The following is a 72,089-nucleotide window of genomic DNA, read 5'->3' as shown; positions in this document are numbered from 1 at the left end:
TGTATCATCTGTACAGCATGGACATCGCTCTCTCACATTGTTGGATTATGTTCCGTACAGCATGGAGACCACTGTCTCACATTGTTTGGATATAATCTGTACAGTATGGAGATCGCTCTCTCAAATTGTTGGGTTATGGTCTCCACAGCATGGAGTGCGCTCTCTCCCATTGTTGGGTTAACGTCTGTGCAGCTTGGAGTTCACTCTCTCACATTGTTGGGTTTGGTTTCGACAGCATGGAGATCACTCCCTCACATTGTTAGGTTATGATCTGTACAGCATGGAGATCTCTCCCTCACATTGTTAGCTTATGGTCTGTACAGCATGGAGAAAACTCTCACACATCGTTGGGTTATAATCTGTTCAGCATGGAGATCACTCTCTCACATTGTTGGGATATGGTCTGTACAGCATTGAGATCACTCTCTCACATTGATGGGTTATGGTCTCCAAAGCATGGAGATCACTCTCTCACATTGTTAGGTTATGATCTGTACAGCATGGAGATCTCTCCCTCACATTGTTAGCTTATGGTCTGTACAGCATGGAGATAACTCTCACACATCGTTGGGTTATAATCTGTTCAGCATGGAGATCACTCTCTCACATTGTTGGGATATGGTCTGTACAGCATTGAGATCACTCTCTCAGATTGATGGGTTATGGTCTCCAAAGCATGGAGATCACTCTCTCACATTGTTGGGTTATGGCCTGTACAGCTGGGAGATCACTTTCTCACATTGTTGGATTATGATTTGTACAGCACGGAGCTTACTCTCTCACATTGTTAGGTTATGGTCTCTACAGCATGGAGCTCATTATCTAACATTGCTGTGCTATCGTCTGTAAAGCATGGAAATCGCTCTCTCAAATTGTTTGGAATTGGTCTGTACAGCATGGAGATCGCTCTCTCACATTGATGGGTTATTGTCTCCACAGCATGGAGATCACTCTCACATTGTTGCGTTATGGTTTGAGCAGCTTGGAGATCAATCTCTCACATTGCTTGGCTATGATTTGTACAGCATGGAGATCAATCTCACATTGTTAGGTTATGTCTCTACAGCTTGGAGATCTCTCTCTCACATTGTTGGGCTATGATTTGTACAGCATGGAGATCAATCTCTCACATGGTTGGTTTATGGTCTGTAGAGTTGGAGATCTCTCTCTCACATTGTTAGCTTATGGTCTGTACAGCATGGAGATCTCTCTCTCACATTGTTAGCTTATGGTCTGTACAGCATGGAGATCTCTCTCTCACATTGTTATGTTATCGTCTGTACAGCATGGAGATCGCTCTCTCACATTGATGGTTTATGGTCTGTACAGCGTGGAGCTCACTCTCTCACATTGCTTGGATATAGTCTGTACATCATGGAGATCGCTCTCTCAAATTGTTGGGTTATGGTCTCCACAGCATGGAGATCGCTCTCTCACTTTGTTGGGTTATGGTTTGTTCAGCGGGGAGAGCACTCTCTCACATTGTTTGGATGTAATCTGTACATCATGGAGATCACTCTCTCACATTTTTTGGATGTAATCTGTACATCAGGGAGATCATTCTCTCATATTGTTGAGCTAACGTCTGTGCAGCTTGGAGATCACTCTCTCATTGTTGGATTTGGTTTGTAAAGCATGGAGATCACTCTCTCACATGGTTGGTTTATGGTCTGTACAACTTGGGGATTTCTCTCTCACATTGTTAGCTTATGGTCTGTACAGCATGGAGATCACTCTCTCACATTGTTAGGTTATGGTCTGTACAGCAGCATGGAGACCATTCTCCCACATTGTTAGGTTATGGTCTGTACAGCATGCAGATCTTTCTCTCACATTGTCGGGTTATGCGCTGTACAGCATAGAGTGCATTCTCTCACATCATTGGATTATGGCCTGTACAGCATGGCGATAACTCTCTCACATTGCTAGGTTAACATCTGTTCTGCACGCAGTGTGCATTCTCACATTGTTGGGTTATGGTCTTTACAGCATGCTGTGCGCTCTCATACTTTGTTGGATTATGGTCTGTACAGCATGGAGATCACTCCCTCACATTGTTAGATTATGGTCTGTACTGCATGGAATGCGCTCTCTCATCCCATTGCAATATATGTCGCGTAGAAGGCCGTGTCGGGCAGTTGACCACAATGGACGGTATTGGATCGGCCGCCTGTTATCGGCAGCACCTGATATTCAGAGGCATTGACTGCACTGAAAATGAACATCCGGTGCTATGTTTCATGGGCGGCCAATCCGAAACCGCCCCTTTTGTACTATTGCACGGAAAAGTTAGAATCTATTATTAGGGCTGTGGTAACAGACAATCATAATATGACTGGGCAGATTCAACGCTCAATTACGAAAGTGAAAGCGTGTTTGACAAATTTGTTAGTGTTTTTGAGGGTGTAACTAGCAGGGTTGTTATGAGGGAACCAGTAGATGTATTGTATTTGGATTTTCAAAAAACATTCGATCCGGTGCCGCACAACATTAGGGCTCATGAAATTAGGGATAATATTGTTGCATGGATTGAGGATTGGTTAACGGACAGAAAAAAAATTATTAGGAATAAACGGGTCATGTTTGAGTTGCCTGGCTGTAACTAGTGAGGAAGTGTAATGATCAGTGATTGGGCCTCAGCTATTTACAATCTCTATCAATGATTTAGATGAACGGACCCACTGTACTGCATGCAGGTTTGCTGACAATACAAAGTTCGGTGAGAAAGTAACTCAGGCGGGTTAGATCGCACACTGCTAACAGAAATCACCGGATTTTTCCTTCCATTTAAAGCAACCAGAAAAACAGTTGGAGCTGAAGTGACGGCCAAGACAACAAGATAATCATCTGCAGTGAAAGCCAATGTAAACATGAAATAATGCTGCAAAGCAACAATCATTAAAATAACCACGTTACCCGTCATACACAATTAACAACATCAGGATATTAAAAGTGTTACTAATTCATGTCTGATCGATTGTCAGTGTCAACTCTCGGGAAGAGTTTCTGCTGAAAACCATAAAGGGGATCATTGTTTCAAGCTTGTCTGTACAGAAAATTCAAGCAACATTAGAATTTCAATTAAGACATCACATTAAGAAAACAAGACAATCAGTTAAGTAACTGATAACAACAAACATGGAACGGATAGCTTGAACATCACACATTAATATTCAACTTTTACTGTCTCGTTTTACTGTCTTACCAGGAACACCGAGGGCTGCAAGAACCGGGTAGTAAATGAGTTCTATCTGGAAAATGACTGGGTATCCCATTTCTTACGTGAAGCACCAATATCTGCTCGGCCAGGCACACAGCTCTGACTGTGTGAATGTAAAGGCTGAAACAGATGAGCCCTTAGATAAACCATATAGAAATCTCCACGGAGACAGTCATCTGGGGAGAGTGATCAGGGATATTTGATACACTCCACCAAACAAACAGATTTAATGAACCGCCTTTCCTCCAAGGATTTGTTCGCAATATGATATTTTCATTTGAGGATAGGCCAAACAAAATAATTAATAATTTCTTTAAAATTTCATGCAAAGTTTAATTACAAATTATTTTTCTATGATCCCAGTGTTGAGCTGTGTGAACAGTCCTGAAGATGAGGTGGATGAAGAGTCTCATTTGACTACATAAGAACATAAGGAATAGGAGCAGGAGTAGGCCATTCGGCTCGTCGAGCCTGCTCCACCATTCAATAAGAGCATAGCTGAAATTATACGTCAATTCCACCTTTGCGCACTAACCCCATATCCCTTCATTCCCTGAAAATCCAAAAACCGATCGATCTCTGTCATGAATTTACTCAAAGACTGACCACTGACTGTGGACATGTAAAGGATCCCTGGGTTAGAAATTTGCAACGATTCACAATCCTTTGAGCGAAGAAAATTCTCATCATCTCAAACCTAAATTGCGGACCAGTATGTGACCCCTAGTTCTACATGCCCCAGCCAGAGGTATCTTCCCCTGAGCATGTATGCTTCAAGCCCCGTAAGAATGCTTCAATGAGATCACCTTGCAGGTGAACTCTCCTCAGTCTCTACTCATAAGGCAATCCCCAATCCCAGGAATCACTCTGGTGAACCTTCGTCAAGTAACCCTTTGTTGCACTCCCTCTATGGCAATTATTTCCTTCCATGGTAAGGAGACCAAACCTGTACACAATACTCGGGTGTGATCTCACCAGGCCCCTACATAATTGCAGTAAGACTTATTTACTCTCATACTACAATCGCTGTGATTAATTGCATGAACATCTTTGTGGCCTTCTGAACATGCACACTGTATATTGGAGCCACACATGCACACCCGATCCCTTTCTGTGCATGTGCGCTTTATACTGGAGCCGCGCATGTGCAGTACACAATTGCGGTCTGCATGTGGGCCACTCTTTCCTCGGTTCCGTGCGGTGAAGTTCAGTGGGTCCGTTGGTGACGGGGTTTGGGGCAGGGGACTATCGAGGATCGAAAGGGGAGAGAGAGGATCGAAGGCGGGAGAGAGAGGGAATCATAGAAACATAGAAGATAGGAGCAGGAGTAGGCCATTCGGCCCCTCGAGCCTGCTCTGCCATTAAATTCGATCATGGCTGATCCTCCAAATTCAGTACCCGGTCCCTGCTTTCTCCCCATACCACTTGATCCCTTTAGCCTTAAGAAATATATCGAACTCCTTCTTCAATATATTTAATGTATTGGCCTCTACTGCCTTCGTGGTAGAGAATTCCACAGGTTCACCACTCTCTGGGTGAAGAAATTCCTCCTCATTTTGTCCAAAATGGCCTACCCCTTATGCTTAGACTGTGAACCCTTGTTCTGGATTCCCGACCATTGGGAACATCCTTCCAGCGTCTAGGCTGTCCAGTCCTTTCAGAATTTTATACATTTCAATGAGATCGCCTCTCATTCTTCTAAACGCCAGCAAGTACAAGCCCAATCGACCCAATCTCTCCTCATACGTCATTCCTGCCATCCCAGGTATCAGCCTGGTGAACCTTCACGGAACACCTTCCATGGCAAGAACATCCTTCCTCAGATAATGCGACCAAAACTGCACACAATACTCAAGATGTGGTCTCACCAAGGCCCTGTATAACTGCAGCAAGACATCCTTGTGCCTGTACTCAAATCCTCTCGATACGATGGCCAACATGCCGTTTGCCTTCTTAACCGCCTGCTGCACCTGCATGCTTACTTTCAGCGACTGGTGCACAAGGACACCCAGCTCTCGTTGCACTTCCCCTTCTCCCAATCTATTGCTATTCAGATATAACAGGTCTTCCTGTTTTTGACACCAAAGTGGATAACCTCGCATTTATCCACGTTATATTGCATCTGACATGCTTTTGCCCAATCACCCAACCTGTCCAAATCATCCTGGAGTTTCTCGGCATCCTCCTGACAGCACACACGCCCACCCAGCTTTGTGTTGTCTGCAAATTTGGAGATATTACATCAAGTTCCCTTGTTTAGTTCATTAATATATATTTTGACTAGCTGGGGCCCAAGGACCGATCCCTGCGGTACCCCACTACTCACTGCCTGCCACTCGGAGAAAGACCCGTTTATTGCAACACTTTGCTTTCTGTCTGCCAACCAGTTCTCTATCCAAGTCAATGACTTGCCCCCAATCCTATGTGCTTTAACTTTACACGCTAATCTCTTATGCGGGACCTTATCGAAAGCCTGCTGAAAGTTCAAATACACCACATGCACTGATTCTCCCTTATCCATTTTACCAGTTACATCCTCAAAAAATTCCCGTAGATTAGTCAAGCACGATTTACCTTTTGTAAATCCATGCTGACTTTTTCCGATCCTGTCACTGTTTTCCAAGTGCTCTGCTATTACATCTTTTATAATGGACTCTAGCATTTCCCCACTAGCGATGTCAGGCTTACCAATCTATAATTCCCCGTTTTCTCTCGGAGGGGGAGAGAGTGTGGAAGTGCTGGGGGGAGGAGGTCGGAGCGGAGAGAGTGGAAATTGGATAAAGCGAGGTTAATCGAGGGGAGAAAGGAGATTGGAGGGAGAGGGGAGATCAGATGGGAGACAGGAGATCAGAGAGAGAGAGAGAGAGACATCAGAGGGGAAAAAATAGATCGGGGCGAGAGAGGATATCAGAGTGGGGATGCAGAGGCGATTGGAGAGAGTGGAGATTGGAGATAGAATAGATCAGAAAGTGAGGCGAGATCATAGAGAGAGAGAAGCGATTGGAAGGGAGAGAAAGGAGATCAGAGAGATATGAGATCGGAGTGCGAATGGAGGAATAGGAGAGAGAGCAATGGAAAAGAGGAGATGGGAGGATGAGGGAGAGAGTGGACGGGAGGGACAGAGGAGATCGGAGGGTGGAGAGAAACAAGATCAGCGAGAAAGAAGGGGTGAGAGAGGACATTGGGGTGAGAGAGGAATTCGGAGAGAGAGAGAGCAGGGTGAGGGAGAGGCAATCGGAGTGAGAGACGAGATTGCATAAAGAGAGAGATTGGAGAGAAAGACGAGATCGGATGTGAGAGGAGGGAGGTTGGAGAGAGAGAGGTCAGAGAAAGCAAGAGAAAATTAGAAAGAGCAGAGGTCAGAGGGGGAATGTAAGATTATCGAAGGGAGGGAAAAGGGAGGAGATCGAAGGGGGAAAGAGAGTGGAGGTCGTTGGGGGAGAGAAAGGATCCAAGGGAATGAGAGTGGATCGGAGGGGAGAGGAGAGAAGCTTGGAGGTGGGAGAGCAGGTAAGAAACTCGGGGGAAACATTGTCAGGAACTCAGGGGTGGAGCACGTGAGCATATTGAGGTTGGGGCAAGAACGTGATTAGGTCTAAAGGGGAGTGAGAGCGAGAACGTGATCCAGATTGTAAGACCCATCACGTTCTTCCAATCCCACCATATTTGCACCCGAACCACGTTCTTCCTCTCCTCCCTGAGACCTGGTTGATTTCTTGGAAAGCCCGGCCCATGTGAGGAAAGTGACATCATTGGACTGGGCAAAATCCGGAAGTCATGAAACTGTCACCATTCACTTTATACCCAATAAATATGTTCTTATTCCGTGAGCCACACACTATACCCCATCTAAGGGTGGGGACGGTCCAGAACTTGTTGGGGGAGAAGGTCAGGAAGCTGTGCAGGAATAAGCCATATAACCTATTCAGAAAAATACACTATCTTAAGACATATCTCTGGCCTTATTAAAACATGACTACATGGGTTTGGAAATCTAGAAACCTAACTATTAAATATCGATGAAATCATTCTGGCTATTAAGATAAGATAGTTGTGGACCCTGCATAAATAACCTTATCGAAACAGAAGGTTAAGGGCTCTGACAGGCTGAAATGTTTGGAACGAAACAATGACTCACCCTGGATAAGTTGGTCTAATTTACACATCGTAAAGATGTCATAAAGTAAGGAACATCTGCCCTAGTAAAAATGACATAAAGTAAGGAACACCTGCTGTCACACCATCTTTTATATGGTAAAATTAGAACACCTCGAGATGAGACATGAGTCTGGCAGAGGTCAACAGAAAAATGACTAGAGTTAATTAGCTTACATCAGCAGAAAACCTTAAACGAAATGCCACTGGAAAACGGTATAAATATTGAACTGTCAAATGGGATAACAGAGTCGCTTTAAACGGCAAAGCAATTCTCGGCTTCAGAGGCGGCTCTGTAAGTCTCCAACTCTTGGTGCCTTGGGGATCAAAGGTGTTTGATGTTGGTGGATATCCTGTAGACTTTAAAGAACTGTAAAAGTGTAGCGAAGTGAAGATTTGAAAGGAAGGTTCTCTGATAATAAGACTGTAAGTTTTCTCTTTATGCAACTGTTAATTTTGCAATTGACTCACCAACTGTAAATTACATGTTGGTTCTTTAATAAATCAATATATTTTCAGAATTCTCAAATAAGTCTTCTGTATCAAAAAATCGCGAACTCAATATCTGTTCACTCTTTAATGAGGAGTTGCAGAATTCTGGGGGAGTTTCCGGACCCACATAATATCCGGAACATTACAGTCCAGCTAATCTTATTAAAAGTGCCATCTGGAGGACGGTAACCTTTTCAGGTTGTTCCTTTCCATTAGGGAGAGATAATCTGGACCTTTAGACCCAATTAAGCGTCTTTAGGATTCGGCTACCTCAGACTATAGTTGATAGTGAACGTCTGAGAAATACACTAGATCAGGGGTAACCCTAAAGGGGCTAGGACTAGTAATTATCCCATCAAAGCCACGGGGATGGTCAGGTTTATGGGCAGGGGGAGAAGGTCAGGACCCCGGGGGGCAGGGAGGGGTTCAGGAAGCAGAGTGGAAGGAGGTCAGGAACTCAGTGGTGAAGGTCAAGAATTTGAGGAGAGGGAGAAGGTCAGGAACTGGAGTGGAATGTCAGGAAGTTGTTGGGCGGCAGAAAGTTTTTTGTGGTGTGGGACAAGGTCCTAACCCGCGAGGGTGAGCCCTGTCTGTTCACTGTGAGCTCTGTCTGGAGCCTGGCAGTCAGAACGAATGGCTCGAATAACACTTTGCAAAATACTTTCTCCACTTTAGCTATGCCCCTCATAATTTTGTACACCTCAGTAAGGTCTCCCCTCAGCCTCCTCTGTTCCAAGGAAAATAGACCCAGCCTATCCAGTCTTTCCTCATAGCTAACATTCTCTACAACTGGCAATCCTTGTAAATCTCCTCTGTACCCTCTCCAGTGCAAATACATCTTTCCTCTAATGAGGTGACCAGAATTGCACACAGTACCCTAGCTGAGGCCTAACTAGTGTTTCATAGAGTTGAAGCATAAACCCCAGGCTCTTCTATACTATGCCATGGCTAATGAATTCAAGCATTCCGTATGCCTCCATAACCACCTTACCTACCTGGCCTGCTACCATCAGGGATCTGTGGACATGCACTCCAAAGTCATAGAGTCATAGAGTTATACAGCACAGAAAGCGGCCTTTGGCCCATCGTGTTTGTGCCGGCCATCAAGCCCTATCAATTCTAATTCCATTTTCCAGAACTTGGGTCATAGTCTTGTATGCTACGGCGTTTCGAGTGCTCATCTAAATGCCCCTTGAATGTTGTGAGGGTTCCTGCCTTTAACAGCATTTCCGGCAGTGAGTTCCAGATTCCAACCACCCCCTGGGTGAAACAGTTTTTCCTCAAATCCCCTCTAAACCTTCTGTCCATTGCCTTTAATGTATGCCGCCTGGTTACTGACCCCTCTGCTAAGGGTATAAGTTCCTTTCTATCTACCCTAACTATGCCCCTCATAATTTTGTTCACGTCAATCAGGACCCCCTCAGCCTTCTCTGATCTAAGGAAAACAACCCCAGCATCTCCAGTCTCTCTTCATAGCTGAAACGCTCCAGCCCTGGGAACATCATGGTGAATATCCTCTGCACCCTCCCTAATGCCATCTTGTCCTTCCAATAGTTTGGCAACAAGAACTGCACACAGTATTCCAGCTGTGGCCGAACTAGCGTTTTGTACAGCTCCATCATAACCTCTCTGCTCTTATATTCTATGCCTTGGCTAATGAAGGCCAGTATCCCATATGCCTTCTTAACCACCTTATCTATCTGTCCTACTGCCTTTAATGATCTATGTACATGCACACCAAGGTCCCACTAATCCTCTGTCTAAACTGGGGCCCTACCATCCATTGTTTATTCCCTTGCCTTGTTAGCCCTCCCAAAATGCATCACCTCACACTTTTTACTTCAATTCAATTTGCCAATGTTCTGCCCATCTGACCAACCCGTCTATATTGTCCTGTAGCCTGAGTCTTCCCTCCTCGCTATTTACCACTCCACTAATTTTCGTGTCATCTGCGAACTTACACATCATAACTCCTACATTCAGATCTAAATCATTAATGTACACTACAAACAGCAAGGCGACTTTGTTTCTCTGCACTACTATGTCCTACCATTTAATGTGTATTCCCTTTCCGTGTTAGCCCTCCCCAAGTGCATTACCTCACACTTGTCCGGATTGAATTTCATTTGAAACTTTTCTGCCCACCTGAACAATATATTGATATCTTCCTACAGTCTACAGCTTCCTTCTTCAGTATCAACCACACAGCCGATTTTAATATCTTCTGCAAACTTCTTTATCATAACCCCTATATTCAAGCCTAGATCGCTGAAATATACCTCAAAAAGCAAGGGGCCTAGTACTGAGCCCTGCAGAACCCCACAGGAATCAATCTTCCAGTCACAAAAACAGCCACCAACCAATACCCTCTGCCTCCTGTCTCCGAGCCATTTTTAAACCAACTTGAGAGTTTGCCTTGGATCCCATGGGCTTTAAACTTCATGAAAATCTGCCATGTGAAACCTTATCAAAAGCCTTGCTAAAGTCCATATACACTACATCCAATGAAATACCCTCATCTACCCTCCTTGTTAGCTCCTCGAAAAATTCAATCAAATTTGTCAGACACGACTTTCCCTTAACAAATCCTTGCTGACTATCCTTGAATAATCCATCTCTTTCTAAATGAAGATTTATCCTGTCCTTCAGAATTCTTTCCAATAATTTTCCCACCACCGAGGTTACGCTGACTGGTCGGTAATTACTCGGTCTATCCTTTTCTCCCTTTTTAAACAATGGTACCACATTAGCCGTCCTCCAGTCCTCCGGCACGACAGCTGAAGCCAGAGAGGATTGAAAAATGATGGTCAGGGCTTCTGCAATTTCCTCTTTTCCTTCGCTTAACAGGCTGGGATGCATTCCATCTGGGCCTGGGGTTTTATCTACTTTTGAAGCTGCAAAACCCCTTAATACTTCCTCTCTCACTATTTATATTTCATCTAATAGTTCACATTCCTCCCCCCTGATAGGAATGTTTACTTCGCCGCTCTCCTTTGTGAATACAGACTCAAAGTATTCATTGGGACCCCTACCGACGTCTCCCGCCTCCACACACAGATTACCCTCATGATCTCTAATAGGCCGTACCCTTTCTTTAGTTATCGTCTTAAAATTAATATGTATTTAACACATCTTTGGGTTTTCCTTGAATTTCCTTGCCAAGATATTTTCATGCTCTGTCTTTGCTTTCATAATATCCTTTTTAATTACACCCCTGCACTTTCTGTACTCCTCTAAAAATTCTGGAGCATTTAGCTCTCATTATCTGTCATACACCTCCCGTTTATTCTTTATCCTAACCTGTATGTCTCTAGACAAGCAGGAAGCTCTACATCTATTCGTCCCACCTTTCTTCTTTCAGGGCACATATTTGCTCTGAACCCACCGGATCTCCTTCTTGAATGCCTCCCACTGCTCCAACACAGATTTACCTTCAAGTAGCTGCTACCAGTCCACTATGGCTAAATCCCCTCTGAGCTTAGCATAATTTGCTTTTCCACAATTTCGGATTTTTATTCCTGGTCTATCCTTGTCCTTTTCCATAAATACTGTTAATCTAAAAGAAGTGCTCCCCCACTGATACGCCTTCCAGCTGCCGAGCTTCATTCCTGAATACTTCGTTCAGAACCGCCCCTCCCTTGTTGGGCTTGCTACATACTGGCTAAAAAGTTTCTCTTGGATGCATTTTACGAATTCATCACCCTCTACACCCTTCACACTAATTTTTACTCAGTTAATATTGTGGTAGTTGAAAGCCCCTACTATTACTGACCTATAGTGTTTGTGCTTCTGAGAAATTCTTCAATCTCTCTCTAAATGTTTGGAGGTCTATAGCCCACTCCCAGCAGTGTGATCGCCCCATTTTAGTTCTTCAATTCGACCCATATGGCCTCTTTTGATAATCCCTCCATCATATCATCCCTCCTCTAAGGTGTAATAGTTTCTTAAATCAATACCGTGAACCCCATTCCCTTTTGCAGATCCCTCTCTATCCCACCTGAAAATTCTGTAACCAGGAATGTTGAGCTGCCATAACTGGCCGTCTTTCAGCCACGTCTCTGCAATAGCTATAATATCATAGTCCAAAGTATCTACCTGTGCTGACAGCTCACCGGCCTTGTTCGCTATAATCCTTGCATTGAAGTATATACCGTTTAGTACAGCCAAACCTCATTGTTGACTGGTATCTAGCCCTTGATTCCTCTGTCCTTACAATTTACTTTCTACCTTTTTAGTTCCAATTCCAGTATTTCTTCCCTCAATATTGACTTTATACTTAGGTTCCCATCCCACTGCCAATCTAGTATAAACCCCTCCAAAAGCACCAGGAGACCCTCCCGCGAAGATGTTTTTCTCGTTCCCGTTGAGCTGCACGTCTTCTGGCTGATAGAGTTCCCTCCTCCCCAGATACTGTTCCAATTCCTCAGGGATCTAAATCGCTCCCTCCTCCACCATCTCTCCAGCCACGCATTCTTTGGCTCTATCTTCCTATTTCTGCAATCCCCAGCACGTGGCACTGGCAGTAATCCGGAGATTACTACCTTTGATGTCCTGCTTTTTAACCTCTTCCCTAGCTCGCTAAATACTGCCTGCAGGACCTCATCCCTCTTCCTACCTATGTCATTGGTACCAATATAGACCACGACCTCTTGCTGCTCACCCTCCTCTTCAGAAGACACTGCAGCCGTTCAGTGACATCCTTGACCCTGGAACTAGAGAGGTAACATACCATCCTGGAGTCATGTCTGCAGCCGCAGAAACGCCTGTCTGTTCCCCTAACTATTGAATTCCCTATCACTATTGCTCCCCTTCTTCTCTTCACACCCGCATGTGCACCTGAGCCCTCCATGGTGCTGTAGACTTGCCTCTGGCTGCAATCCCCAGAGGATCCATCACCCTCACCAGTACTCAGCACCGAATACTGGTTGGTGTGCAAGGTGGGTTCAGGGGACTCCTGCACTACCTGCCAGATCCTCCTCTTCTCTCTGACGGTCACCCATTCCCTCTCTGCCTGCACACCCTTAAGCTGCGTGTGACCATCTCCCGAAACGTGCTAACGACGTAGCTCTCAACCTCGCGGATGCACAGTGGTGACTGCAACCTCCGCTCAAGCTCCGTAACCCAGTGCTCGAGCTGCTGTAGCTGGCCACACTTCCTGCACATGTGGTCGTCCAGACTACTGGAGGTGTCCATGAATGGCACAGGATGTGCATAGCACGGCTATGAGCTTCCCTGCCATACATCTAATTAACAGGCTGTTTACTAACCTAGCTAGAATATACTTAATAAACTTCAAGAAACCCAAGTAAAACCACTTACCAGATACTCACAGATCAGCTCCCTCTTATTGAACGTTTAATTTTTATCCCGGCTCTTAATGTAAACGAATATACAAGATAAATAGAGAAATACGGACCAACCAATCACTTCCCTGCTTTCATGTGACGTCACTCCTTGTTTTTTGGGCTCCTGGATTTTTTCCTCTCTGCTTCGGTTTCAGGCTCCGTCAGCTCCTCCCCGGCTGCTCGCAGTGAGTACAGGCCCCTCTACGACCGCGCTCTTTATTTACTGGCCTCTGCTTCAGTTCCCGGCTAGGACCGCTCCTCCTCGGCTGGTCGCAGTGAGTACAGGCCCCTCTCCTATTTTCGAGTAAAAATCTCTTGTGTGACCCTTTATGCGAAAGCTTTTTTAAAAATGCAAATATACTGGGCCCTCTTATCTACCCTGCTAGTTACTCCCTCTAAAAGCTCTTTTAGATTAGTCATCCACGATTTCCCTTTCATAAATCCGTGTCATAAGAACATAAGAACATAAGAGATAGGAGCAGGAGTAGGCCAATTGGCCCCTCGAGCCTGCTCCGCCATTCAATAAGATCATGGCTGATCTGATCCTAACAGCCAATCCTCTATGACAGGACTATCTCCTGAATCTAACAGCATTAGACACACGAAAACAGGAGCAGGATCAGGCTACACGGCCCCTGGGCCCGCTCCGCTACCCACAGGGCCACGACCTATCCGAACCTAGACTCATGTCCAAAATCCTGCCCGCTCCCCGTAACCCTTAATTCCCTTTTCTAAGAGGAAACTGTCTATTTCTGTTTTAAATTTATGTAATGATGTAGCTTCGACAGCTTTTTGGGGCAGCATATTCCATGGACCTACCACCCTCTGAGTGAAGTAGTTCCTCCTCATCTCAGTTTTGAAAGAGCAGCCCCTTATTCTAAGACTATGCCCCCGAGTTCTAGTTTCACCCATCATCTGGAACATCCTCCCTGCATCCACCCGATCCAACCCCTTCATAATCTTATATGTTTCAATAAGATCGCCTCTCATTCTTCTGAACTCCAATGAGTAGAGTCCCAATCTACTCAACCTCTCCTCATATTTCCATCCCCTCATCCCCGGGATTAATCGAGTGAACCTTCTTTGTACTGACTCGAGAGCAAGTATGTCCTTTCTTAAGTATGGACACCAAAACTGTATGCAGTATTCCAGGTGCGGTCTCACCAATACCTTGTACAACTGAAGCAATACCTCCCTATTTTTATATTCTATCCCCCTAGCAATGAAAGCCAACATTCCATTGGCCTTCTTAATCACTTGCTGCACCTGCATACTAACCTTTTGAGTTTCGTGCACCAGGACCCCCAGATCCCTTTGTACTTCAGTACTTTCAAGTTTCTTGCCATTAAGATAATAACTTGCTCTAAGATTTTTCCTGCCAAAGTGCATAACCTCACACTTTCCAGTATTGTATTCCATCTGCCAAATCTCTGCCCACTTACTTAGCCTGTCTATGTCCCCTTGCAGGTTTTTTATGTCATCCTCACTCACTACTTTCCCTCCCATCTTAGTATCATCTGCAAACTTTGACGTGTTACACTCGGTCCCCTCCTCCAAATCGTTAATATAGATTGTAAAGAGTTGGGGACCCAGCACTGACCCCTGCGGAACACCACTGGTTACTGATTGCCAGTCTGAATATGAACCATTTATCCCAACTCTCTGCCTTCTGTTAGATAGCCAATCCTCTATACATGCCAGAATATTACCCCCAATCCCGTGATTTTTTATCTTAAGCAATAATCTTTTGTGTGGCACCTTGTCAAATGCCTTTTGGAAGTCTAAATACACTACGTCCACTGGTTCACCTTTATCCACCCTATATGTTACTTCCTCAATGAACTCCAGCAAATTTGTCAAACATGACTTCCCCTTCATAAAACCATGCTGACTTTGTCTTATTAAATTATGATTATCCAAATGTCCTGTTACTGTCTCCTTAATAATGGACTCCAAAATTTTACCTACCACAGATGTTAGGCTAACCGGCCTATAGTTTCCAGCCTTCTGTCTACTGCCCTTTTTAAATAAGGGTGTTACATTAGCAGTTTTCCAGTCTGCCGGGACCTTTGCTGAGTCCAGGGAGTTTTGGAAGATTATTACCAATGCATCCACAATCCCTACCGCCACTTCCCTCAAAACCCTGGGATGTAAGCCATCAGGTCCAGGTGATTTATCTGCCTTGAGTCCCATTATTTTACCAAGTACTACTTCCTTCGTGATTTTAATCGTATTTAGCTCCTCCCCCCCTATAGCCCCCTGCTTGTCAAGTGTTGGGATATTCTTGGTGTCCTCTACTGTAAAGACTGATGTAAAAAATTCATTCAGTGTTTTTGCCATCTCCATATTTCCCACCATTAATTTCCCGGTCTCATCCTCTAAGGGACCAACATTTACTTTAGCCACCCTTTTTCTTTTTATATAACGATAAAAACTCTTACTATCTGTCTTTATATTTTTTGCTAATTTAATTTCATAATGTATCTTCCCTTTCTTAATCAATCTTTTTGTTATTTTTTGCTGTCTTTTAAAGTTTTCCCAATCCTCTATCCTCCCACTAGATTTGGCTACCTTATATGCCCTTGTTTTTAGTCGAATACTATCCTTAATTTCTTTACTTAGCCACGGATGGCTGTCTTTTCTTTTACACCCTTTTTTTCTCAGTGGAATATACTTTTTTTGGAATTTGTAAAATAACTCCTTAAATGTACACCACTGATCATGTATCATCTTATCCTTTAACCTATTTTCCCAATCCACTTTACTCAATTCCGCTCTCATACCTTCATTGTCTCCTTTATTCAAGCTTAGCACGCTTGTTTGAGATACAGCCTCCTCACCCTCTAACTGAATATGGAATTCAACCATGTTATGGTCACTCATTCCAAGGGGATCCTTTACTAGGACATTTTTAATTAATCCTGTCTCGTTACACAGGACCAGATCTAAGGTTGCTTGCCCCCTGGTTGGTTCAGTTACATACTGCTCAAGAAACCCATCCCTAATACACTCAATGAACTCATCCTCAAGGCAGCCCTGCCCAATTTGATTCGTCCAATTTATATGATAGTTAAAATCCCCCATAATTATAGATGTTCCCTTATTACAAGCCTCAACTATTTCCTGATTGATACTCCGTCCAACCGAGTTGCGACTGTTCGGAGGCCAATATACTACACCCACTAGTGTTTTTTTCCCATTATTATTCCTTATCTCCACCCAAACTGTTTCATTATCCTGATCCTTTGACCCAATATCATTTCTCTGTATTACAGTGATTCCTTCCTTTATTAACATAGCCACCCCACCTCCCCTTCCTTCCTGCCTGTCCTTCCTGATTGTTAAATAACCTGGTATGTTTAATTCCCAGGCATTGTCACCCTGCAGCCATGTTTCTGTAATGGCCACAAGATCATACCCATATGTAGCTATTTGTGCCTTTAACTCGTCTATTTTGTTACGAATGCTACGTGCATTCAGATAGAGAACTTTCAAATATGTTTTGTGACACTTAGTTCCTGCTATTGCCCTTTTTATTACTTTACCTTTTACTCCACACCTTCTACCCCTTCCTGACACGCTCTGGTTTTTAATTTCCCCACTGCTACCTAAGTCTATGACCTTCTCTGTTGTCATTTGTATTATTTGCTCTCTGGGAACCTCCCCCCCACTCGTTAGTTTAAAGCCCTCTCTACAGCCCGAGTTATATGATCCACCAGGACTCTGGTCCCAGCACTGGCCAAGTGAAGCCCGTCCCAACGGAACAGCTCCCTCCTCTCCCAGTACTGGTGCCAGTGTCCCAGGAAGCAAAACCCATTTCTCCCACACCAGTCTTTGAGCCACGCATTTAACTCTCTTATTTTATTTGTCCTAGCCAAATTCACTCGTGGCTCAGGTAATAATCCAGAGATTATTACCCTTGTGGTTCTGCTTTTTAATTTGGCCCCTAGCTGCTCAAACTCCCTCAGCAGAACCTCCTTCCTTGTCCTATCTATGTCGTTGGTACCAACATGGACCACGACAACTGGATCCTCCCCCTCCCACTCCAAGTTTCTGTCCAGCCCAGAGGAGATGTCCTTAACCCTGCACCGGGTAGGCAACACAGCCTACGGGACTCTAGCTCCTGGCTGCAGAGAACTCTATCTATCCCCCTAATAATACTATCCCCTACCACTACAACATTTCTATTTACTCCCCCCTCTTGAATGGCCCCCCTCTCCACGGTGCTGTGGCCAGGTTGCTCATCCTCCCTGCAGCCCCTGCTTCCGTCTCCACAGGGAGAAAGAAGCTCGAACCTGTTGGACAAGAGCAACGGCTGCGGCTCCTCCAACACTACCTTCTGGATCCCCGTACCTGCCTCACTCGTGGTCACACCGTCCAGTCCCTGACCATGGGCTACATCTGAATTAATTAACTTCATAGGTGTGACCACCTCCTGAAACACAGAGTCCAGGTACTTCTCCCCCTCCCTGATGTGTCGCAGTATCTGAAGCTCAGACTCCAGCTCATCAACACGGAGCTGGAGATCCTGTAGCAGCAGACACTTGTCACAGATGTAATCACCGTTAGCCTCAATGGGGTCTACCGGCTCCCACATCTCGCAACAGTAACACATCATCTGCTCCATTCTATGTAATTAATTATAATTTTTTTAAATTTAATTAGATTAAATCAATCCCTCTAAATTACACCAGTTTAATGGTTAACCAACTGTCTCCCTTACAGCACAGACCCTAGAAAAAAACCGCCGAATTTAAGCTTGTCATAAAAAGAAGAAATACTCACCAACCAATCAAACCAATCACCTACCTGCTTCCTGGTGACGTCACTCTTGGATTATTTTTTACCTCTCTCCTCTGCTGTTGATTTGGTACGCCTCTGGTCGCTGCCGCTGGTTTTTATGCCGGTTATAGCTCCTCCTCCTGACCTCGCTGCTCACTCCTAGGTCCGATGCTGGTCTCGGGCCTCTGGTCGCTGCCGCTGGTTTTTATGCCGGTTATAGCTCCTCCTCCTGACCTCGCTGCTCACTCCTAGGTCCGATGCTGGTCTCGGGCCTCTGGTCGCTGCCGCTGGTTTTTATGCCGGTTATAGCTCCTCCTCCTGACCTCGCTGCTCACTCCTAGGTCCGATGCTGGTCTCGGGCCTCTGGTCGCTGCCGCTGGTTTTTATGCCGGTTATAGCTCCTCCTCCTGACCTCGCTGCTCACTCTTAGGTCCGATGCTGGTCTCGGGCCTCTGGTCGCTGCCGCTGGTTTTTATGCCGGTTATAGCTCCTCCTCCTGACCTCGCTGCTCACTCCTAGGTCCGATGCTGGCCTCGGGCCTCTGGTCGCTGCCGCTGGTTTTTATGCCGGTTATAGCTCCTCCTCCTGACCTCGCTGCTCACTCCTAGGTCCGATGCTGGTCTCGGGCCTCTGGTCGCTGCCGCTGGTTTTTATGCCGGTTATAGCTCCTCCTCCTGACCTCGCTGCTCACTCCTAGGTCCGATGCTGGTCTCGGGCCTCTGGTCGCTGCCGCTGGTTTTTATGCCGGTTATAGCTCCTCCTCCTGACCTCGCTGCTCACTCCTAGGTCCAATGCTGGTCTCGGGCCTCTGGTCACTGCCGCTGGTTTTTATGCCGGTTATAGCTCCTCCTCCTGACCTCGCTGCTCACTCCTAGGTCCGATGCTGGTCGTCCCTGCTCAATCATATTATGAATTTCTAAGTGCCCTGTTACCACGCCCCTAATAACAGATTCCAGCATTTTCCCCACCACTGATGTCAGGCTATCTGACCAAATGTTACATCTTTTCTCTTTTCCTCATTTTTAGAAAGCAAAGTTACATTTGCTACCTTCCAATCTATGGGCACCATTCCATAATCTAGGGAATATTGGAAGATTAAAACCAATTCAGCCACTATCTCTGCAGCCACCCCTTTGAAAATCCGAGAAAGTAGGCATTCAGATCCCGGATATTTGTCAGCTTTTAGTCCGGTTAATGTTTGCAGTACTATTTATTTACCAATACTCCGATCATTAAGTTCCTCATTCTTACTAGACACTTGGTTCCCCATTATATCCAGAATGATTTTGTGTCTTCTTCCTTGAAGACAGATACAAAGTATTTGTAAAATGTCTCTGCCAATTCCTTATTCCCCATTATAATTTCTCCTGCGTCTGCCTGTAAATGACCAACTTTAACTTTTGCTAATGTCTTCCTTTCGACATACTATTAGAAGCTTTTACAATCTATGTTATTTCTCTTACTAGTGAATCCCATATTCTATTTTCTTTGCATTCATCAATCTCTTGGGCATCATTTGCTGAATTCTAAATCTGCAAAATACTCAGGATTCCTACTCTTTTGGCAACATTTTAAGACTCTTCCTTTAATCTAGTACTATCATTATCTTATCGTTCATCAATGTGGTGCCATTTTTCGTGTTCCTTTTTTATGACTTAAGGAAATTAACGATGAGCTAATTTAATTTAATACATAAACCTTAATGCATTACATAACTAAATCAAGGTGATAAATGGGTGGCAGTGCACGTTGTCTGCCGCAACTGCAGCATGTGGGAGTTTGTGAAGAGCATCGTGATCCGGGACGACCACGTCTAGAGTAAGTGTATGCTTCTCGAGGAACTTCACCTCACAGTTGTTGAGCTCGCGTCCGAGGTGCAGACATTGGCGACAGCAGTGAGGGGGAGTGTAGCATGGACAATTTGATCCAGGTGACAGTAAGACTACTTAGTTTAGATCGTGGTATAGGTCTGGTTAGTTGTGAGGGATAGAGGGTGTGACTCCGACTCAGACACTTAAGGGACCCCAGTTGCACCGTTGACTGAGCTTCTGCCTTTGCCCAAATCCAGCAGGTACGAGGCTCTTTCTGCCTGTGTAGATGAGAGCAAAGTCTGACAGATGGATGAGCAAACTGATCACGCCATAGTGGTGGAGGATGCCTTTCAAGTGAGTCAGTGAAAAGTACTGCTGCAGTGCGAGGGGACAGTATAGTCAGGGTGATATTGTCCTGGAATTTGCTGCTGATGAAAGTGGTGGAAGTGGAGACACTCAATATTTTGAAGGGCAGACAGGATAGCCATTTGAGGGGCATAAACTTGAAGGGCTACGACCATAGAGCGGGGGAATTGAACTGACTGGCTCACTCTACATAGAGCCGGCACAGACTCGATGGGCCAAATGACCTCCTTCAGTGCCGTTATGACTGAAAGACTCTATGACTCTATGGTAGATACCGTTCCATGCAGCTGCAGCTTGGAGTTGGTTGCCTGCCCGGGCGAAGGCTATCTGCTCGTGGCTGGAGAAGGATTTGGAGTGGGGCAGGGAATAATCCAATTGTTGTGCTACATGTAGGAACAGCAAAATATGTAAAACGAGGAATTAGTTTCTGCTGGCAGAATTTAAGGAGCTATGGCCCAAATTAAAACACCGAACCTCAGATATGATAATCTCCGGATTGTTACCTGAGTCACGCGCAAACTGGAATAGGAAAAAGCTGATCAGAGTTTTAACTGCGTGGCTCAAAGTGTGGTGTGGGCCGTTATAGTTTAAGTATTCGGTACATTGAATGAAATATTTAGGTATAACACAAACCACTACCTCCACTGGAAGCTTGGATCCCCTCTATACTGAATTATCACTCTCTCCAAATTCCCAAATTTAACACTCTGCCTAAACTGCACTCCATTTAAGACCGCTCAGTGCGGGTCACTCTGTGCATCAGCAGACAGTGTTTACTTTTATACACCTTTGAGCCGCACCCAATTTACCAGTGCTGACTCAGCTCCCTGCTCACAGTAATTAGCACATATTCAAGACAGACACGTACAGATGACTGAAAGCTCACTGCCACTGATAGGCAATTTCTTTTAACTGCACTGTTTAAAGCTCTCGGTTCAAATTTCGGTTTTTACAGCTGGTACTCACCCAGTCCTTAACAGAACGTCCACTCTCTCCAAAGTCAGAAACCTAACACTCATTGTCAGTGTGCTCAGTTTAATCGCAGACCACTCTCATGGGTCAAAGTATTCCAATTTGTGCATTACTTGTCACCTGACAGGAAACAGGAGGGCGTGGTTCTGTCCACTCTTCACAGACCCTAACCTAGATTGCAGCAGTTTGAATGCCAGTAATATAGGGCGGTGAGAGACCTGACACAATTTGTAAGTCGCTACCACACTATTTATGCGAGGCTCCACATGTTTACTGACCTACGCCCTGGCGTCCATCTTGAAAGGCCATATGATAGCAAAATACTGCGGATGTTGGAAATCCGAAATAACAACAGAAAATGCTGGAAAAACTAAGCAGGTCAGGCAACATCCGTTTCGGGTCGAACCCTTCTTCAAAATTGGAAAGAAAAGATAGATCGGAGGCAGGGCTGCGATCGGACAAAAGAATAAAAGAAACAAAAGAAGTAAAAAAGAGACAATAAAAGGTGTTAGAAGTTAGACGAGATGGCAATAGGCTGAGATTGGGTGTAAAGTGTACTGGCAAGGCAAGGGATAGCTGCCAGGTGTGAGAGCGAAACAAAAGGAAAGTGGGGGGGAAAGGAGTGGAAAAATTACAAGAAAAAATGAAATAGGGGCCGAGGTTATGATCTGAAATTGTTGAACTCGATATTGAGTCCCAAAGGCTGCAGAGTGCCTAATCGGAAGATGAGGTGCTGTTCCTCGAGTTTACATTGAGCTTCCATGGAACAATACAAGAGGCCAAGGACGGTGAGGTCCGAGTGGGAATGGAGCATTGAATTAAAATGAAAGGCGACCGGAAGCTCGGGGTCACCCTTATCGACTGAACGGAGGTGTTCCACAAAGCGGTCAGCCAATCTGCGTTTGGTCTCCCCAATGTAGAGGAGACCGCATCGTGAGCAGCGAAGACAGTACACTAGATTGCGAGAAGTATAAGAAATCGCTGTTTCACCTGGAAGGGGTGTTTGGGGCCCTGGACAGTGGGAAGGGGGGAGGTATAGGGGCAGGTGTTACATCTCCTGCGCTTGCACGGGAAGGTGCCAGGTGAAGGGGAAGGGCTGTTAGGGGTGATAGAGGAGTGGACTAGGGTGTCTCGGAAGGAGCGGTCCCTGTGGAATGCTGAAAGGGGAGGGGAGGGGAATATACATTTGGTGGTGGGATCACATTGGAGGTAGCGGAAATGCCGGAGGATGATCCGTTGAAGGTGGAGGCTGGTGGGGTGAAAGGTGAGGACAAGGGGAACCCTATCGTGGTTCTGGGAGGGAGGGGCAGGACTGAGGGCAGAAGTGCGGGAGATACAACTGACACAGTCGAGGGCAGTGTCAATCACGGAAGAGGGGAATCCTCGGTTGCGGAAAAAGGAAGACATGTCTGAAGCAGTGGTGTGGAAGGTGGCATCGTCGGAGCAGATACGGTGGAGACGGAGAAACTGGGAGAATGGAATAGAGTCCTTACAGGAAGCGGGGTGGGAGGAAGTGTAGTTCAGGTAGCTGTGGGAGTCAGTGGGCTAGCAGTGAATATTGGTCGATAACCTATCCCCAGAGATGGAGACGGAGAAGTCGAGGAAGGGAAGGGAAGAGTCAGAGATGGACCATGTGAAGGTAAGGGAAGGGTGGAAATTGGAGGCAAAGTGAATGAAATTGTCAAGTTTGGGTCGAGAGCAGGAAACTACACTGATACGGCCACTGGGAGAAGGCAATTGAGGAGGATTCTTGCGATGACTTTCCCTGTGGCAGACAGCAGGGAAACGGCTCTGTAATTACCGCAATCGGACTTGTCACATTTCTTGATGATGGTCTCAATTACGGCATCTCTGCAATCCCCTCGCATGCTCTCCTTCTTCCAGATAAGAGCAATGAGCTCATGAACTCGCACCAGCAGTGCTTCTGACCCATGCTTTAGTGCCTCGGCGGGGCGTCCATCTGCTCCTGAGGCCTTGATGTTCTACAGTTGTCAGATGGCCTTTTCAACCTCATGCCGGGCTGCGGTTGTGCTGAGATGGTGGCTGTAGTGTATGTATCTTTAAGAGCCCCTGTGTACTGTAATACCGGTAGTGACCACTCGTGTATATAAGCCTGTATAGCGTCTTGTATATTTTAGTTCACCTCCAGACTTTGTTCAGTAAACACCTGTTAAACCAACTCCTGCATTCCGTGTCTCCATTAACACACGGTTACAACAGTGGCGGCGAATTGAAAATGGACTTACCTGCAATTTGGCAGCACCTCAACGAGATCGATTCCTCAGACGTAGGTCGAAGAAAAAAAAACTCTGGTTTCACCAGCTAGCCGGGCTGGTGGCAGGTACTGCACTAATTGGGGCTCAATCGGGCGCCTCTGCAGTGCGGCCGAGCAGTGAGTTGGAAGGCGGAGTCAAACAGAGACGGAGGGTGGAGCACTCGAGAGACGGCCGGCGCTGCAAAGCAGGTCGGCGTTCGGACCAAGCAGAGGGAGGGAAAAGTCCCAGAGAGTCCGGCGGGAATGAGTCTCCAACTATTAAAAATATCTGTGTAAATAAAAACCGCAGAGAACAGCGTTGTCAGCAGCGGGAGCGGCGTGAAAGCGCGGGAGGCGCCATTTTTTCTCGGCAGGGAAGAAAGGAAAGCGCGGGAGGCGCCATTTTTGATTTTCAGGATGCCTAAGACTGGCAGTATTACTGCTTTCGAAAGTGATATAGAGGATTGGACCACATATGTGGAAAGAGTGGAGGTATATTGCGCAGCGAATGAAGTAAAGGATGATAAAAAGGCATCGGTACTTCTAAATCTAATGGGCGCAAGGACATACGGGCTGTTACGAAACTTAATCACTCCAGCCAAACCGATGGACAAGAATTTTAAGGAGATTGTTGATACCCTACAGGAGCACTTAAACCCAACACCGCTGCTGATAGCGGAATGATTCAAATTCTTCAGGAGGAATCAGCACAAGAATGAAAGTAACGCTGATTACCTCACCGAATTAAGAAAGCTGTCAAAACACTGCCAATTCGGGGCAGGACTGGCAGATTCTCTACGAGACAAATTCGTCTGCGGTCTCCTAAGTGAAGGAACACAGAAAAGGCTACTTTCTGAGAAAGATTTGACACTGGACAAGGCTTTCAGTGTGGCTGTATCATACGAAGCAGCAGCAAGAGGAGCTGCAGGGATACAGCAAAAGCCACAGGACTTCGGCACCCATGAAATGACACGGGGTTTCGAGAGATGTTATCGCTGCGGCAGATCCACCCATGAACAGAGGGACTGCTGGTTCATGGACAAAGCATGCAGGCAATGCGGAAAGATGGGACACATTGCACATGTATGCCGATCTGGAAACAAAATCCACTGACAGAAAAAAATCAATAAGCAAAAGTACAGAAAAGTACAAATGATGACGGACAGTAGCTCCGAAGACCAGAAGAGTGATAGCGACTCCGGAAACAAGAGACTAAGCTGTCTCAAATTACATAATGTAATTGCCAAAGAAGATTACCAGACCATTTGGGTTACCCTCACAATAGCGGGTTCCCCAGTTAAAATGGAGCTAGATACAGGATCATGTCTGACCATCATAAGTCGACGGGATTACGAGCGGCTATTTCCCCATATACCTTTGAAAGACACATCCATTATCTTGAAGACATATACCGGGCAGAAAGTATACCCCAGAGGGAAGATAAGGGTGCCTGTTGTATACAACGGCAAGGAAATACAGAAGTTGTATTTATACGTTCTGCAAGATGGTGGTCCACCGTTGTTGTGACGTGAATGGATCAGGAAGATACGTTTAGACTGGCACCCCATTCAGGCACTGACGGTGACCAGTAAGAAAAAAAATGATGATGACGTCATACCTGAACGATTAAAAGACATCTTGGCTAACGCCAAAGAAGTGTTTCAACAGAAACTAGGAACCTTGAAAGGCGTCACCGCCTCAATAAAAGTGGAAGATGCGACAATTCCCAAGTTTTTTAAGGCAAGGCCGGTGCCATACGCAATTCGTCCAGCAGTCGAGGCAGAGCTGGAGAATTTGGAAAAAACAGGCGTGTTATCCAAGGTAGATTGGAGCGAGTGGGCAACACCCATCATCACAGTCATGAAGAAAACGTTGAATAATGATAAATCTGAAGAACAGAGAAAAATTCGCATCTGTGGGGACTTCAAGGTGACTGTAATCCCGGTCCTTCACATGGTACAGTATCCTCTTCCAAGGATAGAAGATATTTTCGCTTCACTATCCGGAGTGAAACGTTTCACCAAAATTGACTTGGCACAGGCATATCTACAGATGGAGGTTGAGGAGGCCTCTAAAAAGTATCTCACGATAAACACACACAAAGGCCTGTACCAGTACAGTCGACTGGTTTTCGGAGTAGCTCCAGCTATCTGGCAAAGAGCTATGGAGCAAGTCCTGCAAGGGATTCCGGGGACTCAATGCTACCTAGACGACATCCTTGTAACAGGAGAAAACGACAACGAGCACCTGGCCAATTTGAGCAGGTGCTCACTAGGCTGAAAGAACGGGGCCTACGAGCAAATCGCCCCAAGTGCGAGTTTTTCCAGAAACAAATATCATATTGTGGCCATATAATTAACGAAGACGGGTTGCATGAGTCACCTGAAAAAAATGAAGCGGTCATAAAAGCCTCAGCACCTGAAAATGTTTCACAATTAAGGTCGTTCCTGGGATTGATAAATTACTATCATAAATTTTAACTGAACTTGTCAACTGTTCTGCACCCTCTTAATGCATTGCTACAAACGGGAGTAATTTGGAAATGGAGCGAAGACTGTAAACGTGCCTTCCATAAATGCAAAGGCTTGATCACGTCCAAGGAAGTGTTGGCTCATTACAACCCATCACTGCCAATCAGACTGGCGTGCGATGCATCCCCTTACGGCATAGGAGTGGTATTTTGCATAGATCCCCTGATGGCTCGGAGCAGCCGATAACTTTTGCGTCATGCTCATTGAACTCAGCTGAGCGTAACTATGCCCAGATCGACAGGGAAGCACTCAGCCTGGTATGGGAATGAAGAAATTCAACCATTACCTACACGGACAAAAATTTACCTTGTAAACTGACCATCAACCACTCACCTCCATATTCAACCCTAAAAAGGGCGTTCCCATTATGACAGCGCAAACGCTACAGAGGTGGTCCCTTTTCCTAGGGGCACACCAATATGACATAGAATACAAAGGATCAAAACAGCATGGGAATGCTGATGGTTTATCGTGCCTACCGTTGCCAACGGTAGAAGGGGCACCTACAGTGGACCCAGTGGAGATGTTCCACTCAACCATAGTGGAATGTCTACCAGTAACAATTTCTACCATTGAAAAGGAAACGAGAAATGACCCGACTCTCTCACTAGTCTACGATTTAACGGTGAAGGGATGGCCAGCACATGGCGAACCACTGTTGCCAGCATTCTCGCAAAGAAGAGAACAGCTGTCAGTGTGCCGAGGAACCTTGATGTGTGGATCCAGAGTGGTGATTCCACCCAAACTCCAGGATAAAGTGCTAAAGGAGCTTCACGAGGGGCATCTGGGTGGAGTGAAAATGAAGAACCTAGCCAGCGCGTTTGTGTGGTGGCCAGGTATCGGTGGAGACATCGAAGAAATGACTAAGAGCTGTCTTGGATGCCAGAGGGTCCAAAACGCCCCACCACAAGTCCCTCTACATCCATGGGAGTGGCCCTCATCTCCATGGCAAAGGGTACATATCGACTTTGCTGGTCCATTTATGGACTCAATGTTCTTAAGCGCGGTTGATGCACACTCCAAGTGGCCGGAGGTAATAAAGATGTCCTCCACCACCACGGAAAAAACCATCACAGAATTAAGGACCATATTTGCCAGGAATGGGCTGCCTGAACAGATCTGTTCTGATAATGGACCGCAATTTGTGTCCAAAGAATTCAGGAAGTTCTTAAAAACCAATGGGGTTAAGCACTACACATCCGTCCCATACCATCCCGCCACCAATGGATTAGCTGAAAGGTTTGTCCAGACCTTCAAGGAGGCCAGAAATGCCATGGTTAATGAAGACATAAATCTACAACATAAGGTAGATAACTTCTTGTTTGCGTACAGGAATGCAACACATGGTTCCAAACCAAACTCCCGCCATGATGTTTTTCAATAGAAGACTAAGATGCTGGCTGGATTTGATCAAGCCAAACATCATAAGGGACGTAGAGAACCGACAATTTCAAGGCATGAATGAAAGGCCAACTAGAACCTTCCAGATTGGACAACAAGTTTTGGCCCGGGACTACCGTACCGAGAAATGTCAGCCTGGAACTATTTGCACATGACTAGGACTGCTGATGTATACCGTGGACATTGGTGAAAGCATAATAAGGCGCCATGCTGACCAGATCACAGAGTCATCCGAAAAGTGACAACCTACACCACAACTCTATACGCCTAATGATGAAGCAGAGATACCCATAGTATCTACCTCCGATCCGGTGATACTGGAACCAGATGAACCCGACACTGGCATTCAAGCCGAATCGACCGAATCGACCTTGCAAAAGAACCTACTACACCACCGAAAACTACTGCACCACCGAGGCGTTATCCGGACCGAGTCAGGAAGCCTCCAGAGAGACTGACTTATAATTGATTAACTGCAGCAAATGTGTAGATTATTGTTCTTGTAAACATGTTAATTAATGATTATTAAAATGTTATGTACTAATTATCTAAAAGGGGAGGAATTGTAGTGTATGTACCTTTAAGAGTCCCTGTGTACTGTAATACCGGTAGTGACCACTCGGGTATATAAGCCTGGATAGCGTCTTGTATCTTTTAGTTCACCTCCAGACTTTGTTCAGTAAACACCTGTTAAACCAACTCCTGCTTTCAATGTCTCCATTAACACACGGATACAACAGTGGCGTGTAGCGTGCTGTGGGATGGAGTTGAGGACACTCGCATCGAAGACAGAGTCACTTTTAAGGAGATCTCAGAAGTGTTCCTTCCAGCAGGCACTGACTGCCTCTCTGTCCTTGATGACTACCTCTCCGTTCTTGGCCCGCAGTGGGGTATTAACTTGAGTGCTTGGGCCGTAGATGTTCTTGACTGCTCTAAAGAATCCACACATGTGGTGGTTATTGGCTAGCTGCTGGAGCTCCTGCAGTTTCTCCACACACCATCTGTTCTTTTGGTCGCAAGTTTTTTGTTGGACCTCGGCCTTCAGGCTTCTGTTGAGCTGCTGTCTTGCTCTCGAGATCTGTTGCTGTTTCCAGATGTCAGGCTGATGTCAGGCTAACTGGTCTGTTGTTCCCCGTTTTCTTTCTCCCTCCTTTTGTAAATAGTGGGGCTACATTTGGTACCTTCCAATCCACGGGAACCATACTAGATCTATGGAATTTTGGAAAATGGCAACCAAAGTAACCTCTATTTCTGTAGAGATCTCTTTCAAACCCCTAGGGTGTACACCATCTGCTCCAGGGGATTTATCGGCTTCCAGTCCCTTTAATTTCTCTACTACTACTTTACTACTAATACAAATATTTTTCTGTTCCTCATTTTCGGTATTCCCTTGACTGTCCACTATTTCCAGAAATTTTTTTGCGTCTTCTTCCGTGATGACAGACACAAAATATTAGTTTAATTTCTTTGCCATTTCCTTATTCACAATTATAATTTCTCTTCTCTCATCCTGTAAATTACCCACACTTACTTTTGCTGAACTTTTCCTTTTTACATACCTATAGAAGCTTTTACAGTCTATTTTTATGCCTTTCGCTAGTTTACTATCACTTTCTATCTTACATTTCCTTCTCAATTTCTTGGTCCTCCTTTGCTGGATTCTAAAATCATCCCAATCCCCAGGCTTACTATTCTTTATGTCAGCATTATCAACCTCTTCCTTTGTTATAATAGCATCTGACATAAAAAAACTACTAGGCACTTGGTCTAAGCGTTAAACAAAGCTTTAATCAACTCTTTTACAACATGTAGGTCAAGTTGTGCCCTTCACTAGTACCTGTTAAGAATGTCCTGTGCAATCTGGGCCCGTGCCTGAATATTTATACATTCCCTGGACAGCGCCACCCGCAGGCCGCTCAGTATTATTTCATAAGTCTTTCTTTCATGAATGTCTGTGTAATGTCATTATCTTTAATTCTCTTGTTACACACGGTTTGACCACTTTTCCTGTGGGGTTATTGTGCCTTAAAGGAATGTATATTTGTTGTAAATTATGTAATAACACTTTAAATGTTAGCCATTACTCGTCTACCGTCACACATTTAAATGTAATTTCCCAATCTACCTTAGTAAACTCGCTCCTCATACCTATGTAGCTGGCTTTGTTAAGAATTAAGACATTTGTTTCGGATTCAGCCAATTCACTTTCAAACTCTTAAAATAATTCTATCATATTATGGTCTGTCATCCCTAAATACCCCTTTACTACAAGATTATTTATTAACAGTATCTCGTTGCACAATACTAGATCTAAAATAGCCTGTACCGTAGTTTGTTCCACAATATACTGATCTAGAAAAGTATCTTGCTCTGTCTATACCCCTCATGATTTTGAACACCTCTATCAAATCCCTTCTCAACCTTCTCTGCTCTAAAGAGGATAACCCCAGCTTCTCCATTCTATCCACGTAAATGAATTCCCTCATCCCTGGATCCCTCATCCCTGGAACCATTATTGTAAATCTTTTCTGAACCCTCTCTAAGGTCTTCACATTCTTCCTAAAGGGCCGTGCCCAGGATTGGACAAAATACTCCATTTGAGGCTGGACCAGTGTTTAATAAAGCTTCAAGACAACCTCCTTGCTTCTGTACTCTATGCCTCTATTTATGAAGCCCAGTATCCCGTATGCTTTCTTAACCGATTTCTCAACCTGTCCTGCCACCTTCAATGATTTATGTACATATACTCCCAGGTATCGCTGTTAATGCACCCCAGTTATAAGTGTACCCCTTCGTTGACATTGCCTCTGTTGGTTCTTCTGAACAAAATGTATCACTTCGTACTTTACTGCATTAAATTTATTCTGCCATCTGTCCACCATTTCCAACAGCCTGTCTATCTCCTCGTGTAGTCAATCACTAACCTCATCCCTGTTCACTATATTTCCAAGTTTTGTGTCATCTGTAAATTTTGAAATTGTGTCCTGTACACCAAAGTCCAGGTCATGAATATCTATTAAGAAAAGCAGTGGTCCCAGCATCGAGCCCTGGGGAACACCACTGCATATCTTCCACCAGTCCGATAAACAAACGTTCACCACTGCTCCCTGCTTCCTGTCACTTAGCCAATTTGGTATCCATGCTGCCACTGTCCCTTTTATTGCATGGGCTTCAAATTTGCTGTCAAGCCAATTACGTGGCACTTTATCAAACGTCTTTTGGAAGTCCATGAACACCACATCAAACGCATTGCCCTCATCAACCCTCTCTCTTACCTCATCAAATGACACAATAAAGTTAGGTAAACACGATATGACTTTGACAAATATTGCCAGCATTCCTGAATTAATCCACACCTGTCCAAGTGACTGTTCATTTTGTTCTGGATTATCGTTTCTAAAAGCTTGCCCAGTTTTGAGATAATTCTGACTGTCCTGTAGCTGCTGCGTTTAATCATCCAATTTTTTTCAACAGTTGTGTAACATTTGCAATTTTCCAGTCCTGTGGCACCACCCACCTATCCATGGAGGATTGGATGACTATGGCCAGTACCTCTGCAATTTCCACCTTTACTTCCCTCACAATCCTAGGATGCATCCCATCCGTACTGTTGATTATCTAATTTACGTACAGCCTGCCTTTCTATTACCTCTTCTTCCTCATTTTTTATCTCATCCAGTATCCCAACTACCTACTCTTTCACTATGACGTAGGCAGCATCTTCTTCCTTGGTAACGACAGATGCAAAGTACTCGTTTAATACCTCAGCCATGTCCTCTGCCTCCATTCGTAGGTCTCCATTTTGGTCCCTAATCATCCCCACCCCTCCTCTTAATACCCGTTTATTATTTTTATGCTGAAAGAAGACGTTAAGATTCCTTTTTATGTTAGCTGCCAATCAATTCTCAGACTCTTGTTTCCTTTTTCACTTCCCGTCTGAACTTACAATATACAACCTTGTTCTCATTTAGATTATCAACCTGGCATCAGGCATAAGTGCCCTTTTTCCACTTCATCTTACTCTCTATCTCTTTTTTCATCCAGGGAGCCCTGGCGTTGGGAATGTACCTTGAGTGCACCCGAACCATCTCCTCTTTGATGCAGTCCATTGTACAATTACAGTTTTGCCTGCCAATCTTTGACTCCAGTTCAACCAGGCCAGATCTATTCTCAAACCACTGAAATTGGCCATCCTCCAATTCAGTAATTTTACTCAAGATTGCTCCCGCTCTTTTTCCATCGCTAATGTAAATCTTATGATACTGGGATCACTGTTGCCTGAATGATACTTGCTCTCGGAGAAACCAGCAGCGTTGGAACATAAAGGAAAGAGCAGAGAAACAGTGCTGATCTAATCAGAGGCGGTATCAGCAGCGGTGGGCCTGCACATTATTTCCAAACAAATAAGGCGTGACGTCACAGGGAGCAGGTACTGATTGGTTGGTGAGTATTTAGGTTTGTTTACTTTCTAACCTGGGACAGTGGTTTAAACTAGGAGCAGGTACCCATAACATACAGTATTAAATTTACATCTGCACTAGTTAAATTAATTAATATATCTATAAATAATCGTTGATTAAAGAGTTTTATTTTTTAAATAAATAAAATAAGGCCTGAATAAATATGGCAGGGCAGGTTGTGTGTATGGACTGCAGTGTGTGGGAATATATGTACAGCGAAACTGTCCGGAGCGAACAATTCTGCCGGAGAAATCTGCATGTCGAATCCCTCCAGCTCAGTCTTTGAGCTCGACTGCGAGTTGGGGACATGCCAACGCATAACGGAGGGGAAGGAGTTTCTGGATAGTGTTACTCACAATAGAGGCACATCCCAGAGGACAGCACAGGTTCAGGAAAGGGAGGGTGTGAATTTCGGTAAACTTGTTGCCAAAACTTAGGAGAGGTGTAAAAGAGGGTCCCTCAGACACTGGTCCTGTCCAAAAGGTACGATATACTCACTACCCGTGAACACAAGGAGAAAGACGACGGGGAGCAGAGCCACAATGCACACCAAGGCACCGTGGCTCAGAAGGCTGTCCAAAGGGAATAGAGTAGAAAAGAATTGTGGTAGTGATAGAGGACTCTAATATTAGGGGGATAGACATCATCCTCTGCAACCAATACTAAGAATCGTGAAGGGTGTTTTGTCTACCTGGTTCTGGGGTAAAGGTTATCTCATGGTGGCTGGAGAGGATATTGGAAAGATAGGATGGAAATCCAGTTTCCGTTGTCCTTGTTGGAAGAAACAACATTGGTAGGAACAGGGACATGGTCCTGATGAAAGTGTATCAGGAGTTAGGATCTAAAATATAAAGCAGGACCTCGAGGGTAATAATTTCTGGATTACTGCCCGAGCCACGTGCAATTTGGGATATAAGCAGACAGATCAGGAGAATTAACACTTGACTAAAGGGCTGATGTGGGAAAGAGGGGTTCCTTTTCATGTGACACTGGCACCAGTTCTGGGAAAGGAAGGAGCAGAACCGATGGGACGGTCTCTGCCTGTACCAGGATGGGACCCGTGGCCTAGCAGAAAGGGTAAATAGGGAGTTGGCAAAGGCTTTCAACTAGTAAGCTGGGGAGAGGGATCTATAAGAAACATATCCAACCTAAAGATAAACAAAGCAGGAAAAGATAGCATTGGAAAAAATAAAGTAAATGAGGGGATTCATGGCACTGGAATAAATAGAGTTATAGAACAAAAGTCTAAAAAGAAGGTTAAGCATAAAGTGAGAGGAAATCCTTTTAAAAATAAGTTAAACGGCCTGTACAGCAATAAACACAGTGTCCGTATCATACGTTGTGAGGAACCAGACATAGTAGGGCTTACTGAGACATGTCTACAGGGAAATCAGGACAATTAATTAAACTTTGCAGGGTGCTAAGTATTTAGAAATGCTCGAGAGGGAAATAGGGGAGATAGAGCAGCTGTACATATTACGGATAACATAATGGCAGTAGAAAAAAGTGATGCTAAGCATAAATTGAATTCATATGGAAAATTGAACAAAGATAAAAAATAATTAATCACAATAATAGGCGGAGTCTACAGACCACCTAATAGTGGAAGTGAGGCGGAGGAAGAAACATGCAAACAAATTATGTAAAGTAGTAAAACAGATCGGCTAATAATCATGGGGGATTTCAACTACCCCAATAATAATTGGGCAGAAGAGGTAGGTAAAGAGGATTAGGGAATGGAATTCCGAAAATGTGTACAGGGCACCTTTCTACCCAATATGTCTATAGCCCAACAAGGGAGGATTCGCTATTGGATCTAGTAATGGGGAATGAACCAGAGCAGATAAGAGAAGTAAAGGTTGTGGAACATATAGCTTAATAGTGACATAACATAACATGCTTTAAGATGATAATTGAAAAGGACAGAAGTATGACGAAAATCATGTTAATAGATTGGATAAAAGCTGATTTTGAGGGGTTGAGAATAGTACTTGGAAAAATGGGCAACAATATTGGCAAAAATCGACGTAGAACAGCAATGGGAAACATTTAAAACAGTGTCCAACAGAGTGCAGGAAAAGTACATTCCGTTAAAAGGAAAGAACAAACTGAACAATAATGAAATTCCATAGATGAATTAAGCCATAAGGGAACAACTAAAGGTAAGGAAAGCAGCATGCATTAAGTACATATAGAGCAGGGGAGTGCATGATAAGAGAGAATAACAATAGATTATGAGAGATGTCAAAAAAAGCAATTAGGGAGGCAAAGAGGAACTGCGAAATTAAATTTTGAAGGAACTTAAAACAAAATAGTAATTATTTTTATAGGCACATCACTAAAAATGTACGGTTGTGATGTGAATAGTGCCTTTAAATGATAGTCAGTTTAATACCACAGGTAACGATAGAAAAATGGCAGAAATATAAACAATGTATTTGCTTCAGTAATTAGCAGGGAACTAGAAAAGGTGGACATGATATTGGACGATGAGGTTAGTAATGAGATAAGTGCATTAAAAAAAAAGGGGATAAAGTAAATAAATTAATCTAAATCAAAATGATAAAACCCCTGGACCAGCTGGATTTTATTCATGTATTTCAAAAGAATCTAGGGAAGAAACAGCGTAGGCATTACTATGCATATTAATAATTCATTAGAAAACAGTGTAGTGCCAGAGGACTGGCGGACAGCTAAGTTAATTCTGATATTTAAGAGGGGGGTTAGAACTTGTCCAGAGAATTGTAGATCAGTCAGCGTAACATCAGTCATAGGAAAAATAATGGAATCCCTACTAAAGGTGAAAAAAGAATATCATTAAGAGACCAAAAATATAATAATGAATAGTCAACATGAATTTCAGAATGGAAAGTCTTGCTCGACCAACTTTTCAGAATTTTTTGATGAGCTAACAGAGAAAGCAGACAATGGTAATGCGGTAGATGTCATTAGTCTGGATTTTCAATAGGTCTTCAATAAGACACGCCATATTAGACTGATGAACAAGGTCAGAAAATGCAGAGTCCGGGGAGATGTAGCTGACTGGATTGCTGGCTGGCTTCAGGACAGAAAGCAGGGAGTAGGAGTAAAGGGTAGATATTCATAGTGGCAGCATGTGGGCTGCGGTTATCCACAAGGATCCGTGCTGGGACCACTGCTGTTCACAATTTAAATTAATGTTCTAGCCTTAGTATTCAAAAACACAATTTCTGAATTTCCGGATGGCACCAAATTGGGGCGGATAATCAATACTGATGGGGAAAGCAACAGGTTACTGGAGGGCATTAATAAACTTGTAGAATGGGTTTATAATTGGCAAATGAAATTCAACAGAGATAAATGTGAGGTATTAACCTTTGGTTGCAAGAATAGCGAAGTCACTTATTACTTGGAGGGTGCGAGTCGAGGTGGGGTAGAAGAACAAAGTGTTCCAGGTGTACAAATAGACAAATCACTAAAAGTTGCGACACAGGTTAGCAAGTCCATAAAAAAGTCAATAAAAGCACTAGAGTTTATTTCTAGAGGGATAGAATTGAAAATTAGCGAAATTATGCTAATACTGTATCGAACCTTGGTTAGAACACACTTAGATTACTGCGTACACTTCTGGTCGCCATATTATATAAAGAATATAGAGACACTGGGGAAGGTGCAGAGAAGATCTACAAGGATGATACCAGAAATGCGAGGAGATACATTTCAGGAAAGGTTGAACAGGCTGTGTCTCTGTTCTCTTGAAAAAGGAAGGCTGAGAAGTGACCTATTAGAGTAATTTAAAATTATGAAAAATGTTAATAGTGTAGGTACAGGGAGAATATTTCCACTTGCTCAGAAGAGCATAACTCGAGGCCATCAATATAAGATAGTCACCAAGAAATGCAACAGCGAATTCAGAAGGAACTTCGTCACACAAATAGTGGTGAGAATGTGGAACTCGCTACTCTAGGAAGTGGTTGAATGAAATAGTATAGATGAATTTAAGGGGAGGCTGGGCAAGCATATGAGGGAAAAGGGAATAGACGATTAGGATGATAAATTTCGATGAGGAAAGACGGGAGTAGGCTCGAGTGGAGCATACACGCCGCATGGACTGGTTTCTGTGCGGTATGACAAGTTTGCTGATGACACATTGCTAGATGGAACAGTAAGCTGTGAGTAGGAAACAAAGAGCCTGCAAAGGGATACGGACAGGCTAAGAGTGGGCACCTTATGGTGGCAGATGGAGTTTAATGTCGGAATCATGATGTTATTGTCTTTGGCAGGAAGAATATAAAAAATATATATTTTAAATTATGAGGAACTATTAAATGTTGGTGTTCGGAGAGAACTAGGTGTCCTCATACAGGAAACACGGAGATGTAGCATATAGATAAAGCACCTAATTAGAAAGGCAAATGGCATGTTGGCCTTTATTGCAAGGGGCTTGGAGTACAAGAGTAAGGAAGTCTTCTAACGATTGAACAGGGCGTTGGTGAGACCACACCAGGTGTACTGTGCACAGTTTTGGTCCCATTATCTGAGGATATATATACATGAATTAGAGGCGCTGCAACGAAGGATATGGGGTCGGCCATTTAGGACTTAGATATGGAGTAATTTCTTCAGTCAGAAGGTTGAGAATCTTTGGAATTCTCTATCCCAGCGGGCTAAGGATGCTCAGTCCTTGAGTATATTCAAGACAAAGATCGATAGATTTCTGGATACCAAGGGAATCAAGGATTATGGCGATAGGTCGTGTTGAGGAAGAAGATCTGCCATGAGCAAGATCGAAGGGTCGAATGGACTATTCCTGCTCCCATTTCTTATCTTCTTATTCTCGTAGCTGAACAACCAGAGAGACCAAAGAGCTAAGCAAGCCTACATCAACAGCTCGTTGGCCTGGGGCTATGATTCATGCTTTGGGATTTTCATACTTGAGATCCCGGCTTGAAAATCCCAGGTGAGCCTTGTTGTTTCTGAGTCAAAATCACCTTCTCAGAGCTTATCGACATTGCACAGAACATACATACCTTAAATTATACAAACTGATATCTCGTGCCATTTTCACTGCAGTATCCAGTATCCCCGAGCTTCACGGGAGCAACGTCAAATCCAACAGATTCAGCAAAAGGCTGTGCGGTGGAATAGGTTCTGTGACTTACTGGATAACTCATTGTGCTGCTGATCAATGCGGCCTTTAAAGGCTGTGCATTCCAATCCTGACAGGGTTACGTTTTAGGTCAGGTTTCGTTGTTTCTGGTGCAGAACATTTAAACTTTGCTGCCAAACTTCAACTGGTTCATTAATGTCCTTCAGGGAAGGGGACCTGCCGCCCCGACACTCCCTGTTTTACAAGTGACTCCAGTCCCAACCCACATTCCCTCTGAGCTGGAATCGCGAACCGCTCTCAAGAAAATAACCCAGCAACTGCTCAATTGTTAAAATAAGTTTAAATGATGTTCAATCTAAAGTCAGTCTACTGTGCCCTCAGACAGGTTTCACATTGGACAGCTGCCGCCGGCTGACAGCCATCGAGTCACTGACAGTCGTGACGCACAGCATAGCACTGCCTCCCACAGCTGATCAGCCTTCCTTTCAGACCGGCTCTGGGAGACAGATTGAAACAGCGGCGCTGGGAGCATGATTCAAACCTGAACAGAAAAACCCCGTTGGATTTCACGTATGCAGTCAGTCATCGCAACTGCAACTGATCCACAAACCATGTATCAGCTTCCGATCAATTCCCAGGTGTGTCAGTAAACCAACCCACAGAAGCACAAGGGAGCGATGGATTTCACTCGCTGATCGATGATAAAACTCCGATCTTTAGTTCTTTTCACCTTCCAAACATTGACAGCCTTTTGTCTCAGTATTTATTTCTCTCTCCTTTTTAACCTGTTCGTGCTTTTGCTTATAAACATTTCATTTAAATTATTTGTGAGAAGATATTTACCAGAGTGAATTTAGAACTGTTCAAAATCATGAACGATTTTGACATCGTAAATAAAGAGAAACAGTTTCTAGCGGGAGAAGTGTCGGTACCCAGAGAACACAGATTTAAGGAGATTGGCGAAAGAGCCAGAGGCGACATGAGGAACCGTTTATTATACGGTGAGTTTCTGTGATCTGGAATGCACTGCCTGAAAGGTTGCTGAAAGCAAATTCAATAATAACTTGCGATAGGGAAGTACTGGAAGGGAAACATGCACAGGTCTTTGGAAAAAGCAGGGAAGTAGAACTAATTGGAATACAGCACCAAAGCGCCAGAACAGGCACAATGGGCCAAAAGGTCTCATTTCGTGTTGTATCATTATACGATTGTATGAACTTAATCTTTGCACAACTTCCTTTGTCCCCAAGCGGCCTACACCTGCTCCTAACTCTTATGTTCTTTAATGGCGGGCAGTGTTATTTATTGAAACTGTGGCTCCTCAACAGCACCGATTGTCTGTCATTGTTGTAATCTCCGAATAATGTGAGATGGCGCAGAGAATATGAAAGAAACAGAAAGTGAAAGTGCAGATATTGCTTTCATCAAGGGTCAGTACTCTTTTCACAGGGAAGGATTCTCTTAGAAGTAGATTCCTTCCAGCAGAGTGATACAGGTTATCATAATGAAAAAACTGCGGCCAGCCCCAGAGCAGCAATAGGTCAGTGTATGGTCCTTGTATGACAGTGAGTGATCGGGACAGTGCTGAAGTGATGAGTTCGAGCCTCATCAAATGCAGGCATTTCAACAAATTGTGAACATTTCGGCCACCGCTGAAGGTCCAACAGGTGAGCTCTACGATACATCTGCTTATTAGTGTTACCCTGTGGAGAATAAGGCCCCACTGACCTAGTGTTTCGAGAGCGGATGAGAGATATACTACAGGTCTTTAGTATTATTGTTATTAGGAGTGAGTGGGGACAGTTTACACTCTTAAACCAGCAACTGTGATGTAATGAATGTGGTGCCAGAGAAACACTCGATTGTAATGCGGTGACACGACATTTGTCACAACGGAGAAGCTGTGTAAACCTATGGGTCGCCTGACCGTGTTTCTACATCATGGTCAACACAAACAAGGATTCTGCTCAACACCTTGCTGAGAATTGTGAAACAGGGACCCTCGCCCGTTTTCGGGGTCTCGAGGGCGAATTCCGAGGCCGGAAATGCAGCTGTCTGATGGGAGCGAGCAAACTGTCCCCCTCCCGCCCACCCTCGTTGGGATGAAGTCCTGTCTTCACACTCCCACGGCCACTAATTGGATTGTATGAGCTGTTACGGCAGTTGGAGCAGTATTTGTGTAAAGTAGTTGCAGAAAGTGAGGAACTCTCGGCTAACGGGAGTTGGAGAATTGTGATAATTTTATTTAATAACTGAGCAGCAGAACGCCCTCAATCAGATGTTGGCATTGAATAAAATAGAATAGTACAAAAAACTAACAGATGGAAAGAGCTGGGTTTCAAACTAGCCGTGTGTTCGATCTCGATCTCTCGTCTGTGAGTTAGAAGATCGATGCGAGTGTTCGCCCTGAGTCCAGCAGTGCAAACTAGCTCCCAGCGAATTGGCCTCAACGGTCAGCACGTTCATCGCCTGGAACAAGTTAAACAGTGCCACATGTAGATGAATCTTGGAAAAGTGAAAGTCTGTGCTGTGATATTACTGAACATGAAAGTCAGCGTGTCCCGAAACCCCTATCTGTTGGAAGGCTGGATTTTCCAGCAGAGATACACCACCCTGTATTTCAGTAAATTCCCCGCTAACTGAGAATGAGATGCGATGAATGAGCAGGTCCAACCCGCGCGTCTGTAATGCTACACGGTGCTTTTTCATTCGTAAAACAAAATCTATGATATAATGGAAACCAGGCCGGAAAAAGACTGGATTTCAGCGCGTTGACACTGGGCCAGATGAGAGTTCAGTTATGATGATTGCCGAATGGTTAGAGAGTGGATTTGGATATACTGAGCGGCTGCACTGAGCATTTCCAGCATTGTTTGAAACGCCATTCCCTTCAATTCATCGCTCACTGTGACAGTTCGATTCTACTGTTATTATTCCCGGCGTTTGGTGAGATTTCAAAAATTGAATGTGACCAATGTCATCCCCATCTTGCCAACTGCATACTTACAAGGACAAAGCGGCTTCAATATGATACAGCGAGAGGAACTCCCAGAGCTGGTTTAAGGTCGAATGCAAATTCAAGCAAGATTCGTTCACAGGAAGTGTAGGTCATTGAGGTGGGTTAGGTCCGGATTGTTTGCACTGATCTTCTTGACAAATGGCCTCAGATTCATGCAGACCGGTTTAGAAGTTCATATCCACCTTTGCAAAATATTTAACGAATTTGAAATATCGCTATGAGGGCTGGTCCAATTTTGGAAGCCGGGACCTCTCACACATTTGAACCTTCACCCCAAAGCGAGAAGGCAGCCCAAGTCCAACGAGCCCCGTTGATGGGACGCAGTGAACTCTAGAGGTAGCAATAGTGAATCCGTGTATCGAGGCAGCAGGTGCCCATCCCGAGGCCAGCAGCAGGGTTTCTGCATTAGTTTTCAGGGAGGCCTCTGTTTTGGACAATGTATCAGCAAAGGCAGTGAGAAGACAAAGAGGCATCCAGTCATGCAAGAACCGGCAGTAAACAAAACATAGGGAGCGAAGTTCTCTCACCACTTCTCTTACATTTCCATTCTGCGCGTTTTAAAGGTAACTGTGGATAAGTGACGAGGCACGTCTTGTTTATCACTTGTGTGTGGGAAAGGTAATTGAGAATGAGATCCCCATTGGGCCAATAGCCTTTGGATTTCACTGACCAGTACTGCTGCTGTCACTGCAGCTGATCAGACTGTCACCATATATTCCATGGAACATCGGACGTGCTGATGATTAAATAGGATTGATATACGGCAGATTGTCTTTCAAGGAACAGCGAGACATGTTTTTTACAAATGTTATTCATTTTGAGATATGGGCCTCAATGATATGGCTTGATAAGGTTTAATTAATGCCCAATAACATATCTGGCACTGGAAATTAACCATTACAATGAGGAATCATATTCCTTCAGGTTTTAATTATTGTTAAAGATTCAAAAAACTAATGTTTTCGAATTATTTCGGTTTCTTTTATCTCTCTCATTCTCTTAAGACCATCTTTATTTCGCTCACTTTAATTCTATTTCTGTACATGATTTGACACTGAAACTGACACATCCTCTTTCACTCTCGACACTGAACATGAAAGGTTCTTCTATCTGATTGGTCAAGGAGATGCACAGTTGTTTGTCCTGTTCACAAAAGTCTGAGCACCTCTGTAGAGGGCGCTTCACATTTCTAGCTGTCAAATTTATAGTAAGTTCCAGTGTAAAATCCCACAGAATGTCTGTGGCCAAGTGCAAATGTGATGAACGGCCACGCCGCTCATTCACCAGCAAGAGGATAATCCAGCCCAGTTAGTTCTAATGTTCTACATGTCTTGAACCTTTGTGCTTTCTCATTTTCTCGACTCATTTTTCAGACTCTGGTTGAAACAATGTTCAACGTTTATGAGACCAGGGATATGGGGGCCGTTGTTGAATTGAACATTTGTTCTTGTATTTGTACAGAGGATGGTGTTTGAACTCAGCCCTGCCCATTATCGCGGCCAGAGTTTGTTATTTAGACTTTGGCTCCGGAACAGCAGCACCTGTTCGTTATTTTTGTGAATTCAAAATAATGCAAAAAGCTAACATATGAACAGAGGCAGCTTTCAAATTAATGGTGTCTCAGAGCTCGCAATATCGTCTCTGAGTCCGAAGATGGTGGGAGTGAAATTCGGCTCCACCAGTAGCACAAACGGGCTCAGAGCAAATCGGATTTAAACGGTCATCACCTGGAACAACATAAATAGTCACACAAGTCGATGAAGCTTGGAAAAGAAAACACTTTGCTGTAATATGTCTGAAAATGAAACTGACTGTGTTCCTTCAGCACTGTGTTATGGAATGCTCAGTCCCCCAGTGTAGAGAAGGTGACACATTCACAATCCTCGATTCAGTCATTTCACACCTAGCTGAGAATGAGCTCAATTGAAATGAGCACGTCAAACATAGCACTAAACGGTGTCTAGAGGGTGGATTTGGAAATTCTGAGTGGCTGCACTGAGCATTGCCAGCTCTATTTGGTGCACCATCCTCTTCAATTCATCCCTTACATGTACAGTTAGATTATGCGGTTCATTTTTCCCCAGCGCTTGGGGACATTTCTAAATTTGAATTTGACCTATGTCAAGGCAACCTTGTCAGCTACACATTTACAGATACAAAGTGGCCACAATATGATTCACTGGGACGAAGTCCCCAAGAATGTTGATGATCGAATGCAAATTCCACCAAAACTCGCTCACAGCAAGTGTCTGTCATTGAGACGGTTCAATTCCTGATTGTTTGCACTGACCTTTTTCCCAAATGTCCTGGGATTCATGTGGACTGGTTTGTGAAGTTCTTTGCTATCTTTACAAATGTTTCATCGACAGTGCAACGTCAAAATGAGGACTCGTACCTGTGACCTTGCATATATTAGATGTTTCAATCCCAAAGCGAAAATCATACACCTAGCGCATCGAGCCCGCTGAAATCTGCCAGTGAACTCTATAGATCTCCATAATCAAACCTTGTTTTTGCTATTCTCGACAAGCACAGCGTTTCAGAACTAGACAGCTGTGACTTTGCCTTGTCCACCTGACTTCTAATGTGCCGCAAGTTCCACTCAGACAGTTAATTGTGTGCAGTTTTGGTCGCCTTATCTGAGGAAGGATGTTCTTGCCATGGAAGGACTTCAGCGAAGATTCACCAGGCTGATACCTGGGATGGCAGGAATGACGTATGAGGATAGATAGGACGATTAGGCTTGTGCTCGCTGGAGTTTAGAAGAATGAGAGGCTATCTGATTGAAACTTATAAAATTCTCACAGGACTGGACAGACTAGAAGCAGGAAGGACATTCCCGATGGCCGGGGAGTCCAGAACCAGGGGTCAAAGTCTAAGGATATGGGGTAGGCCATTTAGGACAGAAATGAGGAGGAACTTCTTCACCCAGAGGGTGGTGAACCTGTGGAATTCTCTACCACAGAAGGCAGTCGAGGCCAATACATTAAATATATTCAAAAAGGAGTTGGATATATTTCTTAAGGTTAAAGGGATCAAGGGTATGGGGAGTAAGCAGCGACAGGGTACTGAATTTGGATGATCAGACATGATCGCATTGAATGGAGGAGCAGGCTCGAGGTGCCGAATGGCCTACTACTGCTCCTATCTTCGATGTTTCTATGTTTATTGAGCTGTTCGGGTTTGGACCATGTATTAACAAAGGCAGTGAGAAGATATGGTGGCAGAAAATAAGGCAACAACCGCCAGTAAACCTCATATAGCGAAAAAAGTTCGTCCTCCTCCTCTCCTACATCTCCACTCTATGGTGAGATATAAACTTCACCTCAAGTGCTTGTTAAATTTCACTGCAGATATATAATGAAGAGCATCTCGGTTGATCGCTTCTGTGTGGGAAAGATCAGTGAGAATTTAGTCACCATTACCACAAGATAATTTGGATTTCACTGACCGATAATGCAGTTGTTTATACAAGTGATCATATTGTCACCGCATATAAAATGGAACAGGAGACATGCTGATGACAACATTATTTAAGTATTGCATAATAAGCAGCAGCAGCACGAGAGGATAACGAGAGGCCCGAGATCGGACCTAAATTAAAGCAGCGGCAGCAGCGAGAGGTTAAAGAGCGGCCCAAGAGCAGACCCAAATTAAAGCAGCTGCAGCGTCGACAGGGTAAAAAGCGGCCCGAGAGCGGAGCTGAATTAAAGGCGCAGCAGCGGCGGGAGGAAAAATAGCGGCCCGAGAGCGGACATTAATTAAAGAAGCGGCAGCGGCGAGAGGGTCAATAGCGGCCCGAGAGCGGACCTGAATTAAAGCAGCGGCAGCGGCGAGAGTATAAGAGCGGCCCAAGAGCAGACCCAAATTAAAGCAGCGGCGGCGTCGAGAGGATAAAGAGCGGCCCGAGTGCGGACCTGAACTAAAGCAGTGGCAGTGTCGAGAGGATAAATAGTGGCCCGAGAGCGGACCTGAATTAAAGCAGCGGCAGCGGCGTGGCTCTGAATCAAGAACAGCAAAAACATCACAGTGACGTCACAGGAGAGCAGGTAGATGATTGGTTGGTGAGTATTACATGTTTTTTTTGCTCTCTAAATTTGGGAAGGGGGGTTAAATTAAGAGCTGAGAAACTGTAACTTGCTAGTAGTTATTAAATTAATAACTTAAAACTAGATAAATTAATCAAACAATAAAAGTAAAATAAAGATTGAACAAAAGCATTAACTTATTACTTAATTACTAAAACAAGGTTAGAGATGGCAGCTGTGTCGCCACTGCAGCACGTGGGAGTTTGTACCGAGCATCGGGATCCCGAGCAATAATATCAGAGAGTTAAATGCGTGGCTCAAAGAGTGGTGTGGGAAATTGGGGTTTGAATTCATGAGGCACTGGCACATGTACAGGGGAAAGAGGGAGCTGTTCCCTCGCGACATGTGCCAAATCTCCCTCGTGACGTGTGCCAAATCAACCAGGCTGGGACCAGCGTCATCGTGAATCGAATAACTAGGGTGTAGATAGTGCGTTTTTAACTCAAAATGGGGGGGAGCAGTCAGATGAGGGGAAATTTAGAATTCTAAAGTGTAAGGTGAAGGCAACAGAGCAGTGTAACGACTTGGGTATAAATAAGCAGAGTGTGACAGGAAGGGACAGGGAGTTTAATGCTAGCAGTACAGCAGAGCCTAAGGTCAAAGCAGGGAGTAATCGTAATATAATTAAATGAAAGGCTCTTTCTCTGAATGCACGATCCATTCTTAACAAGATAGACGAACTGGTGGCACAAATAGAGATAAGTGGACTTGATCTAATAGCCATCACAGAGACGTGTTGCAACGTGACCAATGTTGGTAACTAAATGTACCAGTGTATGTGACGTTTCGAAAAGACCGGCAGCATGGAAAAGTAGGGGTGTAGCCCTGAAAATAAAGGATGACATAACGACAGTAGCGAGAAAGGACCTCGGTTCGGTTGATCAGCAACTAGCCTCAGTATGGGAGGAGATAAGGATTAACAAGGGGCATAAAACACTGTGGCAGTAATATATAGGTCCCCTAATATTAGCTATCCCGTTGGACAGGATATTAATCAAGAAGTAGTAGGAGCTTGTAACAAAGGTAACGCAATAATCGTGGGGAACTTTAATCTTCACATAGACTGGACAAATCAAATTGACAAAGGTAGTCTGGAGGACCAGTTCATGAATGCATTCGGAACAGTTTCCGAGAACAATACCTAATGAACCAACCAGGGAACAGGCTGTTTTAGATCATATAATGTATAATGTGACAGGATTAATTAGCAATCACATAGTAAAGGTTCATCTGGGGCAGACTGATCATAATGTGCTAGAATTTCATATAAAGTTTGAGAAGGACTTGCCTATTCTGAAACTAGTGTCATATACTTCAATAAATTCAATTACATAGGCTTTAATTGTTTAAGATAGATTGTAAAAATAGATTAAAATGCATGGCGGTAGATAGGCAGTAGTTAGCATTTAAAGAAATATGTCATAATTCTCTACAAAAATGCATTCCATTGAGAAACTAAAATTCCACGGGATAAGTGATCCAACTGTGGCTAACTAAAGAATTTAATGATTGCTTTAGATTGAAAGAAGACGCCTATAATGTTGTGAAGAATAGTAGTAAGCCTGAGGATTGGGAGAGTTTGAGGAACCAGTAAAGGATGACCAAAAACTTAAAAAAGTGGAAAAAATAGAGTATGAGAAAACACTAGTAAGAAATATAAAAGCCGCTTGTAAGACCTTCTAAAAGTATGTAAAGAGGAAGAGAGTAGCAAAAGTAAACGTTGGTCCGTTAGAGGCTGACAGGAAAATTTACTGTGGGGAATAAGGAAATGGCAGAAACTTCACACACATATTTTGTATCTGTCTACACAGTAGAAGACACTAAAAGCATACCGAAATGATGGGGAACCAAGGCTCAAATAAAAGTGAGGAATTAACGTACTTAAAATTAGAGAAAAATCATTGGAGAAACGAACGGGATTAAAAGCCAATAAATTCCCTGGACCCGACGGCCTACATTCTAGGGTTCGAAAAGAGGTGGCTGAATAGATAGTGGAGGCACTGGTTTTGATCTTCCATAATTCCCTAGATTCTAGAACGATCACAGCAGATTCGAAGGTTGCAAATGTAACAACGCTATATAAGAATGGAAGGACAGAGAAAACAGGGAACTACAGGCCAGATAGCCTGACATCAGTCGTCGGAAAAATGCTTGAATCCATTGTTAAGGAAGAGGTAGCAGGGCACTTAGAAAATCATAACGTGATTAGGCAGAGTGAACATGGTTTTATGAAAGGGAAATTGTGTTTGACAAACTTATTAGAGTATGTTTCGGGAAGTAACTAGCACCGTAGATAAAGGGGAAGCAGTGGATGTAGTATATTTGGATTTCCAAAAGGCATTCGATAAGGTGCCACATAAAAGATTATTACACAGGATTAGGGCTCATGTGGTTGGTGGTAATATACTAGCATGGATAGAGGATTGGTTAATGGGCAGAAAAAGAAAATAGGGCTAAGTGGATCTTTACCAGGTTGGCAGGCAGTAACTAGTGGGGTGCCGCAAGGATCAGTGTTGGGGCCTCAGTTATTTACAAACAGTGGTAATGACCTGAATGAACGGATCGAGTGTAACGTTCCCAATTTTGCTGACGATGCAAAACAAGGTGGGACAGTAACTATGAGGAGAACACAAATCGTCTGCAAAGGGATACAGAGAGATGGTAAGGTGGCAGATGGAGTATAAGGTAGGAAAATGTGAGGTTATTCACTTTGGTAGAAACCATAGGAAACAGAATATTTTTTAAAATGTGAGAAAGTTTCAAATGTTGCTGCTCAGAGAGATTTGGTCGTCCTCGGGCAAGAAACACAGAAAGCTAGCATGCAAGTACAGCAAGCAATAAGGAAGGCAAACGGCATATTGACCTTTATTGCAAGGGGCTTGCAGTATAAGAGTAAGGATATCTTGCTACAGTGGTACAGGGCCTTGGTGAGACCACACCTGGAGTACTGTGCCCAGTTTAGGTATCCATATCTAAGGAAGTATAAATTTGCCTTTGAGAATTAGCCTGCAGGCTCACTAGAGTGATTCCTTGGATGAGGGGGCTGTCTTATGATGAGACTTGTGTAGATTGGGCCTATCCTCCCTGGAGTTTAGAAGAATGAGAGGTGATTTCATTGAAACATCTAAGATTCTGAAGGGGATTGACAAGGTAGATGCTGAGAGGTTGTTTCCTCCGGCTGGAGTGTCTCGAACTCGGGGGCTCAGGCTCAGGATAAGGGGTAGGCCATTTAATACCGAGATGAGGAGGAACTTCTTCCCTCAGAGGGTTGTGAGTATTTGGAATTATCTGCCCGAGAGGGCTGTGAATGCTGAAACTTGGAATATAATTCAAGGCTGAGAGAGATAGATTTTTGATCTCAAGGGGAAACAAGGTACATGGAGATCAGGAGGGAATGTGTTGAGATGGAGGATCAGCCATGATCTTATTGAATGGCGGAGCAGGCTCGAGGGGCCGAATTGCCTCCACCCGCTCCTATTTCTTATGTTATTTTCTCCTCTTTGACTGTTTCTCTCTCTCTCTCTCTTTCTCTCTCTCTCCTCTCTATGTTTCTCCCTCTCTCTTTGTACCTGTCTCTATCTCTGGCTTTCTCTTTATCTCTCTCTCCCTCTGCCTCCCTAACACTATCTGCCTCTCTTTCTCTCTCTCTCTCACTCACTCTGTCTCTCTGCCTCTCTCTCTGCCTCTGCCTCTCTGATTTTCGTTCGCTTTCTGCCTCTCTCTGGGGCTCTCTCTTTCTCTGTGGACCCGAGCCCAGACCCTTTCTTCTCCGTGTGTGAGACTCAGTACCACAACAGGTGAAATCAATGGACCCCCAGCCTCAACAACATTTTGGAAACATTCCAGATTTCCATTGCACTTTGTTTGAAGAAGTGCCTCCTGACATCACCCCTGAACAGCTTAGCACTAATTTTAAGGTGAGCCACCTTGTTCTGGGCTCCCCCTACCAGATCTCTCGATCGACTCGATCTACTTCTTCGAATAAAATAACGTTTTAATTCCTTCTTTTCTCTCCACTCACTGACAGCTTTAAAATGAGCCAATGTGCTTTAGCGAAAGCTGGGGCAAAGGCACCAATATTGGCCCAGGACGCTCGGGGAGTGAACTCAAGTCCCAGAAGAAGCCCGACGTCCCCATTGCAACATCGAACCCCGCTGAGCTGAAGCATCGAGGAAATGTAGTCGGCAGCGGCCACTGGCTTTCCCGGGCTCGGGGAAGCAGGCTCTGAAGAAAAAGCAAAGAAGAAGAACAAATGCAATAAAGCAAGAACGAAATACAGGCCAGGAAAAGCTCCGAGTGTTCGAGAAACCTGTACATTTGCATGATGGATAACAAAACGCCTTCGAACCCGAGGATACTTCGAACAGATGAAGAATTTCAGTTCATTTTCCGACACAATTCCAAGCAGCAGAGGCAATGAACACGTTGAAACCGGCAAATAGGAAAACATCTATCATTAAGCAACAATAGAATAAGCAGTGTATGGCAAAGAGAAGGAAGAAAGGAAGAAATAATATTTCAAAGAAAGAAAGGAAATAAAGTACAAGCAATTGTGTCTTTATACACTGACACTGTAGATCTTTCTACACCGGGACAGCAGAGGGCGCACTAGGGCCATCAGCCACATTAGTGCCTGAAATATGGTTCAATAGGAACAAGGAGGACATTCAGCCCCTCAAGCTGCTTACACTGGAACAGAATGAGTATTTCAAACCCTCGAGCCTGTTACACAGACAGGGAAGGAGCCTATATAGTATGTCAATCCTATTACTGAGGAACAGTATAATGCCATTCAGCCCTTGAACCTGTTGCACAGGAAAAGAAGGATGCCTTTCAGCCGCTTGAGCCTGTTACATTGGAACATGAGGAGGCCAGTCAACCCCTCGAGCCTGTTGCATAGGAATAGAAGGAGGTTATTCAGCCCCTCGAGTCTGTTACATAGAAACAGGAGGAGACTATTCAGTTCCGTGAGCCTGTCACACAGGAACAGAAGGAAGTAATTCGGACACTGAATCCTGTTGCACAAGAACAGCAGGAGGCCACCAGCCCTTCGAGCCTGTTATATAATAACAAGAGGAGGCCATATTGCCTTCGAGCCTTTTACACAGGACAGGTGGTGGCCATTCAGCCTCTTCAGCCTGTTACATAGGAACAGGAGGGTCTTATTTAGACCACTCAAGCCTGTTAGATAGGAAGAGGAGATGGCCATTCTGTCCCTCGAGTCTGTTGCACAGTAACAACAGGAAGCCATTCAGCCTCTCGAACTAGTTACACAGGAGAAGGCCATTCAGCCCATCAAACATCTTACATAGGAACAGGAGGATGTCATTCTGTCACTCGAGTCTGTTACTGAGGAACCGGAGCCGGCCATCAAGCTGCTCGAGCCTGATACACAGCAGCTGGAGGAGGCCATTCATCCCCTTGATCCAATTACACAGGTACAGGAAGAAGCCAGTGGTACGGCAGCACCGTGGTTATCTTACTGGTTTGTTAATCCAGAGGCCTGGACAAATGATCTGGAGACATGAAAGAAAATCCCACCACAGCAGTTGGCGAATTAAATTCAGACAATTAAGTGAATCTGGAATTGAAAAGCTGGTATTTTTATAAGTTACCATGAAACTACCGGATTTTTGTAAAAACCCATCTGGCTCACAAATGTCCTTTAGAGAAAGAAACCTGCCGTCCTTACCTGCTGTGACCTGTCTGTGACTCCAGACAAACAGCAATGACTCTTAACTGTCCTCTGAAATGGTAGCAAACCGCTACAAAGAAATATCTTAAGAATAAAATCGCAAAGACCACTCAGCATCGATAAAGGCGCCCGCAGCCCAGCCCTCCTCCCATACATAAAGGAACTTGTGCCGTGATTGGGGGAGCTGTACCACAGACGGGTCAAGCAACTGCCTGACAGACATAATCAAACCGGATCATTCTGTGTCTGTTTAAAAGGGATGTGCTGTCAGTCGCGGATCATTCTGTGTCTGTTTAAAAGGGATGTGCTGTCAGTCGCGGATCATTCTATTTCTGTGTAAAAGGGATGTGCTGTCAGTCCCGGATCATTCTGTGTTTGTTTAAAAGGGATGTGCTGTCAGTCCCGGATAATTCTCTTTCTGTTTAAAAGGGATGTGCTGTCAGCCCGGGATCATTCTGTGTCTGTTTAAAAGAGACATGCTGTCAGTCCCGGATCATTCTGTGTCTGTTTAAAAGGGACATGCTGTAAGCCCGGGATCATTCTGTGTCTGTTTAAAAGAGACATGCTGTCAGTCCCGGATCATTCTTTGTCTGTTTAAAAGGGATGTGCTGTCAGTCCCGCATCATTCTGTGTCTGTTTAAAAGGGATGTGCTGTCAATCCCGGATCATTGTGTGTCTGTTTAAAAGGGAGGTGCTGTCAGTCCCAGATCATTCTGTGTCTGTTTAAAAGGTATGTGCTGTCAGTCTCGGATCATTCTGTGTTTGTTTGAAAGGGATGTGCCGTCGGTCCTGGATCGTTCTGTGTCTGTTTGAAAAGGATGTGCTGTCGGTCCTGGATCATTCTGTGTTTGTTTAAATGGATGTGCTTTCAGTCCCGGTCATTCTGTGTCTGTTTAAAAGGGATGTGCTGTCGGTCCTGGTTCATTCTTTGTCTGTTTAAAAGGGATGTGCTGTCGGTCCTGGTTCATTCTGTGTCTGTTTAAAAGGGATGTGCTGTCGGTCCTGGTTCATTCTTTGTCTGTTTAAAAGGGATGTGCTGTCAGCCCCGGATCATTCTGTGTCTGTTTAAAAGGGATTACACATAATGTTATACAGAAACAGGCCAACTGTTCTCTGTCGTCGTTAATGCTCCACACGAGGTTCCTCCTAATCTAATTTACCTCACCTTGTCAGCATATTCCTTTCCCCCTCCCTCTTAAATGCATCTGTGTCATTCACCTCAACTAATTCTCTTTGGAGCTCCTTCCTCATCTCCACCAGTCTTTGGGTAAATAAATTACTCCTGAAGTCGTTACTGTGTTTATCGGTTATTATTTACGACCTGTAATTCTGGACACCACCACAATTCGAAGTATCAGCGTGTAGTTGCGATGGCCGAGTAATTAAGGCGCTGGATTCGAAATCCGATGGGGTTTCCCCGCGCAAGTTTGAACGCTACTTGCAGCGATTCTACTGCAAGCCATTTATTTAATTTAATCGGCTCCCTGTGGAGATCACTGGCCCCGAAACTGATCAGAATTCCCTCCACTGCACTTTATTACACTGATTAACGCAAAGCTGTTGTTCCAACTAGAAACACTGAAAACTTATCGGCATTATTTAGATATTGTGGGTTTGTTGGAAACTCTTTGCAAAGATTAGTGAGAAATATACACACAGAACAGCCCTGCAATGTTTGGAAGGAAATCATCTTTAGTGCGGTTTGGGTTTATTAAGATTTTACACGTTGTACCAGATTTAATAAGTGAATAAAACGTACAGGGCAGGACCCGAACCTGACATTTTCTGATGATCTCTGGTGGAAGAGCATGCTGCATAAATCTACAACATGTGACTGAACGCATGCTAAACAGCGGACACAATCTATTTAGACAGAGCTAAGCGACCCAACAACCAATAAATCAGGTCAAAGCTCTGCAGATACGGCATATCTGTGGTAGAGTGAGTGATTGTTTATGGTGGTGGATGGGGTGCCAAACAGGCGGACAGCTTTATCCTGTATTTTGTCGAGCTTGTTGAGTGCTGCACTCATCCAAGCAAAGTGGAGAGTATTTCAGCACACTCCTGACGTGTGCCTTGTGGATGGCGGAAAAGCTTTGAGGAGTCAGGACACTCGGCGCGGTGTACCCACCCTCTGAAATGCTTTTTTCGCCACACTATTTATGTGGCTGGTCCAGTTAAGATTCTGGTCAATGGTGAACCCCAGGATTTTGATGGTGGGGTTTCAGTGATGGTAATGCTGTCGAATGTCAAGGGGCCGTGTTTGCCTCTCGCTTGTTTGAGATGGTCATTGTTTGGCACTTGTGTGGCGCCAATGTCAAAGGATGTCGGCTGTGGTCATGTGTGGCTCACAATGACATATGCACAGCATTTGCCGATGGGATGGTGTATGATTGACAACAGCAGGTTGTCTGTCGAGAGATTAGTGCCGGAACTTGTCCGATAGTATCTGGAGATTTGAAGACATCTCGAAAATATAAGCTTGGGACCTAAAAGTAAATTGAATTTGACGGTGTATTTAAAACATGAAGGCCGGTTAGCTCAGTTGGTTAGAGAGTAGCAGTGATAATGCCCAAGTTGTGGGCTCGATCAGTGTACGGGCCATTTGCTTATTTTGTTGGGCTGTTCAATTTCTTAATTTTCTATTTTTGAGCAGCGTAAAGAGGTTGGATGTAAACTCACACGGGACCTGCAATATTTTGAAGCAAAGATGCAAAACCTTAGTTCTGCTGAGAGCTCGTGGACCTGAAAGGTGAACCCTAAGTTTTTCTGTCCACAGATGTTCCCTGACCTGCGGAGTGTTTCCAGATTTTAATTAAAAATTCCAGATCCTTTGGGACTTCTCGAATTATAATCAGTGAATGGTTCACAGATGCTGATTGTTATGGAATGCATAGAATGGAACTGAAATAAGGACAATCCCATGGTTTAGCCAATCATTATCACCAATATTTTGCCATGCAGCACAGTGGCCGCGTGGCCTAATGGGTAAGACGTCTGACTTCAGTGTTAAATCTTCAAGTATTTTTACACGTTTGTTCAACTTCATAAAACCAAACCGCTTTCCCACTCATTTGCTGGAGGTGATTTCCTTCCAAACATTGCAGCGGTCTTTACAAAATGTTATTTTTCGTGCCCTTTTACATGGATATTTCTCACTGATCTTTGCCAATAAGAACATAAGCACATAAGAAATAAGAGCAGGAGTAGGCCATACAGCCCCTTGAGCCTGCTCCTTCATTCAATAAGATCATGGCTAATCATCGACGTCAACTCCACTTTCCCATCTGATCTCCACATCCCTTGATTTTCCAAGAGTCCAAAAATCTATTTACCTCAGCATTGAACGTAATCAAAGACACAGCATTCACAGCCCTCTCGGGCAGTGAATTTCGAAGATTCACATCCCACTCAGAGAAGAAATTCCTCCTCATCTTCGTCTTAAATGGGCGACGCCTTATTCTAAATCTATGCTCCCTGGTTCCACATAACCCCACCAGGGGACACATTCTCTCAGCATCTACCCTGTCAATCCTTTTCAGAATCTTGCATGTTCCAATGAGATTTCCTCTCATTTTTCTAAAGTCCAGGGAGCAGAGGCCCATTACGCACGACCTCTTATCATAGGACAGCACTCTCAGCCCAGGAATCAATCTAGTGAACCTTCGTTGCACAGCCTCCAAGGCAAGTATTAGGACACCCAAATTCTGCACACTGCTCCATGTGTGGTCTCAACAAGACCCTGTACATTTAGAGCAAGTCGTCCTTTCTCTTATACTCCAACCTCCTTGCAATTAAGGGCAATATGGAAGTTGCCTTCCGTATTGCTTGCTGTACCTGCATGCCAGCTTCTGTGTTTCTTGCACGAGGACACCCACATCTCTCTGAATAACAACATTTGAAAGTTTTTCACCATTGAAAAATATTCTCTTTTTTTATGTTTTCTACTGAAGTGAATAACCTCACATTCCCTATATTATACTCCATCTGCCAACGCACTGCCCACTCACTTAGTCCAACTATATCCCTTTGCAGGCTTTTTGTGATTTCCTCAAAGCTTACTGTCACACCTAGCTTTGGATCATCAGCAACACTGGATAAATTACACTCAGTCCCGTCATCTAGGTCATTAATATAGATTGTAAATAGCTGAGACCCCAACACTGATCCTTGCGGCACTCCATTGTATACAGCCTGCCAACCTGAAAAAGATCTGCTTATCCCTACTCTATGTTTTCTGTCCAATAACCAATCCTCTATCCATACTGCTATATTACCCCCAACCACATGAGCCCGAATCCTGTGTAATGACCTTTTATGTGGCACATAATCAAATGCCTTTTGGAAATCCAAATACATGGATTCCAGCTTTTTCCCGAAAATGATGTCAGGCGAACTGGCCTGCTCTTCCCTCTTTTAACTCTCCCTCCTTTCTTCAATAGCGGTGTTACATTTGCGACATTCCAATCTGCTGGGACCATTCCAGAATCTAGGAATTTTGGAAGACCTAAACCAATGCATCCACTGTCTCTTTAGCCTCCTATTTGAGAACCCTGGGATGAAGGCCATCAGTTCCTGGTGATTTGTCGGTTTTTAATTCCATTAGTTTCTCTAGCACTTTATTTCTACTGATATTAAAAATGTTATGTTCCTTACCCTCATTAGACCCTTAGTTCTGCACCATTTGTGGTAGGCTTTTTGTACCTTCTACTCTGAATACGGATCCAAAATATTTGTTTGACGATTCTGCGATTACCTTATTCCGAGTAATAATTGGTCCTGTCTCGGCCTCTAAGGGACCAACGTAAAATAGTTTCGAACAAATCCACAATATCTAATTGATGACGAATACCTTAAATGTCTTTCCAATTGGAAGAACAGCTTTGCGTTAATCTGTGTAATAAAGTGCGTTGGAGGGAATTCTGATCATTTTCGAGGTCAATAATCTCTACAGGGAGCCGATTAAATAAAATAAAGAGCTTCCAGCACAATCGCTGCGATCAGGGCTCGAATTCTTGTGGTGGCACGTTGAATTGTAGTGTAACCCAGTGCTTAATCCACTCGGCCATAACAGCTACATAATGCGAGTGTTTTAATAGTAAAAGGGCATGTTCCAAAGAGCAGACACATGCTCCGCTTAATATAAATGAAGTAGATGTAGGGTTTTTGGATTTCCAGAAGGCATTCTACAAGTTGCCACTAAAAGGTTACTGCACGAGATAAGAACACACTGGATTGCAGGTAATATATTGGCATGGATAGCGGATTGGCTAACAAAAAAAAACAGAACATCAGGATAACTGGGTCGTTTTAAGTTTGGCAATTAGTAACTAGTGGGGTGCCACAGGGATCAGTGTTGGTTCCTCAACTATTTACAATCTTTATTAATGAGTTGGATGAAGGGACCTCGTGTACTGTAGCCAAATTTGCTGATGATACAAATATAGTTGTGCAAGCAAATGTGAGAAGGACAAGTGTCTGCAAAAGGATATGTTAGGTTACGTGGGAGGGCAAAAAATTGGCAGATTCATTATAATGTTGGAAAATGTGAGGTTATCCACTTTGGAGGGAAGAATGAAACAGACAAATATTATTTAAATGGAGTGAGACTACAAAATGCTGCGTTACAAAAGTATGTGGCGGTCCTAGTACATGAAAACCAAAAAGTTAGCATGCAGTTACAGCAAGTAAATAGGGAAGCTAATGGAATTTCGGCCTTTACTGCAAGTGGTATGGAGTGTAAGAGTAGGGACGTTTTGTTGCAATTTTACAGGGCGCTGGTGAGACCACACCTGGAGTACTGCCGACAGTTGTGGTCTCCATATTTAAGGAAGGATATACTTGTATTGGAGGCAGTGCAGCAAAGATTAATTAGGTTGATTCCTGGGATGGAGGGATTGACGTATGACGAAAGGTTGAGCAGGTTGGGCCTAGACTCATTGGAGTTTAGTAGAATGAGATGTGATCTTATTGAAACATATAAGATTCTGAGAGGTATTGATAGCGTGGAGGCTTAGAGGATGTTTCCCCTGGTGGGATTATCTAGAATTAGAGGGCATCATTTCAGATTAAGGTCTCGCCCATTTAAGACGGAGTTGAGGAGGAAGTTCGTCTCTCAGAGGGTCGTAAATCTTTGCTATCTCTACCCCAGAGAGCTGTGGAATCGGAGTCATTGAAGGTATTCAAGGCGGAGACGGAGAGATATTTGAACTACAAGGGATTCAAGGAGTATGGGGAGAGAGAAGGAAAGTGGTGTTGAGACCAAGATTGGATCCGCCATGATGGTGTTGAATGGCGGAGATGGCTCGAGGGATCGATTGGATTACTCCTTTTCCTGTTTCTTAGGTTCTTTAGTTCATATGTAACAACATTTTGTGACGGCTATATTGTAGCGCATGTGCCTTTAAGAGCCCCCTGTGTACTGTAATGCCGGTAATGGCCACTCGGGCTATATAAGCCTGTATATTGTGTTGTATCAGTTAGTTCCCCTCCACACTTGGTTCAGTAAATACCTGTGAAACCAACTCCTGTCTTCAGTGTCTCTATTAACACACGGACACAACAGTGGTGACGAATTGGAAACGGACTTACCTGCAATTCGGCAGCACCTCAAGGACATCGATTCCACTGGCGTCCAAAGTTGAAGAAAATCAAGAAGAAGGAAAAGCTGTGGTTTCACCAGCTAGCTAAGCTGGTGGCAGGTACTGCAATAATCCTTCCTGGGCGTCGGGCTGTGGCTCCAGTGGCTGGCTCTGCAGCTAGGCCAAGCAGCGAAAGCAGAGGCAAGCAGTAACAGACGGAGAGGGAGCACTAGGGAGATGGCCGGCGCTGCAAGCAGGTCGGTGTTCAGACCTAGAGAGAGAGTCCGGCGGGAACGAGTCTCCAACTGTAAATAAATAAATAAAAAGAAGGGAAACCCGCGGGAAACAGCGTTGTCATCGGCAGCAGCGGCGGGGAGGCGCGGGACATGCCATTTTTTTTCTAAGATGCCTAAGTCTTGCAATATTGATGCTTTTGATAACGAGATAGAGGATTGGACCACATATGTGGAAAGAGTGGAGGTATATTGCACCGCAAATGGAATAGAAAATGAATAGAAAGCGTCAGTACTTCTAAATCTAATGGGCGCAAAGACATACGGGCTGTTACGAAACAAAATCATACCAGCCAAACCAAAGGACAAGAATTTTAAAGAAATTGTTGATACACTACAGGAGCACTTAAACCCAACACCGCTGCTGATAGCAGAACGATTCAAATTCTTCAAGAGGAATCAACACAAGAATGAAAATAACGCTGATTACCTCACCGAATTAAGAAAGCTATCAAAGCACTGCCAATTCGGGGCAGGACTAGCAGATTACCTTCGAGACAAATTCGTCTGCGGTCTCCTAAGTGAAGGAACACAGATAAGGCTGCTTTCTGAAAAAGATTTAACACTGGACAAGGCTTTCAGCATGGCTGTATCATACGAAGCAGCTGCAAGAGGAGCTGCAGAGATACAGCAAAAGACAAAGGACTTCGGCACCCATGAAATGACACAAGGTTTCGAGAGATGTTATCGCTGCGGCAGATCCACCCATGACCAGAGGGACTGCTGGTTCAAGGACAAAGCATGCAGGCAATGCGGAAAGACTGGACACATTGCACGGGTATGCCAATCTGGACAGAAAAAAGTCCATGGACAGAAGAAAAATAATCAATGAAGAAAAGTACAGAAAGGTACAAATGATGACGGAGAGTAGCTCCGAAGACCAGAAGAGTGATAACGGCTCCGAAAACAACAGACTAAGCTGTCTCAAATTACACAATGTAATTGCCAAAGAAGATTACCAGACCATTTGGGCTACCCTCACGATAGCAGGGTCCCCAGTTAAAATGGAGCTGGATACAGGATCAGCTCTGACCGTCATAAATCGACGGGATTGCGAGCGGCTATTTCCGCATATACCTTTAAAAGACACACCCATTATCTTGAAAACATATACAGGGCAGAAAGTATATCCCAAAGGAAAAAAATAGTGCCTGTTGTATACAAAGGCAAGGAAATACAAAAGTTGTATTTATACGTTCTGCAAGATGGTGGTCCACCGCTGTTGGGACGTGAATGGATGAGGAAAATACGTTTAGACTGGCACTCCATTCAGGTACTGACGGTGACAAATGAGGAAAAAAACGATGATGACGTCATACCTGAACGATTTAAAGACATCTTGGCCAACGCCAAAGAAGTGTTTCAAGAGAAACTAGGAACCTTCAAAGGCATCACCGCCTCAATAAAAGTGGAAGATGCGGCAATTCCAAAGTTTTTTAAGTCAAGACCGGTGCGATACGCAATTTGTCCAGCAGTCGAGGCAGAGCTGGAGAATTTGGAAAAGGCAGGCCTATTATCCAAAATAGATTGGAGCGAGTAGGCAACACCCATCGTCCCAGTCATGAAGAATGCATTGAATAATGATAAATCTGAAGAACAGAGAAATATTCGCATCTGTGGAGACTTCAAGGTGACTGTAAACCCGGTCCTTAACACAGTACAGTATCCTCTTCCGAGGACAGAAGATTTTTTCGCCTCACTATCCGGAGGGAAACGTTTCACCAAAATTGACTTCGCACAGGCATATCTACAGATGGAGGTTGAAGAGGCCTCAAAAAAGTATCTCATGATAAATACACACAAAGGTCTGTACCAGAACAATGGACTGGTTTTTGGAGTAGCATCCGCTCCAGCTATCTGGCAAAGAGCTATGGAGCAAGTCCTCCAAGGAATTCCGGGGACTCAATGCTACCTAGGCGACACCCTTGTAACAGGAGAAAACGACAACGAGCACCTTGCCAATTGGGAGCAGCTGCTCACTAGGCTGAGAGAACGGGGCCTACGAGCAAATCGCCCCAAGTGCGAATTTTTCCAGAATCAGATATCATATTGTGGCCACATAATTAATAAGGAAGGGTTGCATAAGTCACCTGAAAAAATTGAAGCAGTCATAAAAGCCCCAGCACCTGAAAATGTTTCACAATTAAGGTCGCTCCTGGGATTAATAAATTACTATCATAAATTTTTACCGAACTTATCAACTCTTCCGCACCCTCTTAATGAACTGCTACAAACAGGAGTAATTTGGAAATGGAGCGAAGACTGTAAACGTGCCTTCCATAAATGCAAAGACTTAATCACGTCCAAAGAAGTTTTGGCTCATTACAACCCATCACTGCCAATGAGACTGGCGTGCGATGCATCCCCTTACGGCGTAGGAGCAGTATTATCGCATAAGTTACCTGATGGCTCGGAACGGCCGATAGCTTTTGCGTCACGCTCATTGAACTCAGCTGACCGTAACTATGCCCAAATCGACAGGGAAGCACTCAGCCTGGTATGGGGAGTGAAGAAATTCAACCATTACCTACATGGACAAAAATTTACCTTGTTGACTGACCATCAACCCCTTATCTCCATATTCAACCCTAAAAAGAGTGTTCCCATTATGACAGCGCAAAGGCTACAGAGGTGGTCCCTTTTTCTAGGGGCACACCAATATAACATAGAATACAAAGGATCAAAACAGCATGGGAATGCTGATGGGTTATCGCGCCTACCGTTGCCAACGGTAGAAGAAGCACCTACCGTAGGCCCAATGGAGATTTTCCACTCTACCATAGTCGAATGTCTACCAGGAACAAATTCTGCCATTGAAAGGGAAACTAGAAATGACCCGACTCTCTCACGAGTCTACGATTTAACAGTGAAGGGATGGCCAGCACATGGCGAACCACAGTTGCCAGGATTCTCGGAAAGAATAGAACAGCTGTCAGTGTGCCGAGGAACCTTGATGTGTGGATGCAGAGTGGTGATTCCACCCAAACTCCAGGATAAAGTTCTAAAGGAGCTTCACGAGGGGCATCTGGGTGAAGTGAAATTGAAGAACATAGCCAGGGCCAGGTATTGACGGCGACATCGAAGAAATGACCAAGAGCTGCCTCGGATGCCAGAATGTCCAAAACGCTCCACCACAAGCCCCTCTACATCCATGGGAGTGGCCCTCATCTCCCTGACAAAGGGTACACATCGACTTTGCTGGTCCATTTATCGTCTCAATGTTCTTAATCGCGGTTGATACACACTCCAAGTGGCCAGAGGTAATGAAGATGTCCTCCACCACCACGGAAAAAACCATCACAGTATAAAGAACCATATTTGCCAGGAATGGGCTGCCTGAACAGATCTGTTCTGATAATGGACCGCAATTTGTGTCCAAAGAATTCAGGAAGTTCTTAAAAAACAATGGGGTTAAGCACTACACGTCCGTCCCATACCATCCCGCCACCAATGGGTTGGCTGAAAGGTTTGTCCAGACCTTCAAGAAGGCCATAAATGCCATGGGTAATGAAGACATAAAACTTCAGCACTTGGTGGATAACTTCTTGTTTGCATACAGGAATGCAACACATATTGTTACAAACCAAACTCACGCCATAATGTTCTTCAATAGAAGCCTAAGATGCCGGCTGGATTTGATCAAGCCAAACATCAGAAGGGAAGTGGAGAACCGGCAATTTCAAGGCATGAATGAAAGGCCAACTAGAACCTTCCAGATAGGTCAACAACTTTGGCCCGGGACTACCGTACCGAGAAATGGCAGACTGGAACTATCTGCACACGACTCGGACCGCTGATGTCTACCGTGGACATCGGAGAAAGCATAATAAGGCGCCATGTAACCAAAACATAGAGTCATCCGAAAAGGGACAACCTGCACCACAACTCTATACGTCTAATCATGAAGTAGAGATACCCATATCTAACTCCGATCCGGTGATACTGGAACCCGATGAACCCGACACTGGCACTCAAGCCTAATCAGCCTTGCCAAAAGAACCTACTACACCACCAGAAACTACTACACCACCGAAGCGTTATCCGGACCGAGTCAGGAAGCCTCCAGAGAGACTGACTTATAATTAATTAACTGCAGCAATGTGCAGTTTATTTTTCTTGCAACATGTAATTAATGATTACTTAAAATATTATGTACTGGTTGGCTAAAAGGGGTGGAATTGCAGTGTATGTGCCTTTAAGAGCCCCTTGTGTACTGTAATGCCGATAATGGCCACTCGGGCTATATAAGCCTGTATATTGTGTTGTATCAGTTAGTTCCCCTCCAGACTTTGTTCAGTAAACACCTGTGAAACTAACTCCTGTCTTCAGTGTCTCTATTAATACACGGACACAACATATATAGAGGCCTGGTTCGACCACTGTGTACAGATCTGCGCACTGCACATTAGAAAGGACCTTGGAGGGCGTGCATTGCAGTTTCACCAGTGTGTTACCAGGGCTCCAAGGGTTAGGCTAGAAGGAGAGATTATATAAACTAGGCTTTTATTCCCTGGAATATTGAAGGATAAGAAGTGATTTCACTGAATCATAGAATTACAGAAGTTTATGGATGAGAAGAGGACCATTCTTCCCATCGTGTCTTTACCGGCCGAAAAATAGTTATTCTGACATAATCCCACTTTGCATCTCTGGGTCCATAGCACTGTAGGTTACAGCACTTCTACTATATATCCAAGTACATTCTTTAAATGTAATGTGTAGTGTGTTCCAGACATTCTCCACTATCTATGTGAAAATTGTTCTCCTCAACTGCTCTGTAATCCTTCTACCTGTTACTTTCAATCTATGCCTAATGTTCATTTATATCTCTGCTAATGGAAATTGTCCTTCATATCCACTGATCTGTGACCCTCATGAATTTATACACCTCAATTAAGTCTCCGCTCAGCCTCCTCTGTTCCGAAGAAAACAAACCCACTCTATCCAATCTTTCCTCATAGCTAACATTCTCTAGTATTGGCAACATCCTTCTAAATTTCCGCTGTATCCTCTTGAGGGCAATCACATCTTAACTGTAATGTGGGGAATTAAACTGTACACAGCACTGTAGCTGTGGTCGAAAAGTGTTTTATACAGTTCAAGCATAACCTCCTTGGTCTTCTATTCTATGCCTTGGCAAATACACGAAAGTAACTTTAGTGCTTCTTAACCAATAATAAAAACAGAAAATGATGGAAATATTCAGCAGTTCATCTGAAATAAAAATAGTAAATGCTGGAAATATTCAGCAGGCAATCTGAAATAATGACCTGCTGAATATTCGCTGCATTATCTGTTTTGATCTGAGATTCCAGCATTCGCAGTCTTTTGTTATTGCCTTCTTAACCACTTTATCTACCTTTACTGCCAGCTTCTTGGATCTGTGGACATGCAATCCCATGCCCGTCTGTTTCTCTACATTTCTCAATAACCTGCCATTTATTGTGTATTACTTTGCCCTGTTCGCCCTCTCCGAAATGCATTACCTCACACTTCTACGGAATGAATTTCATTTGCCAATTTTCTGCCCACCTAACCAGACCATTGCATCTTCCTGCAGTCTACAGCTTTTTTCCTCACAACCACACGACCTGTTTTTTATAAGGTCTGTAAACTTTACAAGGATGATACCAGAAATGCGAGGGTATACATATCAGGCAAGGATGAACAGGCTGGGTCAATTTTCTCTTGAAAAATGAAGGCTGAGGGGCGACCTAATAGAGGACTTTAAAATTATGAGAGGTTTAGAAAGAGTGGATACAGCGTGAATGGTCACACTTACATACGAACATAAGAACATAAGAAGTAGGAGCAGGAGTAGGCCATTCGGCCCCTCGGGCCTGCTCCGCCATTCAATAGGATCATGGCTGATCCGAACGTTGACTCACGTCCACTTCCCTGCCCGCCTCCCATAAACCCTAATTACCTTATCAGCTAGGAAACTGTCTATCTCCATCTTAAATTTATTTAATGTCACAGCTTCCACAGCTCTCTGAGGTGGCAAATTCCATAGATTTACTACCCTCTGAGTGAAGAAGTTTCTCCTCTTCTCAGTGTTGAAACGGCAGCCCCTTATTCTAAGATAATGCCCCCTAGTTCTAGTTTCACCCATCAGTGGAAACATCCTCCCCGCATCCACCCGATCAAGCCCACTCACAATCTTATATGTTTCGGTAAGTTCGCCTCTCATTCTTCTGAAGTCCAATGAGTGGAGGCAGAACTCACTCAACCTTTCCTCATAAGTCAACCCCCTCATCTACGGAATCAACCGAGTGAACCTTCTCTGAACTTGTGGGGAAGATCATAACTAAAGGCCATCAACATAAGATCATCACCAAGAAATCCAAAAGGGAATTCAGCAGAAAACTATTTATAGAAATATGGAAGATAGGAGCAGGAGTAGGCCACTCAGTGCCTCGAGCCTGTTCCGCCATTTAATGAGATCATGGCTGATCATCCATATTCAGTACTCTGTCTCTACGTTCTCCCCATACACCTTTAGACCTTTAGCATTAAGAAATATATGTAACTCCTTCTTGAATGTATTTAATGAATTGGGCTCATCTGCCTTCTGTGGTAGAGAATTCCACAGGTTCACCACTCTCTAGGTGAAGAAATTCCTCCTCATCTCAGTCATAAATGGCTTACCCCTTATCCTTACATTGTGACCCCTGGTTCTGGACGCCCCGCCATCGGGAACATCCTTCCTGCATCTAGTCTGTCTAGTCCTGTTAGAATTTTAAAAGTTTCAAATAGATCCCCTCTCATTCTGATAAACTGTAGCGAGTATAAGCCCAATCGACCCAATCTCTCCTCATACGTCATTCCTGCCATCCCAGGTATCAGCCTGGTGAATATTCGCTGCACTCCCTCCATGACAAGAACATCCTTCCTCAGATAAGGCGACTAAACCTGCACACAACACTCAAGCTGTGATCTCACCAAGGCCCTGTACAACTGTAGCAAGACATCCTTGATCCTGTACTCGAATCCTCTCGCTAAGAAGGTCAACAATCCATTTGCCTTCTTCACCGACTGCTGCACCTGCATGCTTACCTTCAGCGACTGGTGCAGGAGGACACCCAGGTCTCGTTGCACTTCCCCATTTCCCAATCTATATCCGTTCAGATAATTATCTGTCTTATTGTTTTTTCCAAAAAAGTGGATAACCTCGCATTTATCCACATTATACTGCATTTCCCATGCATATGCCCAATCACCCAACTTATACAAATCATACTGAAGTTTCTCTGCATCCAACTCACAGCACGCAAGCCCACACATTTTTGTGTCGTCTGAAAACTTGGAGATATTACATCTAGTTCCCTGTTCTAGATAATTTTTTTATATATATATATATATATATATATTGCGAATAGCTGGGTTCCTAGCATGGATACCTGCGGTACCCTACTAGGCACTGCCTGCCAATTGGAAAAAGATCCGTTTATTCCAACACTTTGCTTCCTGTCTGCTAACCAGTTCTCTATGCAAAACAGTACCTTACCCCCAATCCCATGTGCCTTAACGTTGCACGCTAATCTCTTCTGCAGGACCTTATCGAATGCCTTCTGCAAGTCCAAATACACCACATCCACTGGTTCTCCCTTATCTATTCTACCAGTTACATCCTCAAAATATTACAGTGGATTAGTCAAGCATGATTTACCTTTTGTAAATCCATGTTGACTTTGTCCGATCCTGTCACTGTTTTCCATGTTCTCTCTTATTACATCTTTTATAATGGACTCTAGCAGTTTCCCCACAACCGAATTCAGGCTTACCCGTCATAATTCCCCATTTCTCTCCACCACCTTTTTTAAATAGGTGGTGCGAATGTGGAACTCACTACCACAGGGAGTGTTTGAATTGTATAGTATGAGTGCATTTAACGGGAGGCTAGGCAAACACATGGGACAGAAGGGAATAGTGGGTTATGCTGTTAGATTTAGACGAGGAAAGATGGAAGGAGGCTCGTGTGGAGCATAAACGCCAGCATGGACTGGTTGTGCTGAATGGCCTGTTTCTATGCCGCGTTTCCTTTGTAATCCTATGTAATGCTACATAACTCATTAATCATGCACCCTACATTGAAGTCTACATCACTGATATACAGCACAAAAAGCAAGGGACCTAGACTGAACCGTGCAGAAACCCACTGTATCAGCCTTCCAGTCACAAGAGCAACCATCGACCATTACCCTTTGCTTCCTGCCACAGATCCAATTTTAGAACCAACTTGCCGCTCTGAATTGGATCTCTTGGGCGTTTACTGTGCTTATCAGTCTGCCACGTGGGCAGACTCTGATCGTGGGACAACGGGACCTAAACTTAAGTTCGGAGTCTGGCCGTTCAGGAGACAAATTCGCAATCATTTCTTCATACAAATGGAGGTCGAAGCGTGGAACTCGCTCCCACAAAAGCAGTTGACGCTAGATCAATTAATGATGTCATATCGGACATCGATAGACTTTGCTCGACCTGGGTATTAGGGGAATATAATACCACTGTTTCACAAAAATCGCGATTAATATATTGAAGCTTTAAAAGTAAAGCCGACTGTGCCCCATCTGGTGGATGAATATGAAAGGTGCATGTTAGCAGGTCTGCAGTGTAAGTAAAGGCAAGTGAGCACCCTGGTGGCTGAATGTGCATGGTTCATGTTAGCAGGTGTGTCGCTTGATTGGCAGCTGAGGCTGTTTGTGGTTCATCAAATGCAGGAAGTTCCCAGCCAGCATATTTTTTGAGTGAAAGCTGCAAACGACTTGCTTGTCCGAGTGCAAAAGTGTCTCATTCTGTTTCTGTTTAAAGGGGTGTTATGTCAGTCCCGGATCATTCTGTGCCTGTTTAAAAGAGGTGTGCTGTCAGAGCCGGATCATTCTGTGTCAGTTTATCAAGGATGTGCTGCCAGTCCTGGATCAATCTGTGTCTGTTTGAAAGTGTTGTGCTGCCAGTCCCGGATTATTCTATGTCTGTTTAAAAGACCCGTTTATCCCGTCCAAACCAGCGGATTGGAAAACCGCAAATGTAACGCCCCTATTCAAGAAAGGAGGGAGATAGAAAGCAGGAAACAATAGGACCGTTATCCTAAGATCTGTCCTTGGTAAAATGCTTAAATCCATTATTGAGGAAGTAGTAGCAGAACATTTTGAAGTTTAAACTAATTTGGCAGGGGGATGGGATACGGAGTGGAGCTATAGTAAGGGGTGATGCTGAAATGACCAGCTTGTTCCCAATGAATTCTGGGATACTTGACCATGATAACCCTCTCAAAGAAAGGAATTGTAAGACAGAGCTGTTAGATTCAAACATGGGTTTTAATTAATACTTGGAACAGAGACTGACAACATGCAGCTGGGAACAGATAGCAGGAAGGCAAGCAAAGTCGAATATCAAGCATCAAAGACAAAAAGAAGTGATAAGGGAATCCTAAAGTGCAAGGACACAAGCACATTTGCTGACTGCGATACGCCATTCCACTAATCAAACTTCAGAACGTGTGTATTCACAGCTTCAGTAGAACTATTGTCTAAACACGGCCGGTCCTCCCTGGAGATAAGGGTACAAATTTACAACCAACATTGTACTAGTCGCAGAATATATGAATCACTGTGGCCTTGTAGTCACCCTGCTTGATCGACAGTTAAGAATAAAACATGTTTGCTCAAACAATAAACGATGCCTACAATGGGGAAGAGAGAACATCATGAATGTGGGGAATAGGATGAAACAGTAACATCTGTGACCAGCACGGCCAGAGGGTACCTGAGTTCAAGGGGTTGGCCGGATAGTTGAGGGACTAAGCACATAAACCAATAAAGAGTAACTGTTGTGAGACTGTTTGTACGTATATGCCCCCATTCTGAAGTAGGAGGGCGTTGCTTATATATCTATATATATAAAGGAATCGTTCTGTCTGTCTGTCTATCTGTCTGTCCTTCTGCCTGTCTGTCCTCACGTGTGCGTCTGTCCGGCTATGTGCGTGAAAGTTACAGAGCGTACCTACGCGTGCATTACGTCAAATGAAATCTCACTGTTCCAAAACGATGGTAAGCGTATTGACGTTGCGGCCGGACAAAAATTGCGCCCGCGGTATCCAAAAAACCTTCAACATTCCGCTCATTAGCATCTCATTATCCGCTCATTAGCGACAGCGTGACCTCGAGGTTGACCAATCGTACGCCGGGTTGCTGGCGGGTGAGGCCGGGCCCTCCTACGGTCCAGTGATGGGACGATTGACCAATCCTACGCTTCGGTCACCTGATGGTCGACCAATCGGTGCGTGTGTGGGCGGGCCTTATCGTTCTGAACCGAGGTGAGTCGCCGCCATCTTGATTCCAAACTTTTCCTTTCTTTTTCCCGCTTTCTGCATCTTTAAAAAAAACGTTGCTTTTAAAACACATATTGTTATTAAAAGAAGTTAATTACTTTCTAAATCTTTTATCTAATCTCATTAATTTTCCTACCTTTCCCCATTTTTCCAGGTAGGCCTCGAAGCCTCGGCCTCTCCTCCGCACCCACACCCGAGCTAGGCACCTCCCAGTCAACAAGCGGCCCCCGATCGCCGCCATCTTTGTGATGGCTGGAGGGGCGAGCTTCAGCCGAGCGCCGCTACCGCCGCCATCTTAGAAAAGGCTGGTGCGGCGGTGGCGGCACGGAGCTCCGCGGAGCAGGAGCACGGCGGCGTCTAATTCGTCCCCCCCAACCCCCAGTCTGTCTCTCTCTCTCTTCCCCGCGCCTCCTGAATGCGCGGGGGAAGAGGCCCGGGGCACCGTGGCCGCTTTCGTAGACTACAACTCCGTGACAGGCGAGGAGGGTCTTTGTTAACGCAATCGGCCGCTCAGGCCCAGAGATCGGGAGGCGGAGGAGAGCTACCATGGCAACCGGGGCTCGGGCAGGGGACGGGGTCTCTCTGCTCTTGAAGCCGGATCCGGCGGGGGGCGGGGCTCCAGAGATCGGGCCTCCGGAGATCGCAGGGGGGGGCAGGGGGCGAGCCTCTGGAGATCGTGGCGGGGGGGGGGCGAGCCTCGGGAGATCGCGGGGGGGGCGAGCCTCGGGTGATCGCGGGGGGGGGGCGACCTCGTGAGATCGCGGGGGGGTGGAGGGGTGGCGAGCCTCGGGAGATCGCGGGGGGGGGGGCGAGCCTCGGAAGATCGCGGGGTGGGGAGGGGGGGCGAGACTCGGGAGATCGCAGGGCGAGCCTCGGGGGGGGGTGGGGCGCGAGCCTCGGGGGTGCGAGCCTCGGGGGGGGGAGAGCCTCGGGAGAACGGGGGGGGCGAGCCTCGGGGGGGGGGGTGGGGGTCGAGCCTCGGGAGATCGGGTGGGGTGGGGGGGCGAGCCTCGTGGGGGGCGAGCCTCGGGAGATCTGGTGGGGGGGTGCGGGGCTCGGGAGATCAGGGCGGGCGGGGTTCGATAGATCGGGGGGCGGGGCTCGGGCGATCGGGTGGGAGCGGGGCTCGGGAGATCAGGGGGGCGGGGCTCGGGAGATCGGGGGACGGGGGCTCGGGAGATCGGGGCGGGCGGGGGAGCCTCGGGAGATCGGGGGGGCAGGGCTAGGGGGACTCACCCCCTCCCCTCTCCCCCTCCCTCCCCCCCACCCCTCCCCCTCCCCCCTCCCCCTTTCCCCCCTCCCCTCCCCCCCGCGCTCCCTCTCCCCACCCCTCCCCCCCCGCTCCCTCTCCCCTCCCCCACGCTCCCTCTCCCCTCCCCCGCCTCCCTCTCCGCCTCCCCCCCTCCTCCCCTCCTCCCCCCTCCTCACCTCCTCCTCCTCCCCCTCCTCCCCTCCCCCTCCTCTCCCCCATTCTCCCTGCCCTCCACCCTCCTCCCTCCCCCCTCCTACCCTCCCCTGCCCCCTCCTCCTCCCCTCCCCCTCACCTCCCCTTCCCGCTCCCCCCTCCCCTCCCCTTGCCCCCCTCCCCTTCCCCGTCCCCTTCCCTTCCCCTCTCCACTCCCCTCCCCTTCCCTTCCCCCCCTCCCCCCCTTCCCCCTCACCCTCCCCTTCTCCCCTCTTCCCCCCTATTCTTCCCCCCCTCTTCCCCCCAGTCCCTCTCTCTCTTCCACCCAGTCACTCTCTCTCTTCCCCCAGTCGCTCTATCTCTTCCCCCAGTCACTCTCTCTCTCTTCCCCAGTCGCTCTCTCTCTCTCTTCCAACAACAACATGCCCTCAAAGAAGCCTCGGCAACCGCCGGGCACTCCAGCTAGTCTATCTGTCCTCGGGTGTACGTCTGTCCGGATGTGCGCTCGAAAGTTACAGAGCATACCTACGCGTGCGTTACGTCGAATGAAAGCTCACCGTTCCAAAACGATGGTAAGCGTAATTAAGTTTCGGTCGGACAAAAATTGCGCCCGCGGTATCCAAAAAACCTTCAACATTCCGCTCATTAGCATCTCTTTATCCGCTCATTAGCGACAGAGTGACCTCGAGGTCGACCAATCGTACGCCGGGTTGCTGGCGCATGCGGCCGGGCCCTCCTACGGTCGAGTGATGGGATGATTGACCAATCCTACGCTTTGGTGACCTGACGGTCGACCAATCGGTGCGTGTGTGGGTGGGCTTATCGTTCTGAACCGAGGTGAGTCACCGCCATCTTGATTCCAAACTTTTCCTTTCTTTTTCCCGCTTTCTGCGTCTTTAAAAAAACGTTGCTTTTAAAACACATATTGTTTTTAAAAAAAGTTAATTACTTTCCAAATCTTTTATCTAATCTCATTAATTTTCCTACCTTTCCCCGTTTTTCCAGGTAGGCCTCGAAGCCTCGGCCTCTCCTCCACACCCACGCCCGAGCTAGGCACTTCCCGGCCCCAGTCAACAAGCGGCCCCTGCTCGCCGGCATCTTTGTGAAGGCTGGAGGGGCGGGCATTAGCCGAGCACCGCTACCAGCCACCATCTTAGTAAAGGCTGGTGCGGCGGTGGTGGCACGGAGCTCCGCGGAGCAGGTATGCGGCGGCGTCTAACTCGCCCCCTGCCCCAGTCTGTCTCTCTCTCTCTCTCTTCCCCGTACCTCCTGAATGTGTGGGGGAAGAGGCCCTGCGCACGCCGCATTCAGAGACATCAACTCCGTGACAGGTAAGAAGGGTCTTCGTTCACATTGGGCGGCGGGCGGGTTCCTTGGGTGCTGATCCCTGGTGGGATGGGGCCGGAGCCCGGCTCTTAACTTGCCCCGGAGAGCGGGCGGACGGCGGGGCCTGGAGTAGCAAATCGGGCACCACGGCAGAAGAAAAACTGAGAGCGACAGAGGGGAACAGACGTCAGAGAGACAGACAGAGAAATAGGGAGGGAGGAGAGGGAGAGGGGCAGGGAGGGAGAGGGGCAAGGAGGGAGAGGGAAGAGAGAGAGAGTGGGGGGAGGGAAGAGAGAGAGGGTGGGGGGAGGGAAGAGAGAGAGGGTGGGGGGGAGGGGAGAGAGAGAGGGTGGGGGGAGGTGAGAGAGAGAGGTTGGGGAGAGGGGAGAGAGAGAGGGTGGGGGGAGGGGAGAGAGAGAGGGGGTGGGGGGAGGGGAGAGAGAGAGAGCGGGTGGGGGGAAGGGAGAGAGAGAGAGGGTGGGGGAGGGAAGAGAGATGGGTGTGGGGAGGGGAGAGAGAGAGGGTGGGGGGAGGGGAGAGAGAGAGGGTGGGGGAGGGGGAGAGAGATAGGGTGGGGGAGTGGAGAGAGAGGGGGTGGGGAGGAGAGGGGGGAGGGAGGGAGAGAGAGTAAAAGCAGGGAGAGACAGGAGGAGAGAGAGAGAGGGGTGAGGGAGGGAGAGCGTGAGGAGAGGGAGGGAGAGTAAAGCAGGGAGAGACAGGGGAGAGAGGGTGAGGGAGGGAAAGAGTGAGGGGGTAGGACATGGAAGGAAAAAATGAGGGGGTGGGACAGGGAGGGAAAGAGTGAGAGGGTGGGACAGGGAGGGAGAGCTTACCTTCTTCCTTCCTTCGCAGGGGTCCATTGGGACAAGTTCCGCCCCAGTCGCACTCTCTCTTCCCCCCCCCAGTCGCTCTCTCTCTTCCCCCCCAGTCACTCTCTCTCTTCCCCCCAGTCACTCTCTCTCTTCCCCCCCAGTCGCTCTCTCTGTTCCCCCCCCAGTCGCTCTCTCTCTTCCCCCCCAGTCGCTCTCTCTCTTCCCCCCAGTCGCTCCCTCTCTTCCCCCCAGTCACTCGCTCTCTTCCCCCCAGTCGCTCGCTCTCTTCCCCCCCCAGTCACTAGCTCTCTTCCCCCCTGTTGCTCGCTCTCTTCCCCCCCAGTCGCTCGCTCTCTTACCCCCCCAGTCTCTCGCTCTCTTCCCCCCCCCAGTCACTCGCTCTCTTCCCCCCAGTCGCTCACTCTCTTCCCCCCCCAGTCGGTCGCTCTCTTCCCCCCCAGTCGCTCGCTCTCTTCCCCCCCAGTCGCTCGCTCTCTTCCTCCCCAGTCGCTCGCTCTCTTCCCCCGCAGTCGCTCTCTCTCTTCCCCCCCAGTCGCTCTCTCTCTTCCCGCCCCGTCGCTCTCTCTCTTCTCCCCCAGTCCCTCTCTCTCTTCCCCCCCAGTTGCTCTCTCTCTTCCCCCCCAGTCGCGCTCTCTCTCTCTCCCCCCCCCCCCAGCCGCGCTCTCTCTCTCTCTTCCAACAACAACATGCCCTCAAAGGACCCTCAGCACCGCCGGGAATATCAGCTAGTAATTGTATAACTTGAATGAAAAACTGCTTGCCTTTTGCGAGTGCACCCCGAGCTTGAGGAAGCGGGGTGGATCGTGTTTGCTCACGTTTCTCTTGATTGTTTTAAAAAATTCTGAACTTGTCCTCAATTCTGCCACTCTCTGCGATTTCTCCAAATTCGAATATAAAAATGCACTGCCAAATATAGAGGAAAAAACAAGTCAGCCTGGAAAGCAGAGCAAATATATAATGGCACAACAGAGCATGGCAAGGCTGGATAGCATGTACTTTAATGCAAGTAGTCATGTGAATAATGCAGATGAATTGAAGCTGTTGATGAACACATGGGAGTTTGAGACTTTTGATATCACAGAGACATGGTTGAGGGAGGCACAGGGCTGTCAGCTCAATATTCCGGGGAATAGAGTCTTCAGGCAAGAAAGAGAGGTGAGCAAAGCAGGTGGAGTTGTCGGAATATTCTTCAAGAATCGAATTACTGCTGTAAGGTGAGTGATATCTTCGCAGCTTCCTCTCATGAGGACATATGGGTAGAACTGAAAAACAAAAAGGGGGCAAGCAGTTTGCGGGGAGTGTACTATAGGCCCCAAAGAGTCAGTGGGAGATAGAAGAACAGATATGTGGGCATATCTCAGAGAAGTGTAGAAATAATAGGGTAATGTTAAAAGGGGATTTCAACTTCCCAAATATTGGCCCAGAAATTCGGGCCGGGGGCTTCCCGCAGGTGCAAGCCCCCGACCTGCACTTACCTTGCACGCCGGCAGTTGAGCTCTTGGCTCCCGTGGAATTCCGCAACGGGGCCTGGCCCAGCTGCTGGCGCTCTGTGCTTGCGTGTCCCAGGGACATAGTTAGTGCGATGCATCCTCTTGCATCACGTGATCCATGGGCAGCCAATCGGAGGAGGGAAAACCCATT

The sequence above is a fragment of the Somniosus microcephalus genome, unplaced genomic scaffold, assembly GCF_052327205.1.
Source record: "Somniosus microcephalus isolate GS21.2 unplaced genomic scaffold, FLI_Smic_1.0 unresolved_chr8, whole genome shotgun sequence".
NCBI classification, from domain to species: domain Eukaryota; kingdom Metazoa; phylum Chordata; class Chondrichthyes; order Squaliformes; family Somniosidae; genus Somniosus; species Somniosus microcephalus.
Note: the sequence above shows the minus strand (reverse complement) of the source record.